The 60,948-nt window shown below is 44.0% G+C and overlaps 1 long non-coding RNA gene across 1 annotated transcript; it reads left to right on the top strand.

The window, feature by feature from the left end:
* Nucleotides 1–947: 947 nt before the first annotated feature.
* LOC310757574 lies at nucleotides 948–34,531 on the top strand. Its single transcript, XR_014545325.1, has 4 exons — nucleotides 948–1,052; nucleotides 4,038–4,112; nucleotides 31,763–31,907; nucleotides 33,886–34,531. It is a non-coding gene; the product is annotated as an uncharacterized lncRNA (long non-coding RNA).
* The last annotated feature ends 26,417 nt before the right edge of the window (nucleotides 34,532–60,948 follow it).

The following is a 60,948-nucleotide window of genomic DNA, read 5'->3' as shown; positions in this document are numbered from 1 at the left end:
TTTTTCTCTGGCTGCTGCGGCCTGTATTTTGGACTGCCTGCCTCGTTTGCTTTGCAGATAAAAGTCTTCCCCCACATGTTGCTGACATCCAGCTGCCTGTTCCTGCGGACCATGGTAGGGCAGAAAACATCTCCGTGGGAACGCAGTGCTTCAAGCTGCTTCCTCCCTCTCAACTCCTCTTGCCTGCAGGAACCTAACGAACAGCAGGCTCTTCATCACCGTCATTTGCTCGCACTCCTTGCTTCCTTAAAATGACTGTCAGTGTCTCTTCAGAGTCAGGCAGCTCATTAGCCCTCAGAAATTCTGGCCTTGGGCCACTACATAGCTGTAGACCAGCAGCGCTGACATGCTGTCTTGTGGCTTCTTTCCAGCCAAGCCTTTTCCCTCCAGGTTGCGAGATGTTGCTGTGGAGGACGGCACATTGGCGCGCTGGCAGGAAATTGACTCATTTTTATCTCTTCAGTGTCCTGGGTACAGCATGGCCTTCCTGGTGATGATTTTCTATGGTCCTGTTCAATGTTTTATTTATTTACCCTTTTCAGTAGAGGTTTGGGATGGGAAATAATAGATTAGAAATGCAGGTAACACACTTAAACTCCCCTCCCTGGCTGGTTTTTTATTGCAGGTGTATTCTGCACCATGTCCTTGACACTATAATAAAGTGTTAGTGGTGGATTTATCCTGCTTTATTAGTTCTTCTCTGGTGCTTCCCCCAGTGCTGTCTTGGAGTGGGTGGGCACAACAAAACCATAGCACAAGAAAAGCAGGACACATCCCTCCCCACACAAACAACAACAACAACCCACCAGAAGATTTTTTTATATGAAATGTTCATGCAGGACATTACAGGACATGCATCCACTGGAAATGAAGCAGTATGTCTGCCCCCAAACTATTTCAGGTGCAAATCATATTGAAAGCTGGATAGTTTCCCCTTCTCCAGCATTAGCTACTGGGCAGGCAGACCGACAGACCTGCCCATGTGGCTCCCATGACTGTGCTGCTTCCTCTGAGCTTTGTTCCATTTGGGCACCTGTTTCCTTTACCCTCAGGTAGGATCTCCTTGATGCATTTACCGGGCAAGGGAAGACAGAAGCAGGGATGGATGTATCAGCCAATTTCAGCCAGCTTTTCTCAGTCTCTCATTTTTCCAATCTTGATTTCGCTTTTCCACATTTCCACATCAGTTTGTGAACTTTAAAGTCATGCCAGCGTTTTAGTACAATTTTCTCCTTATACATTTGTTTGCAAAGCAATTTCCCCAAATATAATGCATATTTGTGAGTTATTTTTGCTTCTATATGCATTTTATGTATTTTACGTTAGCACATGCATTCCCTGCCCCCTACACATTACTTGGCTGGAGAAGCATTGCAAAATTCAGGAGAAAAGTGAATTTCCAGAGGTGACTGTGTTGAAGTCCACATACAGTCATACGTCATGTTATGTCTGCTTCATGTTACGTTCTTTCAGGTTACGTCCCGCGGTGACCCGGAAGTACTGGAATAGGTTACTTCCGGGTTTTGCCACTCATGCATGCGCAGAAGCGCAAAACAATGTCACGCACATGCGCAGAAGTGGCGAATCACAACCCACATATGCGCAGACACACTGCTGCGGGTTGCATTCTTTTCATGTTGCGAACGGGCCTCCGGAACGGATCCTGTTCGCAACCAGGGGTACCACTGTATAGTTTTGAAAGTAGGCATTAGGTAGGCTTGCCTTTAAATGCAAACTGAATCAAATTTCTTTCCCGTATAGAGGTGGAAGTGCCCTCTGACCCAACCCCATCTGTCCATTGAAAGCTTACTTTTGATATTCTCCTAATCAAAATATGGAAACTATTAACCAATTATCATTAAAGGCAATTGTCAAGAAAGGATTCAAATCACCTGAAACACCTGGGCGTGCCTTGTTAATTTAGGAAGCATCTTGGCACAATAGGCATATTCTCTTAGTGGTTCCAGATGACCTCACAGTGACATTTTGAATTCTGTGGTAGTGTACAATTTCAGCACGAGACATTTTAGTGTATGGTGCAGCTGATGCGATTTTTAAATTATAATACGGCATCTCCCACTGCACAAAAGTTGTTTGTGTCAGTGGAACAACACAGTAGACAACCCCCCCCCCAAAAAAAACCTTTGGTTTCTCCAGTTAAAAGTATCTGTGCCAGAGTGGGCAACCTGCAGCCCTTGGATTGATTTCAAAGCCTCCTACAAAACACACACACACACAAAAAAAACAAAAACAAAAAAACTTTCAGGCCTCTGGCAGGAGCAATCTGCCCATCCTGCTCCCCAACAGCCCACTAGGAAGAGAGGGAGGGAGAGAAAGAATGGAGTGTCAGAAAGAGAAAGAGACATGGATACTCCACCTACTTTTGCTCTGGCCCTGCCCACCACTGACATGCAGCACCTGACAGGTTACCCCACCTGCAAGGGAAAGTGTGACTTGGAGAGAAAGTTTCTCCAACCATGCTCTATGCCTAAGACCTGGAGGGCTGCAGGTCAATGCTGGGAATTCTGGTCCAGGTGGGTGAGATGGTCTGACCTGGAATAAGTCAACTTCTAGTGTTTCAGTGTGAAGCCAAGGCTGTGAGTCCAATATGTGTACAGAAGTGGACACCTCATTGGAGCTTGTCTTCTTCAAAAGTCCCTCTTATCCAAACTGACCGTGTGTTTTCAGTTCAGCTCCAAGGCAGGAGAACCCCATGAACGCGCTTGCATTTTGCCAGGGTGTTTTTTCTTAATAGGTCATTTGCATAAATGAAGTCATGGTCCTTTGTGTGCGTTCTGCTAAAACTGGTGGAGTTATTCAAACAGGCTTGTGGTGACTGCGCAAACCTGGGGAAGTGATCTAATGCAGGTGTGTCTGCATCCAGGCTCACGGCTCCCAATCACTTGAGCACAGGTGTATGCAATGACAGCCACAGGTGCATGCTAAGAAAGAGTGGAAAATGTGCACGGCTTGAAACGAGACGGCATCCCATCATTCCCTATACCCATTGTCTTGTCGAGCACAAAGGCCTTTTTAACGCAGCGAATTCTAAATTTCCTCTAATGTAATTATAATTTGACAGCACAGCCCGTCCGACGTGCTTGCACAAAAGGGAAGAGAGAGAGACAGAATTAAAGATGAGTAGGAAAATTCTAAATATAAAACAATTTGAATATATGAGACAGGAACTGTTTTGCGAGTGGCTGAGTCAACGTGGCTTCTTCGGGGGTCTTTCTGCTTTTGAGAAACACCGTTTCATTTCCCCCGTAAAGTTCTCCACTTTTCTAAAGTTAGCCGCAAGAGCTCCTTAAATATACCCGCAGCAGCCCCATCTGTTTTGGTCTCTTTGTTTCATAGCATTCCCAGAGCTACTCCTGTTTCACAGCGAGATGCATCCAAAATTTCCCTTCCCTAATTAACCCGGAATGGGGTTTGAAGAAGTTTTAGCCTCAGAGAATATCAAAATTTAGTTCTTAGCCTGGAGCCAGGCTCTGGGCTAAAGAACACATGTCACATTAGGAACTCATGCAACACATACCTTGACATCCTGGGTTTATTATGACACCTGCATAACTCACACTATCTCGGTCTCTCTCTTTCTGCCAAACACTAGTGCGCACTGTGGAGGAAGCAGCTGGGATGAAATGCGGGTTTTCCACTGTGCTGTTTCTTATCAGCCTTTGAACCTAGCATGAAGGTTAATTGCAAAAGCAGTGGCTAAATGCATGGAACTGTTTTCCAGTAGCACCGTCTTAATCATCAGTGTTGTCAAGCTTCAGGCAGATAGCAAGTTGCCTCATACCAAGTCAGAGCATTGCTCCATCAAGCCCATTGCAGTCGACATTGACTGGCAGCGGCTCTCCAGGGTTTCAGGCAACAGTCCTTTCCAGCCCCACCTGGAGATGCCAGGGATTGAACATGGGACCTTCTGCATCAGATCAGATGTGCTGCCTCTTGGCTACAGGCCTTCCATGTAACCCCCTCCTGTCTCTTCTTCCCTCTTTCTCTTGGGGCTGTCGCAAGTTGAGGTCTAACAGATCTACGAGGCACCAGGTTGGTGAGGACTTCATGTGCGCTTTAATCGACATTAATTCTGCAAACCTAAATTTCTGGTATGGGCTTGAATCTCTCTAGCAGGATAAAGACTATCTTATACAGTGGTACCTTGGTTTTTGAGCATACCGGAAGCTGAATGTTTCGGTTTTCAAACACTGAAAACCCAGAAGTAATTGCTTCCATTTTCAAATGCGCCTCAGAAGTCAAACGGCTTCTGCTGCATGTTTTCCAATTTTTCCAATTGAACTTGTGGCTAGCTCTTTGCACCTCAGTTTTTGAACGTTTTGGAAGTCAAACAGAATGGATTATGTTCGAGAACCGAGGTACCACTGTAATAATCATAATCATAATAATCATTTATTATTTATACCCCACGCATCTGGCTGGGTTTTCCCAGCCACTCTGGACGGTTCCCAACAGAATATTAAAAACACGATAAAACATCAAACATTAAAAGCTTCCCTAAACAGGGCTGCCTTCAGATGTCTTCTAAAAGTCAGATAGCTGTTTGTTTCCTTGACATCTGATGGGAGGACGTTCCACCGGGCGGGCGCCACCACTGAGAAGGCCCTCTGCCTGGTTCCCTGTAACCTCCTTTCTCTCAGTGATGGAACCACCAGAAGGCCCTCGGCGCTGGACCTCAGTGTCCAGGCTGAACGATGCTGTGAGGGTGGAAGAAGGCACCATTACAACTCTGTTTAGATCCACAGAATTGTCTAGGCTAGATGCCTGTGTATTAGAGGGTGTGAGGGATGTCCATGCCCCAAGCCTTGTGTATTCAGCAGCAGGTCTGAAGAGACCCCAATGGACATTCAATGGAGTGTAACATGCAGCCTATTCCAAACAACTGGGAGTGAAGTCCAAACAACTGATTGTGAATGTAGATTCCCCACCTCTTCTGTTCAGCAATTTTGAAAGGGCTTTGCTGAGGTTTCTTAAACAACGTTAAACAACAAATGTTATGCATTGGCTAAGAGCTGAGCTGGCCAAGTCAAAAGAAATCACTTTGTAAGAACACAGGTAAGTATTTTGTAACACAGGGCAACCTTTGCAAGTAAACCCTGTAGGTGTGTTGACTTGCTCAGCTCAATGGCATTGCAAGCAGAAAGGTGGCCAATTCACACATGACGCTCTGTGTCTGAAATAGGTGTGAAGTAGAGATCCTGAGTGCTGAAGGTTCCAAGCAATTGTGTTGCTGCACTGTTAGCTTTAATAAGGACCGCTCTGACCGGCAGGTTGCTACTAGGCAGGGTTTATGAGAACTGGCCTAAGGGAAAAGTTGGTTGTCTCTTGCATGTCTGCCAGGAGTGCTCTTAAAATTTTCTTGCCTGAAAGCAGAATATTGGATTAGTCAACCCCTGGGCCCCTTTCCTACTTTGTGATTCTATTTCAAACACTTACAAGGAACTATGTGAATAACAATCTACAGATCAAAGCCTTTCTTTTTGCAGACATTTTTTGGCGGATTACAGAGGATCCCAACAGCTTTGAGAAAATTGCAAACAGGTGGCAGATAACTTATGAACAGAAAAATATGGACAACTAAATAATTTGTTCAAAATAATTTGCTCGGCTCTAATAACTGTGCTGCTTTGTCTTTTTGGAGGAAATCAACATACAAAAGAATACATTGTTTTCTTTGGTACAAACAGCTTCTTTCCCCATTTCAAGGTTTCACCTTTTAAAAACTATTATTATTAATCCAAAAGCTATAGCCAGAATAAAAGTGAGAACTCTGATGCCTTAGCAAAAGATCAGCACCCTCATCTTTTCAGGAAGTCTTTCCTTGCGAAATTTTAACCACAAACTGCTTTTCCAATCCCTTAGGTATTTAGTTCCCATGTTGGGCAAAGGATTCCTTCATTGCAAGGAGTTGGACTAGATGCCCCTTGTGGTCACTTCCAGCTCTACAATTCTATGAAGGCTTTGTGAAAAAGCAATGGACTGCCACATCAAAATCTAGGGAGGCTTGTTTTTCAATGTGATGTATGGAAATGAAAAATTTCTAGACATTAAAGAGGAAAAACTCTCAAAACCACTTTACATGAGCGCTTACTTTCCAAGCCTGTAATTTGCTGGGATTTCTTTTCACCTTGTTTCGGTGACATCATGCATTTTTTTGTTCAAACATGTCTTTTGTTCCTGAGCATTTCCCAAAATTTAATATGGGGTGCTCTGTAACCACTTTATTCTGTGTATTTGATGTATGAATTGGAGGAGGGTCTAAATCACCAAACAAAGTAGGAGTAGCATCTTTTTCTTTTCTTTTTAAGGCTCTTAGGTTCACTGCAGGATGGCCGCTGTATATTCTTGTTGTCCTCTGGTCTTGGAGCGCTGGGCCAAGGTATGCTGAGCTGGGCTGAAAATCTGTGCTGATGCTGCCACTGTTTTGGACGTCCACTCAGGCAGAAGAAGCTGGTGGTGCAAAGTGGGTTGGTGCCGCTGACAAACAGCTGCTGCTTTGCTCATTGGCCTGAGAGGATTGCACCCTGCTGGCAACTGGCGTCATGAACGTGTGTGCTGTGGTTTCGTATTTAGGAGAGAGAAAACTGTGAAGTGACACGCGGAGATATAGGAGACTAGTGAGTGTTGGGTTGATAGGTTTGTGCTTGCATGAATTTCTGCAGAGTTTCAATGTTGGGAATGGTATGTGCGTGCTGGTTTATGTTTGCCCTTGGAGCTAGGGTGGAGCCTGCTTTTTAACTCCCTCCCCCAAACGGAAACAGTTGTTTCTGGTGCTAATGCTGTTCCTCTTCTTCTTCTTTGGTGACCACTAGTAGCCAAGTAAGATTGTCTTCCATGAACATGGTCTTAACAGTGTGTCCGTAACTGACTGTGGAGGCCAGTTCTGGATCCACACGTCCTTCCACAATGGGTTCATAGGTTTCCAGACGGGAGCTGATCATGATGAGGGTTTGCCAAATGTGCCTTCCTCTTAGCTTGTGTCCACCTTTCATCCTGAGTTCAAACGTCTTCAAAGTCCAAGAGTTCAAGTGTCTTCAAAGTATATGACACCTTTGGTAAAGGCTGTTCTCCAATTGGAGCACTCGCAGGCCAGTGTTCCCCGCTTGTCAGTGTTTATACTACATTTTTAAAGATTTGCCTTGAGAGAGTCTTTAAACCTCTTCTGTTGACCACCAGCATTACACTTTCCATTTTTAGGTTCGGAATAGAGTAGATGATCTCACTCGCTGGATCACCACCTTGTTGTGGTGAGTGAGCTTGCACATTCCTATGACCCTTGTGAGTGAAGCCGTTGGGAGTCTCGTACTCCCAGCAGGGTCACCCAAGGCAGTAAGGTCAAAGGGGAGGAGCTAGACAAAGAATGATAAAAAAGTCCTCAACAGCAGAACAGGCGGAAGATAACAAGCGGTATGTTACAATGGCTGTGAAGGCAGATGAAGGCTGCAACAGATAAGAATCTACCAGTCGTTGTGACACTCATGCCCTCGGAATACAGTGGTACCTCGGGTTAAGTACTTAATTCGTTCCGGAGGTCTGTTCTTAACCTGAAACCGTTCTTAACCTGAAGCACCACTTTAGCTAATGGGGCCTCCTGCTGCCTCCATGCCGCCGGAGCACGATTTCTGTTCTTATCCTGAAGCAAAGTTCTTAACCTGAAGCACTATTTCTGGGTTAGCAGAGTCTGTAACCTGAAGCGTCTGTAACCTGAAGCGTATGTAACCCGAGGTACCACCTCGCCTTACTGCGAAGACTTTGCATTGGTCAGCATGCACTGATCTACACACATGAAACAAATTCACGCACAGGTGTCTTCCAAAAACCCATCCCAAACCCAAGCTATTGCTGTAGTGGTTTGCTTTCCAGGTTGCCTCTGTTCACATATGCATTCAGTGCTGTGGCTGCCATCCCTGAATATAGACAGAAGGCTGGAATATTCTATACTTTTGGAAGAAATGTCCCCTTTGATTTGTGTGGTGTGTTGGGGAGGGGCAGAGAGGCAGTGTGGTATTTCTGATGGCAGTAACACTGTCCCAGAGTTACTTTGAGCTTGCTGTTCTCTTGCCCCATTGCAATGATCACAGCACTGCGGCTGGGAAGCCACCACCGCCTAGGATTTCATGTACCTCCCAGAATAAGAGTAGGAAGAACGTGTATGACTAGTGTATATGCCAAAGACCTAGATGTGCATGCGATGATGCAACCTTGCAGCAGCGTGGCTGTGATCTTGACACAGGGGCTGTGATGCAGAGGGCAGCTAGGCTGCGCTGCTGGTGGCAAAAAACGGCAGGCACAATCAGCATTGTTGGACAGGAGGCTGGCCTCATCAAATCCTTGCGTGCTGCATACCATTAAAACTGACACATCTTCCTAGTGCCATGCGTTGCCTAAGACGGATGCAGATTATGTGCAACGCCCCGCTGTGATCTGTTACTGATGTTGCTGAAAAAAGACTGTACGTGTACGAGAGAAAACAGGAAGAAAATTGCCCCCCTGCTCTGCTTGTGCTATTTAAATTGACTGCTCTTTGTGTAGCCCTTCTGAAACGGCAACACAAGAATTTAAGGAAAGCTCTGAAAAGTGTAAAGGGGGAAAAAGGGAAGCCTTTATGCTCACTTCATGCTCAGTTGCTTCATTTTGTGACAGTAATTTTTTAGGAGGGCTGTACAGCTACAGTCGCTGATGATTTGCGATCCTATGACAGATACTGCATTTTGTTGACGGCATCCCACACAGATATCCTGGTAACTTTGATTGGACTCTTTTCTATTAATGGCGTGCGAAAGTCTTTGGGATCATTAACTGAGCCATGTGGGTACGAGGAGGGGAGAGGACTACCTCGAGAGGACCTTGTTTGATGGGTTCCTTTGGCTGACTCAGGCTGCAGCTCAAGAGAAGAGCATCAGCTGGGTACAAATACTCTTTACTGGTAGTATGTTACAGCATGTTACAGAGTCTTTTGGGTGGTGGGGGGGAGAGGCTTAGATCTCAAATGGAAGAAGACGACGGCTGCTAGTCAGTCAAGGGTCTCTGTCCAGCAAAACATTTAGCAGGAAACCAAACACCCTTGATTTTTAACTCTCCTTTCTCTGCAGAAGAATCTTCCCCTTCCCTCGCAGGGTCAAGACCAGCCCTTACACAGGAGTCTGGATATCATCCAGAGAGAGTAAGGTAAATATCTGAGGAGCGGGAGAGCATCTGTTTTGAATGCATAAGGTCCCAGGTTCAATCCTCAGCATCTCCAGGTAGGAATGAGAATACCGCCTGCCTGAAAACCTCAAGAGCTGCTACCTTTCAGTGTTGAGAATACTGAGCTAGATGGTTTGAATTGGTATATGGCAGCTTCCTATGTTGCCAGTATAGTCTGGCTCCCCTTAGTGGCTGTGAAGGACACGTGCATAGTAGTGGATTTGCTCTCCTCTCTGTGGCTAACTTCCTCGAGCGGCACATTCCATTCCTTAAAGGAAGAGGAAGAGGTCAGTGTTGCCTTAAATGCCCTCTCTGGGCTCCCCTAAAGCCCCTCTCTATGGTGCTTTGTGAGAATGGGGTAATCCTGACCCAAAGACCCGTGCTGGTGGAAAAGGCTGGTATTTGAGCTTAGTGCCTACTGGGGACTGGCTGTCAGGCCCATAGCTGTCAACTTTTCCTTTTTCTTGTGAGGAATCCTATTCGGAATAAGGGAATTTCCCTTAAAAAAAGGGAAACGTTGACAGCTCTAATAAATATTATTTTTTTTTAAAAAAGACAGCTATGGACAGGCCACAGGGAACTTTGCCAGGTAGATGCATGAAGCTCCCTTGCTCTCCTCTTCTCTGCTTCTGAGCATGCATTAAGTCTCCTGGGCACATAATTGGCCAGAGGGGCAGGAGGATTGGGATGAGATCACTGAGGGGCCAAGTATTGCATCGGGAGACAGCCTAGCTCTGCCCCATTAGTGAGGATGTCCCAGAGGAGGAGGCAGCGGCACCATTTCCAGCCCCCACCCTGCCTCCTGTCAACAAGGTTTCTCAGGTGACTGAGGTGATTGCCTGGGCCTGAGTTGGTCAGTGAGCTGGCTGAGTCAATCCAGGCCCTGGCACCAGCATGAGCAGATGTAGCTGACTCACAGGGGTCTTCGCTTGCTTGGCCAGTCCCATTGCTTGTGGCGAGAACCATGCGAATGACTGTGCCTGCCCTGCTCTTCAGAAGACGAGCCCAAGGCGTGTCTCAAGTTTCGAGACAACACTGTAGCTTGGGCCCAGGCGTACGTCTCAGAGCTTTTGAACTTACAAACTGTGTAGACCTGATCTGTGTTTAAGCCGTGTAATGTCTTGTGGAATAAAGTCTTTAGGGATATCTAAACTGAGTGCTGTGTTTGAGGGTGGGAGCCAGGACAGGACCATTTAATAGGCACATGGGGGCCTCCCTCCGCCCGAAGACTCATGTTGCATCTAGGTGCTTTAAAAATTCCATTCTGTGCTTTGATCTGTAATTCAGGATCTGACCTGCTCTGTACACATAATTTGTGTGTTCCCCATGCACAGTAATGGAATCTAACAATGGCTCTAACATTTCCCCCCTTTTGGTTGAAGTGGATTAAATTTACAGGCACAGGAGCTCCACCTCCCAAGCGGATTAAGCTTGCCAAATTGCAAACCGATAGGCCCAGGAACTTTATGTGCAGGAAGTAAAAAGAATTCAGTTTCCTCCAAAATCCATTCTTTATTTTAAAAATATTTATAGACCACCCTGGATACAAAATATGCAAGTGTAGTTTTAAAAACACGCACCCACACCACGGGGAGAGAGGAGCAGAAGCAAGAGTACCTTGCTTTTTCATATCTTAAAGAAAACAATAAATTAAATTAAACATTTTTAGTAGGGTGGATTCTCTTGCACTGCATTAAAAAAAAAAACAACCTTCAGAGCTTTTGTGGGGCTTGTTTGTGTTCTCTGATAGGCCTTATAATACAGTGGTACCTCGGGTTACATACACTTCAGGTTACAGACTCCGCTAACCCAGAAATAGTACCTCGGGTTAAGAACTTTGCTTCAGGATGAGAACAGAAATCGTACTCCGGCAGCGCAGCGGCAGCAGGAGGCCCCATTAGCTAAAGTGGTGCTTCAGGTTAAGAACAGACCTCCGGAACGAATTAAGTACTTAACCCGAGGTACCACTGTATGAGGGTTTCTAGAATGCTGCCTATGGAGTTCTGAAGAGCTTTGGGTCAATGTTATTGTGTGTGGTTTTTTAAAAAAAACAATAAACAAAGCTTTTCACTTTTTAAAAAATCCTCTGTTGTTGTGCTTTAACAAGATAATAATTTTGAAAATCCAGAGCTATTCAGTGATCCATAGGCAACATCTAGAAAAGTCAATGGACCCTGAAAAATATAAAGATAAAGGAGATAAAGGAGAACAAAAGAGACAGAAAAGCAAAACAGCATGAGACTTTGCAGACTTCTGGGGTGCTGACAAACAGGCCACCACCAAAATTTATGAGAATGTCAGATGAAGCATTGGATGCGGTATGGCAAGCTATGACTAGAAAGCTAGAAAGAAGAGAAATGTGCTGGTATGGCCACCAAGGGGTGTGGATGTCTTGAAAGGTGGCCTTTGGATCTCAGTCATAAAGAGCAATGAAGCTGTTTGGATACTAATGCAAGTATTTTTTATTCCGCAACTATGGGACGCTTTAAAAAAATGCATTGATTGACTAACACCGAGGCTTGCAAAATGTTTTGCCAATAGTGACCCAACTTAGCAAGCAAATTATTAATAGGATACCTGCAGCTTCCCACCTCTCTTTTTGACAAGTCAGCATTCCTCACCACAGGGTGTTTGAGGCAGGGGTGAATTGCGCAAATCAGATGACCTGTTTCCAAGTCCCTGTGATTCACTGCATCTCTTTCCAAACACACACACACCTCCTCTCCCACTGGAGCCAGAGGGGAGGTAAATTTAGCATCTGGCATAGGGCAGATGCTGGAGAGTTGGCCTGTCTGAATGCAGACAGGTAAGATGGTGCTAGAAATCACATATGTGTGTGAATTCTCCCTTCAACTGACAGCCACAAAATGTTTGCTCTCAGGGCGGAGCAATTTGGCCAGCCATAGTCTAATCGCGCCTAGAACCTGCTGACCAGAGAGTTGGTTACCGCCAAGTCGCTTTTTAGGGAATCAAAAGAGTTAATTAGAAACATTTACTTCAGCTCTTAGTGCGTCCAGGATCTGACCTGTGGGAGCCACCGGCACCCTGGCTGGCATGTCTCCCTTCTTCCTGGCTCACTTCATGGTAAAAGGTCTCGTTTCAGTGAGGGCAATTATTAATCTGTGCTTTTTAGAGAATGACAAATATATTATATCCGCCCACATGCACACACATTCTCTCTGCCTGATGTGTGACCCCTGTCTAAACGCCGAGCATATGGGGCCAGTTCAGTAAATGAAAAGGATTGCTTTGCAAGCTCATTACTGCTTTGAAGTCTCTCATTAGGAACGGATTCCGCTGGTGCTATCTTGCCACAACACCCTTCATTATAATGACTCTGCCGGGCATTAACACGGGTTCTGCAGCGAGCGGCTCCCCCACTGGGCATTAACTAGGGGCTCCCGCAGGTGCTCACTATTAGGCTGCCTTTGTAAATGCACAATTCAGAAAGCTGATTGCAATTAATCTGGGAGCAACGGTGGGAAAGAGAGAAGATTGGGGGGAAATGGTCCTTCTTTCTGGGTGAAGAAAGGAAGCTACCTCTGGGGTGCTGTTGAAAGGATGCTGAATTTAATGGTCCTTTCCTCATGGTGGCAATCACCATGGGAAGTAAAAAATAAATAAAAATGGAAGGCAATAGCAATGATTACAACAAACAGAAAGGGCGAGGATCTCTACAGGTGCTAGGAAGTTATGATGAATGCTGTAGCCCAGTGTATTTTGGACAGAAAGTCTTCAGAAGCAACTCATTTTTCACCCAGATCTGTCCATTTGTGCATCTCCTAGACACACAGAGTACACTTTCTACCTGACATGCATTCGCCGAGAGCAGCTTTTCCCAACCTGATGCCCTCCAGAAAGGTTCGCCTTAAGCTCCATGGCCTTCGGTCATGCTGGATGGGGCTGCTGGGAGTTATAGTCTAGAACATCACTAAATTGGGGAAGGCTGGTCTAGAGCATTTCAACACAATCAACTATTTCCTAGCTCCTGCTGAGATATTTTTTGCTGTTTCTTCCGACAACGATCCTTACATAAATAGGATGTCATTTCACCACAATCTCTACTGCTTTGCTAACAAGACTTGACCAAATTTGCAGTGAATGTATTAATGCATCTTTCATGCGGTCTGATATTGGTTGTATTTCCTACTGCATCTTTGCATTCGGATTTCTGCACCCTCTAGAACACATGAACATGCTGATCGTTACTCTTTCCAGTGATACCATCTTAGAAGTGCATCCTTCATTTGCAAGTGCACAGTTAGACTAGATTGGGGAGGGGGGACTTCCACATGGATGCACAAGTATGAAAATATTTTTTCAATTGTAAAAAAAAAATGTGGTAATTTCATAATAGTTGGAGAACTGGATTTTTTTTTTTTTAATGTCAGTTTCCTTCATGCTCAGATAGGGTGAATCTGAGAAGATGGCAGAATATAAACAAGACTATTCCTATACATGAGGGTGGTGTTGGAGGGGGGAGATAAGAGATGATGGGAAGTTACAAGAACAAAGCATGATCTTATCAGGGAAGCATAAAGTGAAATAAATCAACTGTTTCACAGTGGAGCGAAGTAAACAGTGGGGTCCTCCAAGGATTTGCATTTAGACCAGTGGTTTTAATTTATCCAAAACTGTCTGGGTTGAATTGCAAGGTTTGCTGATGGCATGAAATTATTCAGAACGAGATGGTGAAAGAGTCACAAAAGGATATTTGCCAACAAACTGACTGGGCATCAGAAAGGAGGATGAAGCTGAGAGAAGTACAAAGTGAAGCACTTGGGTCAGAACAAAAGTTTCCACAGTGTTTTTGATAGTCCTCCTTTGGTCATTTGGGGCTGATTGACAGTATGTGGGGAGAGAAAGGCTGACTCTCTCCTGATTCTTCCCTTTTTTTACTACAGTGGTACCTTGCGTTACAGACGCTTCAGGTTACAGACTCCGCTAACTCAGAAATAGTACCTTGGGTTAAGAACTTTGCTTCAGGATGAGAACAGAAATCGTGCTCCGGTGGCGCGGCGGCAGCGGGAGGCCCCATTAGCTAAAGTGGTGCTTCAGGTTAAGAACAGTTTCAGGTTAAGAACGGACCTCCGGAACGAATTAAGTACTTAACCCGAGGTACCACTGTACTGACTTTAAGGGAGTGGTGGGAGTTTGGTGCTGGTTACTCCATTTCAGTGGATTGTTGGCACTGGTCATTGCTTCTGAGAACTAGCTGGTTATAGTGGAAACCAGTTATGGGCAAAAGCCATGGATCAGTGATCTTTTCCTGCTCTTCGTGTTTTGTCTTGTCACGGCAAGTTTTTGCCACATTCTCACAACCACTGGTTTGCCTTGGAATGTGTCCCACTCACTCTGCCCCAGTCTACACACAGGCCCCGGTCCAGCTCGTGTCACCTGCATTCCCATCCTCTTCACAAGAAATCACCCGCATTCAAATAGTTGAATGAGTCCCAATGAGCACTGCGGTACATATGTAGATGTGCACCCAGTGTGTAAACATACTTCCATGCATGAGTCTCCCCTGCTGGATCAGTTCAATAGAACATATCCAGTGTGTGGCTATCTTTGTTCCCATTGAGAAGCAGAATCCTCTGAAGCCCTGTAGATGGAAACAGCTATTTATCTGGCTCCTTTGCTGCCAGCCCGAGGCCGTTCAGAAGTGTCCTGCCGCCGAGACATGATTTCAAGTGATAGTGTTAATTTGGTTAATTAGAATTCCTGGGTAGCGTGTGCACTTCTTGCAAATCAGCTTTACACTCTAGACTCACGGCAAATAGTTATTTGCCGGCGCGCGGGGTTATGTGTGAGTTTATGATTATTATGATTCAGGATCGTTAATTTTACATTTGATCCGGAGCTGATGATATGGCTCAATTAAAAGTTGCCATGTTTGGATCGCTGCCTCGTTGTGTGGCATATGGCGGAATCAGACCGGAGCTCAAAAGGAAGGATTTGAAAGGCTAATAAATGGATGTGTAACAAACAAGATGGGACCATGAGAAAAGAACAAAAGAGGTGGTTTTAATCTTTCTTCATTCACTCCATTAAGTGAAGTAAAGAGAGGGTAAGGCCTTGTCCACACTTCTGCTTGCTCTTTCCCTAGAAAGCATAAGTCAGAGCAGGGGTTTTTTTTTTGCTAGACATGTGCTTTTTTAGTGCAAAACCCAAATCCTGAGAAAACCCAAATTGCTGTTTGCTCCGATTGAGTGCTAAAGACCAGTTTTTCCCCTGGGGAAAGCAGCGGGGCAAGAGAAGCCCTTAGCTGTGTCTCGCCTCTCTTTCTGGTACTTAGACAGTTAAAAGACATTGGCCACAATCCAGCAGAGTTAAGCATGCTCTGACTCCAGTGAAATCTTGGCCTGTGTGAGCTTAACTCTTTTCAAAGGAAGGTCCCTTTGGGATTTAGTGCTTTGCATGCAGAGGTTCCAGCCAAGTAGAGAGAACTTGAGAGTTTGCAAAGTATTTTGTGACGTTTCGGATGGCCTAACCAAGGTATCACCCTAATACAAACAGTGCCCCCCCTTAAAGGCCAATGTGGGCAGGGGTGGCCCATCCTGTTTCACCGCCTGAGGTGAAATGGGAAAGTGTCACAGCAGCAGAGTCCACGACATCTCACGATGTCTTGTGGAGCTCTTGTCAGATGTTGTGAGAGCTCTGTGAGGTCTCACAAGTTCCCTATGAGATTCTTCCTGCTCAGGGCGGCTGCTTGACTCCACCTCAAGGGCTCTAAACATGGGCAGGGCTCACTCCTGTTCAGTGCCTTTTTTCCTAAAAAAATATTTAAGGGTACTCTTATTTTAACTCAAGAAAGCCATCATTTTATAGTTCAAATCAGGAAAAATAAATACAGTAAATGGACAAAAGTACAAAGAACATGCATTACCTTATATTATCACACATCCACATTCCACACTGCTTCACACATTAAATGCTCGCTTCCATCTGAGACTCAGGAAACACTGGGAAAGGAAATGGAGGTGGTAACAACAAAACTGACCAGTCACTGTGCTAGATTCCAACTCCTACTTCACACATTAAATGCTTGCTTCTGTCTGGACTTTGGAAAGACTGTGACAGGAAATGAGGCCACCATCGGGGGTAGCAACGGAACTGATGATTTACCGTGCTAGAGAAAAAACTATGTTTTTATATATCTTTTAGTTTCTTCTCCCGTTAGATTCACAAAATGTTTAGGGCAGGCATAGGCAAACTCGGCCCTTCAGATGTTTTGAGACTACAGTTCCCATCACCCCTGACCACTGGTCCTGTTAGCTAGGGATGATGGGAGTTGTAGTCCCAAAATGTCTGGAGGGCCGAGTTTGCCTGTGCCTGGTTTAGGGGCATGCGTACCCCTGTGTTCCCCCAGAAAAAAGCACTGCTCCTGTTAGTGCGACTGGAATTTGTGTTTGAAGGTGCTTTGTTAGTTTTGTTTATTATTTCAATTTTCTTACCTTCAGCCAAAATGAGATAAACTTAATGGATTGCCCATCAGCTCTAGTCCAAAGTAAATTGCATTGGCAATCACAAGGTTTACTGAAATAGAAGAATGTGCTCTATGCCAGGAACGAGATGCCTTGCTAGAGCTGTAGGTGGGCATGTGGACCAGAATAGCAGAAGTGCAGCCTATTAAGGCATAGATGTATTGGCGGATCTGTAGGTGGGCATATGGGAGAAGAATAGCTGGAATGTGGCATAGCAAGACATAGACGCATCAGTGGAGCTGTGTAGGTACAACTTGTCCTATAAGGCCCACACTGCTCCTATTTCTAGATTTTCCGTTTCCCAGCGCCACTTTCATCAAATCCCGAAGAAGAAATTACGAAGAGCGGTTTGCCGATAGCCGTTTAATGCCATGCGTTTGTTAAGCTGGTGATAACAGGTTAAATATCAATAGCTTATTAAAAATATATTTATTGCCCAAGAGCTACATCCCTTTTACCCCTAGTTAAAAGTAAATCTCTGCAAAAAGGGATGCAGCAATGAATTTGTGGCAGAGTAACATACAATAAGTATCTTTTAGCGATCTCACTCTCCATTTCAGTAGACAGCTTTATGCTCAATAAATAGTGCAAGATTATTAAAAACATATTTATCGCAGATTAACAACTATGAAATAGATACAAATCTAGGCTACTAAAGCTCAATAAACATACTTATAATAATCAATTCTGGTATTAAAACACAATAACTGCCTAGTTTAATCTAAATGAAATGGGTTTCTGGGAACCTTACATTGTAGCCTTTCTTTACTTGGTTTTACGGCTTTAAAGGGAGCTTTGATGAGGTTTGGCCAACCTGTGGCTAAAATAAATCACATATTATAAAGAAGCAGTCTCTGCTGGAGAGAAGTTGGCTGCTGTGGAACTCGGTTCTTGCTTACCAGATTCTCTAGGAGACAAAGAAACTCTAGAGTCCAACAGGTGTGTCCAAATTGGCGCACTGTGAATGTGAGCATAGTGGGTCCATGCAGAGTTTGGCACACGGCAAAGCCATTGGGTGATCATATCGCCATGTGTCCAGAGACGGCACCCAAAGTCACTCAAAACCTGCCAAAAATGGGTAGCCTGGGAAATAATGGCTTGAATTCCAAGGGCATGCGGTCAACCACTCACATGGAAAACTTTGGAAAGCGCCTTCTTAGTAAACAGTCTTTAGATGGACAGACATTTTTAAAATGGCAGTCCTATCTTCAAAATGCAAGAACCTTTCTTATATCACATCAGACCTTTGGTCCATCTGGTTTAGTATTGTCTCTCCGATGGTGTTGGTTTTTCCCAGTCCTGCCTGGAAATGGTAGGGATTGAACATGGGAACCTTTGTATGCAGAGCATGTCCTCTCCATTATATGCAGTAAGGCTACCCTTGGCTTGATACAGTTGACAAAGGAAGCTCATATAGTGAACTTCCTTTATCAACTGTAGCAGCTGACACTGCTATTGATGTTCAGGAGAGGACGAGGTGATTGGAAACACATAGTGTGAGGATGCCAGAGCACATGGCAAGTTGTACTTGAGCTTATACATTCAAGCGGTATGTAAATTTCATGAAATAAATGAAATCAAGAAATAAGGAATCACACATGGGACTACAGTGGTACCTCAGGTTACATACGCTTCAGGTTACATATGCTTCAGGTTACATACGCTTCAGGTTGCATACGCTTCAGGTTACAGACTCCGCTAACCCAGAAATAGTGCTTCAGGATGAGAACAGAAATTGTGCTCCGGCGGCGTGGAGGCAGCAGAAGGCCCCATTAGCTAAAGTGGTGCTTCAGGTTACGAACAGTTTCAGGTTAAGTATGGAACGAATTAAGTACTTAACCCGAGGTACCACTGTAGTCATTTTTTGCCGCAGCCCCGCACTTATCACACTGTATAGCTGCATCTTTGATTCATTTATCTTCTCATAATTCTCCAAGTCAGTACAGCTCTCCTTCGGCTGAAGCAACCACATGGCCACTTTGCCATGAGGTGTAGGGCCAGTTCTCACATGCCTACTCATCACTTGTCAACTAGAGCATTAATTGCATCTGTGAATGTCTAACGACACAGCTAAAACTTTTGTAACACCTGATACCCACTCAAAGCACCATTGTTTTCAATAGAGGCAATTCATTAGGGGTTGGTTAATGAAGAGATGAGAGACCTAGCCCCAAGTCTGTATAAATCCTGTATTTTCAGCAGGCAACATTTCTTTCCTTGCTACCTGCTTACACCACCTTTCTGCCAACGCACACTAAGAAGTTTTTTGCAGCCATCCTTCGTGTGAACCTCATTTTAAATGTGGCAAAGAAAAATTAAGGAGACATTCCCAAGGTTTCACCAAGTGCCTTACTTATCTATCAACACCTTCTGTTCACACAATCGGAGTGGTTAAAGAATGGCACAAAGGCTTTTCATTCTTCCAAGGAGCACTTGGAAGCTCTTCTAATCCATGCTAGCGATTGTGAGAACTACTTCACTGTAATTAATTTGGATAAAGGTCACAAATTAACAAGCACTCAGAGAAGGTTTCCATAAAAAAAGCACAGAAGGAGTTGAAAGCATCTATTAGAGGAAGAGGTGCAAAGTGAGAGAAGCAACAGGAGAGCTTGATGAGAGGTGCTATATTTAATTTTTGGACCAGATGACTTCCAAGGTTCCACCCAACTCTCTGATTCTGTGATTGCATTTTAATTCTATCCTTGTTCCGGGGACTTCAGGGTAGAGGCCCCCCCCCATTATTTCCGATCCAACATTTGAAATGCAGTTTTGGCTGATACACACATTTTGGCAAAGCAGTTTTTGCAAACACAATGAATTTCTGTATGTTATTTTCACTTTACCCTGCAATATGCATTTTCTGTACACACGACTTGGCTGGCGAAGTGCGTTGCAAAATTCAGGCAAGTGCAGCTACTACTACTACTACTACTACTACTACTACTAATTTATTATTTGTACCTCGCCCATCTGGCTGGGTTTCCCCAGCCACTCTGGGTTGCTTCCAACAAAGATGAAAAAATACATTAAAATGTCACACATTAAAAACTTCCCTGACGATGTCAAAGGATGGCCACATCTCAGTTTGCGTATTGTTTTGGAAACAGTGAATTAGGTGAAGCTCATCTATAAATGCAAGCTGAATGGAACTTCTCTTCCATCCTTACTTCTGTGCAGATGAGACTTGGCAACTTCCCCCTCTCTTTTTCCTGAAACAAAACCCTGCTGCACGCTGCCTTCCCAGCTCCCTCCTCTCCTCCTGCGACGAATCTGAGTCCGTACGTTTCTCAGCATAATCCGCCCTGATGAGAAGCCAGTTGCCTGGCCTGGCATCTGGGGAGCTTTTTCCAGCTTAGCAGAGGGGTGCAATTACAGAGGTGGCCGGAGACAAAGCAAAGCCGGCACGCGCGGCTGCCCTTAATGGAATGCAATGATTCTTCTGGGCTCCGGAGTAATACAAGGGATCTGGTTTTAATAAATTAACAGCCTACGAGTAACAATCTCAAGCAATTAAACTCCCAGATGAAGGCGAGCACCATGAAATGTATTCGGCAGTCGGTGGATGGTGGCAAAGGCAAAATAAAAATGTGTCGTTTAGAAGGCAAAATATTATTCTTCCTTTTTTTTTTAAAAAAAAGAGAAGGACAGTCCTCCATTTTTCAAGCTTTAAATCATTTTAAATGAATACATAAGCACATTTATTTATTTGTTGAGGCAACAGTAACAAATAACAAAGCTTACATCATATTTTCAAGCTAGTTGGCCTGTCAAGAAATGTAATGATACCATCCAGGCTATAGGCCAGCGCACAATGATATAGCCCAAGAGTGAGCCATGTCATGGGGTGGGGCCTCCAGTCATGTTCCTTATGGGATAGCTGAGCAATAAAGTAACAGCACTGTTAGGGATGGACAAATCTATTTCAGTTTTCCCCAATTCCTCATTTTTCAGTCTTGTGTTTGGAGCTCCACATTTCCGCATCAGTTTTTGATTCTTTTTTGTTGTTGAAAAAACCTCATAATTTTTGTGTGAAATTTTCTTACCGTATGTAATTTTACCTAATGTACACATTTTGCAAAGCAGCTTCCCCTAATACAATACCTTTCGGCATGCTGTTTTTACTAATATATGCATTTCTTCCCATGTCGTAGTGTATGCAGCTTGGCTGCATAAGAAGAAGAGGAGTTTGGATTTGATATCCCACCTTTCACTCCCCTTCAGGAGTCTCAAAGCGGCTAACAATCTCCTTTTCCCTTCCTCCCCCACAACAAACACTCTGTGAGGTGAGTGGGGCTAAGAGACTTCAGAGAAGTGTGACTAGCCCAAGGTCACCCAGCAGCTGCATGTGGAGGAGCGGAGACACGAACCCGGTTCCCCAGATTATGAATCTACCGCTCTTAACCACTACACCACACTGGCTCTAATTTGGAGAAGTGTGATTTCTGAACCCAAGAAAAGCCTGCTGGATCAGCCCAGTGGCCCATCTAGTCCAGCTTCCTGCCCTCAAAGTGGAGAACCAGATGCCTGTGGGAAACTAGGGAGCAGAACATGAGCACAAGAGCTCTCTCCCCTCCCATGGTTTCCAGCATTATTGCCTCCAGCTGTGGAGCCAGAGTGTGGTCATCATGGCTAGCAGTCATTGATAGCCTTCTCCTTTGTGAGAAAGATGACTCTGTTTCAGTTCACAAAGGAAATGTGAATTAAGTTAAGATGGCCTTTAAATGCAAACTAAATCAAATATAACCCCCCCAACCGTTCCTGAAATGTGTCTGTGGTGGCTATTGTATTATTATTATTATTATTATTATTATTATTATTATTATTATTATCTTTCTGTGCTCTGACTTGTCGTATTAGTTTCTCCATCTGTGGTATTGATACATTTGTCTGTAGTTGTAGGTTTTAAATCCTCCACCTTACCCCAACCTGCTCTCCTTCTGAACAAGTGCTACTTGTTGCTGGTTTAATGGGGGTGGCTTGAAACAAATATCTTCTTCAATTATTTTAACCTGTTTTCCTCATTCTACCCACAAATTCCATCCACTCTTGCCTGAGTGGCAAGTGAAGAACAAACCAGATAACCAACTGGGCGGGGGAATCTGCTTGGCAAGCTATCTTGTCATTCTATACATTGTTTCTGGGTTCTGTCTTCTTTAAGGGGTGTGTGTGGTATACATGCTGGTGTGTGTGTGTGTGTGTGTGTGTGTGTGGTTGGGAGCAGAATAGTTGAGGCTGTCAAGAAATTGAAAAGAAAGAAGGAAAAAATATATATAGAATACAAACTCCCTCTGAGTGATTGCTAAGCTTTCCTGTCTTACATTAGTAGCCTGTATGGAATCCTCTTTGCCATAGAATTCAATTTATTTCCATTTAAAGGCTGTTCTTCTCAATCAATGCAGCTAATAAATAGCTGCTGATGGCCGTGACCCCTGGGCTGAGGAAAGAATTTATCTTCCGAGCCAATTAAAGGGATTGAACAATTCCTTTTAATAACGTTGTGGGATTTTAATACTAAAAAAAATGAAAAACTCCTCCTGTGCCTTGCTTGAAAGGGCCAGGCAGGCTCTGAAAGGGGGGCGGGTTGGGATTAGATTTTTTTCAACTTCCTTTGTACAGCTCCTCAGGGTGGGGAGAGAAAGGCCTCCTTGGATGGATGCTGAGATGTGCTTGTCCTCAGCTACCCTTTAAGGGAAAAAAGAAGTGACATGGCTGTGATTTATGCCTCATTGTTTCACAAACGAATCATCCAGAGGAGAGGCTTGGAAAGGTTCTGTAGAGATTAACGCACCTCCAAGACAGCAGGAGGGTGGGGTGGTGGTGGAGGAAGAGAGAGACAGGGCAATGCCAGGCTAGGACTGCATGTGCATCTATCTCTGCCTGCTTGCATGGAGGCAGAACCTGTTGAGATAAAGGGGGGAGGGAAGAAGGAGGACAGAGAAATAGTGCATGGGGAACTGGAACATTAGAAGGCAATGTTAAAGTGCGGGGTGGGGGGTGGGGTTCTGATCTACTATGCTTTCCAGAAACAGGATTGTTCTTGGGTGCTATTTAGTGTAGTGGTTAAGAGCAGTGGACTCGTAATCTGGTGAACCGGGTTCGCTTCCCCGCTCCTCCACATGCAGCTGCTGGGTGACCTTGGGCTAGTCACACTTCTCTGAAGTCTCACAGCCCCACTCACCTCACAGAGTGTTTGTTGTGGGGGAGGAAGGGAAAGGAGATTGTTAGCCGCTTTGAGACTCCTTTGGGTAGTGATAAAGCGGGATATCAAATCCAAACTCCTCCTCCTCCTCCTCCTCCTCCTCCTCTTCTTCTTCTTCTTCTTCTTCTTCTTCTTCTTCTTCTTCTTCTTCTTCTTCTTCTTCTTCCCAGACCTATGTGCAAATGTGTTTTGTGAATATGACATGAAGCTGAATTGCTCCCTGAAAAAAACAAGCCTTTGAATTGCATTATAAATTTTTGCAAGCCTGTTGAAGAACCAGTCAAGTGCAGGTGATTGCATTTTTCTGTGTTATTTCCTTCCTAACCTTGTCTCTGCCTCTCCCCTCCTCTGCTGTTTTCCCCATTGCCTGCCCTCAGCTGTAAGCTCCTAGGGGGCAGAGACCTACCGCTTGGGCCTCTGTTGTTTCTAACTCCATAAGGTGCAGGATGCAGGATGAGAATGGTAATAATTAATCCTTAATAAATAATAAAACATTCTTCTCATCAAAGTGACATGGGAAACATGCTATGTCTTAAAATATTCTAATGTGATAATCGGTCTTTGGATGGAGAACTGACTGAGAATGAGTTTTAAATAATATGTCTTAAAACACACACACACACTCAATGGCTAACAAAAAACCTAGAAACAAAATAGTCAAATAACTTCAAAAACAACCATATGATATAATATAGGGAGAAAAATAGCAACACACAAACAAACAAAAAACACAAAAGCAGTGAGAGATAACATAGCAACGAAGCTAGAGCTATACCAAAAGACTCCTGAAATAAAAAAGAGTCTTAATATAATGCTGAAAGGCCAGAAGAGAGACAGACCTTCCATTTTGTTTTCCCATTTCTTTTCACTTTACCTTTTTTATTTAAAAAATGCATTAATTTGATTTGCATTCATTTTGTTTTTCATCCACCGTTATTTCAGATATGGAGTAGGTATATTTAGGCATTGTATAAAGTCATTTTAACTATTGTATAATGGATACAGTTTCATCACATTTTATTTTGGGTGTCCTGGGTATCCTTCAGGGACAAAGGGCAATGTATACGTTTAATGAATAAATAGATATCTCCCAATTCCTTTAGCTTTTCCACTGACTTCATTGGGACACTGAGCCAATTTTCAATGGGATAGCCAGTCAATTGCCTGTGATTTCACTTTCCTCCCCCATCCAAAAATGGCATGGAAGTTTCTGGCTTTCTACTACACCCCTGAAAGATCAGAGGTGTCAAATTTCAGAATAACAGGATGGAGGTTCCCCATTTTAGAGTGAATTAAAAAGGAGCCCAGAAATAGTAAAGTATGTTTGATGCTCTCCAGACACCCTGCAGCCTTTACACAACCTGTACAGGCACTTCTAAATAGAGATTTCAGGTGTTAAAAGTTTCAGTTTCACTGTCAATCTCACTGCACTCTCTCCTTTATTCTATTTTTTTATTTGTTTTTAAAGTGAATGTTGCTTGAGTGTCTCTTTTCTGAAGACTTGGTAGGGGTAAGCGTGTGTGTGCGCAATGTTCTTACCTGTGTGCATTTTCTCATTGTGTGGACTTTTTTTTGCAGGGGTGGGGAACATGTGCCCCCCACCTCAATAGTGTTAGACTAGGAGTCCCAATGTTCCTGCATCAGTGGCCTTGCAGCATATATTGGGTCAGTGATGTACTGAGAAAGTCTCATGGCGGCCATGAAGGCCTGAGCTGGACCTGTCAGGGTGACCCAGCTGTGGATGTCAAAGTCTCCCAGAAGAAAAATCCTGCAATTTTTCTTACACCATCTCTGAGGTGGCCTCCACCAGCTCAAGTAGAGAGCCTGCTGAGCAGGGAAGTGGGTGGTGAGGGATCTCTTGGTGAAGGAGGTTGAATTCTTATGTATGATGGCAACTCCACCTTCAACCCTTGCCCTTTGTCCAGGAGGACAGAGCTGAGTCATATGCATCCCACCCAGCTCACCCACCCTGGTCTCAGTAATACATGCCAGGATGCCCCCTCAATCCACAATTAAGCCATATTTAGGACTGGCTTGACATCCGATAAGAGCATCAGCAGGTCAGAGGGCTGGCTGGCAGAGCAACCTAGGACTCATTCAATGGAGTGCAGAAGGAGGAACAACTGTCAATCAACTCTCCCTTCCCCTCATCACCCAGCCAGTCCCATCTCTGAAACCATCTGTAATCTTACTTAAGGCACCCCCCAGCTACAGAATGATTCCCAATGTAAAAAAGGTAAAAGATAAAGGACCCCTGGATGGTGAATTCCAGGCAAAGGAGACTATGGGTATGTGGTGCTCATCTTGCTTTCAGGCCAAGGGAGCCAACGTTTGTCCACTGACAGCTTTCCGGGTAATGTGGCCAGCATGACTAAACTGTTTCTGGTACAGCAGGACAACATGTTGGAAACCAGAGTGCATGGAAATGCTGTTTACCTTCCTGTCGCAGCGGTACCTATTTATCTACTTGCACTGGCGTGCTTTCGAACTACTAGGTTGGCAGGAGCTGGGACCAAGCAACGGGAGCTCACCCCGTCACAGGGAGTCGAACAACCAACCTTCTGATCAGTAAGCCCTAGGCTCAGTGGTTTAGACCACAGCACCACCCCATGATTCCCCAGAAGCATTGCCCCCTGCCACGCAACAGCTTACTCACTCACATGGTTACATATGGTTATGGTTTGAGAGGAGGGGATGTTGTTTTTTGAACAAAATGTAAGCAGCCCAAACCATAATGTGCAAAGTGCAATACCTGCGCAGCTGTACGTTATAAACTAAGCAACAGTGGAGACCAAAGGGGTACAATAAATAGATATGGAGCACAGTTATAAAAATATGTAACAGCAGAATGCAATAAACAAAACACAGATGATGAAGTGCATATAATTATACAATGCTTAAAAGAGCAAGCAAGAACATAATATTGGGTAGAGTCAATGTGACAGTGATGCAGTTATGGCTTCCCCCCATTCATGACTACCCAGAGAGTGGCAGATTATGGGGGCAGCAGCCACCAGGCCTGGCACCAGCATCTCGGCTGGTATAGCCAAGCCAGGACAGCAGGACAGCATCCTTCCTTTCCTCATATTAAAATAATAATAATACTTTGTACTCAGAGAGCAGCCGGCTGGGCATGTAGATGGCTACAGATGCTCATTTTATTATTTTTACTTTAAAAATATATTAGCCCTTTCTACTACAAAATGTTGCTTATTCCCAAGCAAATGTGTTCAGCATCAGGGAAGCAGAAGCAAAACCCATTTTATTCCTGCAGTTATGATGGTGCTCTGATTTAAGTGAATTTAAAATCGCACATGCTCAGAGTATTTATTCCTGGTTTTTTTTTACAGTAAAAAAATTGGGAGTTTGCAACCTTTTTTGTTCTGTTTTTGTTCTAACATCTCAGGAATGCAGAAGCTGTTGCAAAGCAGGGAATGATGAGGGTGAGGGAGAAATGTTAATGATGTGCTTTGCTATTGAAGTATTACACATGGCCGCCTAAAGCCCACCTACCCCTCCCTGGAAAGACCATTAAGACTAAAGTTCCCTACTTGCATCACTATTTCCAAGTAAATGTGTATTGCAATACAGCCTTACAGCTTAGTGTTCATTTAGAAGAAACAATGGATGGAATTCAACACAGTTTTATCCAGAGTAGACCTGCTGAAGTTAATGGACCTAACTTAGTCGTGTTCATTAATTTTAATGGGTCTACTATGAGTCACACTTAGACCAACCAATGGCGGCAGGACTTACTTCCATGTAGGGCTGCCAATCTCTTTGGTGCAGGAGGAAATCTATTTTGAGACTCTAACCTGACCAAGGTAAGTCTTTAACTCGCTTTAATGTATGAAGTATTCACAGAGTCTCTGGAGTGATGGTATAAAATGCCTAAATTAAAAGATATATTGATTTGCTTCTTAGCAGGAAGCAGCTAAATGAAGTGAACGAAACAGAAAACAAGGGCAGCATTGTGTATTTTTTGTTTGATTCAAATTCAGCCATGTTGGCTGTGGTGGGCTGTTTGCACTGATGAAAGCTCTTTTGCTATATAGGTGGTGACCATTTCACACGGGCCTCCTGCTCCCGGCCTCCATGCATGTCGGTGGAGCGCGTTTAATCGTGCCCTGCCCCTTTCCCCACACCGTTCCACCCCGTTCTGCCTTCTCCCGGGTCCAAAAAGACCTGCGTGTCGGCCATCGCACGCCAACTGGGAGTGCTTAAAATGGTTGCTGCCTGAATATAGTCACAAATAATTCTCATTTGACACAATCAGAAGCTAGTTGTATGTTGCTTATGGTCAGTCATTCAAGCCTGAGCAAATCGTGGCCACAATGCTAAGCAACTTCCTTCTTGGGGAGAAACGTAGAGCAGGGATGGGGAACCTGTGGCCCTCCGTATGTTGTGGAACTACAGGTCTCATAATCACTGATGAGTTAACCTGTTGGCTGGGCTTATGGGAGCTGGTGTCCAATGACACCTGGAGGCCACAGATATCCCATCCCTGTGCTAGAGCATGGCCTGAATGCAGCCAATTGATTTTTCATGCAGGCATTAAGCCTGTATCATCGGCTGTATATCTCAGCTGCCAAGAATCACAGATGAGGAGGGTGTTTTGTGCTCACGTTCTGTCCTTGAGCTTCTTGTAGGCATCTGGCTGGCTACTGTGAGAACAGGATGCTGGGCCATCTGGGCCATTGACCTGATCCAGCAGGCTCTTCTGGTGTTCCTTTCCCTTTCCCCCTATCTCTTACCTTAAGCCTTCTATACTGCATTGCAGCCATAGGCAATAAGGAATTCTATGCAGGCAAGTGAGTGGGACAGGGTCCTCTGACTCTCTTGTGCATCCAGCATGCAAGCCAAGTGAGAGGAGGAAAACCTGCCTCTCCGCACAGGAATGCAGCAGGCTGCTGCAGGAGGGACAGAGTTCTCTGTTCCTTCACTACCAGCTCCCAGCAAGCGAGTAAATTTATTTTGCAAGCTAATAACTACAGTGGACTTGTGTACGAGGCCAATTGTGTTTGCTTCATTGACTTGTATGTGACAAGGGAAAGGGTTCTACCACAATAAAACATGGGGGGGGGGGGAAATGGGGCTTTCCATCTTCGAAGTCACTCCTTTTACTTGAATGCAGGGGTGGATGAATCTGTCAATTTCACTTTCTCTCCATTTCTCATTTCCCCAGCCTTAAATTCAGTTAGTGCCTTGTGAAAACCCCATCTTACCTGCTCAATCAGATCTTATTAGATGCGCCGGAAATCCGGAGAGAGATTGTGCTTAAGCGAGCTTCAATTCGGTGGGTAAGATCAGATTTTCGAGAAGCACATAAACGAGAAAAAGCTCTCGGACCTAGGAGAATTAATCGGCGCACAATACGTTCAAAATACAGGTCAGGTGAAAGTCCTAGGAGTAAAGGGACCTATTTTTTTTTTTGTAAATGGTGCCTACTAAATCCATAGGGCTAGTTTCCATGTTGAGATAATTAAGATTAGCATGATTTTCTTTCAGTTTTCTTAGGGTGTGTGTGTGTGTGTGTGTGTGTGGAAACTGGGCAAATAGGATCTGAAACATAGAGCAGTAGGCAGAGGCTGCCTGCCAAAGCAACAGAAGCCTTCAGACAGAATGTACAATCTCCTAGGCCAGGGCTTAAACGGAACAATCTCGTCAAAGTGAGAAATCAGTTTAAGCCTTGTATAGAATGGAGCTTTTGAGTGGAGGAACACTAATAAATCCAGCAGTGCCCCTGGCAATTCATAACTAACAGCTAACAAGTGCGTGTGGATGTGTGCGTGGTGCTCTTGAGAAATGAGAACATTTCCACTCTGGTGCTTCTCAATTTTGAAGTGAGAAAGGGTTAGGCTTGAATTTCCATCCTTGCTGTTGATGGAAGAGATAACCAACAGCAGAGGGTTTGAAGAGAGCTGTGACTGCAGCTCCACCTCCTGCAATTTACAGCCTTTCAGCAGCAACTCGGCTTGTCCGCCACTTTTTAATGTTCATCTCTCATTAATTAATGGGTGAGAAACTCCCTCCCCCTCCCCCAAGCACAGGGGTGCTTCAGAAAAGAAGACTTGATTTAGAAGAGTAAAGAACTGCTAGAGTTGACTTGGAAGTTTGTCTGAGGATGAGGGTTCCTTGCATTACGTCACATACATCCTGCCCCTTTGTGCAGTATGACTTCACCTCTGAATTCTGACTCTCAAGAGCCCATTCCTGTCACCAATTTCTTACCTGTGTCTGAGGAAATTTTGCATCTTTCGGCCTGGGGTGCATGTAATGAGAAATCATAGTTTCCCCACTACATGCCTGAGCTGACATGAGCCACAGGCTGGGCAGCCTAAAACCCTGAAGAACTGCTTCCATTCATGGAAGCAACAAGGCATCTTGCTATGGCAGGGACTAGCTGGTGTGGTGGAGCCTTGCTGCAGAGTCACCCTGCGGTGCTTTTGCCTCTTACTAGGAAGATGTGGGGCAGGACAGGGTGACGACAGTTGGGGCTGTGTGGGTGTCCCGGTGGAAGGGCCGCATTGGCTCTGCCAGTGTGCTTGCAAAGCCCTGGTATCACTTCCTTACCCACCTTGGCAAGCAGCAGCAAGGCCTGTTTAGGGAAGGTGGCTCCATGATACCCCCATCTCAGCCCCACTGAGCTGTCCACTCCTGCCAAAGTCTAGTTTATTAGTGACAGTCAGGTGCCACCTGTATCATCAGTACCAGTAAATGGATATCAGTGCCAATACATGGATTCTGTTATGACTTATTGGTACTCATGGTAGAGCTGTTGGTTGACTTTCACTAATAAACAATTCTGAGGAAGTTGCCTTATACCCAGTCAGACCATTGGTTTCTCTCGAACAGTATTGTCTGCTCATGCTGACTGGCAGTGGGTATCCAGGGATTCAGACAGCTTTATCTGGAAATGCAAGATGACGATGATGATAATGATAATAATGATAATACCTGGAGATACCAGGGATTTGACCTGGGATGCTCTGCATGCAAAGTATACAGCATTCCACTGAGCTATAGCCCTTAATGTGAGTAGTTGGCTTGTGTGAACTGTGCAACGTCAGGGCAATTAAAGCTGCAATCCTACACCCACTTACCTGTGAGTAACTCACTGGGTGAGCTCACTGGGACTTACTTCTGATTAGGCATGCATTGGATTGCACTGTGACTCGTGCAAAATCACTCTTTCTCTTTGGCAAAGAGGTAGAGTCCCACTTTCCAGTTTATCGGATGTTCCCAGCTCCAGTGTTCTTCTACTCTCATAAGTCAATCTCTTGCAGGACTGCAGCTTATAGTTCTATCCAAGTCCAGGGGTGGGCAAGCAAGAAGGAGAGAAAGAGATGCTGTAAAATCCTGCACCCATGATTCTACACACAGTGGGACCTGCTTCCAAGTAAACATGTACAGAATTGCAGTCTTCATGGTTAAATGCTGGGGTGTCACCTGAGTTGGCCAATTGATGATGCCAAAGCTGGATATGAGTTTTAGGCTGCATGGATGCCAATATTCTCACAATGACACCCACCCACCCAAAAGCCTCTTCTACTGACTGAAAGTGAAGGCTGGGCAGGTTTTTAAGGCAAATGTTTATACAACTGAAATTGGAGAAAAATGAGGGCAGGATCAAGCTAAGCCACATTGACTTCAGTGGGAGAGAATGAAGCCCAGACCTGCCTCTGAGATCTGTGGGGCTTAATGGGCTTGATTTTCATGGGATTGCACTCTGATAATAAATGTTGTGGGGTTTTATGTGGTCCCATGTCAGATAACATTCCTAGAGAGCTGGGAAGGACTCTCCACTGGTGTCTCACAAAGCCATTTTTATCATGTACTGTTTCCCCCACATTTATTTGCTTTTTTTCTTTTATCGAAAGGAATGAAAATAGAACGTCTGGCCAAAAAAAAAAAAGCCATCTGGCTGTTGAATAGGGCCTGATTTTCAAATGAACTCAGCTACCATTATTTGGTCTAGATTTCAACGGAGCTGCTTGGTTCCTTTTCATTAAATGTCCCCAACTATTTTTAAAATCTGGCGAACAGGCCAAAAATGAGAAATGAAAACCACGGAAAGCTCTCCACTTCTCCTATGACTCCCTCCGAAAAGGTGTTGGAGGGAAAAACAGGAGGGGAACTCTTTAGAAAACCTAGATTTTGGCTCAGTCCTGCCATATACTGTGAGCCAAAAGGTTTTTTGGTTTTGTTTTGTTTTTTTGCTTCCAGTGCCCAGGACTGTTCCTGCTTAAGCTAGTTACAAGTGCATCTATAATTACACTGAAGGACTCCACTCAGGTGCTTGCATGGTGGTAGCACTTTATTACACGTCAAATCCCATGCTGTTTTACAACATAGTTTCTATGGTTACTCGTCGCCACCCTCTGTAACCCGCAGAGCCCACAAAGGGACGGGATTGCACTTCACAGAGGCAACCCGTGTACGGAAACTGTTTTAGAAACCGACACGAGGCAAAGCGCTAACCCCGCTGTGCGGCCCTGCTTGCAAAGCAGCTGGCACCATGGTGCCAGGAAAACACAGAAGGTCAGCCAGAGGGTGTGAGCGGCTGTTGGACCTTGGGATGCTCACCTGGAGCTTTTGACAAACCAGCCTCTCACCTTGTTTGTCAGGGAAAGCTCACACCTGCCAGCAAATGATGGGAGCTGAGGGAGCTGGGGAATTAGGTGGTTTCGTGCTTCCCTCACTTTCCGGAGCCAGCCTTTTTCAACCATAGCCCATTACCTCGTGAGGAGAGAGTGAGAGAAGTGCAGGTGTGTGGTACGCTTTGTAACAAACTGGGAATCTGGCAGGTGTTCAGAAGGGGATAGTGCCGTAGTTCAGAGATAATGCATGCAGAACAGGGCTTTTTTTTCAGCCAGACGTCACCAGAAATCAGTTCCAGCACCTCTCAAGTGGGCGCCATTGCCAGTATAAGAGAACATAGTGAGTTCTGGCACCTCTTTTTCTAGGAAAATAGCACTGATGCAGAAGATCCCAGCTTCCACCCCTGGCATCTCCAGGTAAGGCTGCAAATGTCCCCTGCCTGAACCCATTGAAAACTGCTGCCTGTCCGTGAGAGCAATACTGAGTTAAATGGACCAATGGTTTGATCTGGTGTAAGGTACACAAATGTACTGACACAAAGTCAATGCTAGTCTTGCACTGGCATCTCTTGTGCAACGAATGCAGCATCTCTCCTGCCCTCCAAGATTCTCACTGCTGGGGGCAAAAAAAGAAGAAGCTTAAACCACTCTCTCTTTCTGTGGCCAAATTCACAATTGCCTCTTTCTACTCCCTCCCTCTTGGCATGTGCTTTCCTGGACTGAAGAACAAAGGCCTCATGTAGCTGTGGCCTGCATCCCAAGCCAGCCTCTGTTTCTCCATAATGAGCATTGATTGTTAGCGCCTAAGCCACCAAACAGTACAGTGTGGCTTGTGGCAACATTAAATGAGGAAAAGAAAAGGTAGCATTATAATTTAATCACCAAAAACACAGTAAAAAGTGATTATTAATACAGTGAATCATATGTGATGAACCTTTACACAGAAATCTTGAAAACTTGATTGAAAAGAAAAAGCATTCACCACATGAAGATTATGCTAATTACTGTTGTCCCTTGGCTGAGTAAACAGGGATATAATTCCACAGGAAGGGCAAATTTTCCCATGCATTTTCAGGATAAAACCCTACTTCAGAGGAGCAAGGGTGCAGAGAATAACTGCAGCAGAAAGCTTTGCAATCTAGTGGTTAGAGTTTCAGATTCGGACTAGGGGCAGATGAATCCATCCGTTTCAGTTTTTAATTTTCCAAATCATAAATACAGTTGTTGGCCATGTTTCCACATTAGTTGGGATTGGAAAAACCCACAAATGTCATCATGAAAATTCAACAGCATTTTAGGCCATATATCTCCTAATATACTTATTTCCGCAAGCAATTCCTACTAATATGATGCATTTTGTGTGCTATTTTAACAAATACATGCCCTTTGTACACTTTTGCCTATTCCCCATCTTTGTACCTATTTTTCAGTTGGAGAACTACACCACAACATTCAGAGACTTGCAGGTTTTGAAGGAAATGGGAGTTGTGGGTTTGGGAAATGGGAACTGAACAAAACCTTTCCCCCATCCTTAACTAGAACTGGAGAGAGCCAAGTTCAAATTATGTCATGGCCATGAGGCTCAGTGGGTAGCTTTTAGCTAGTCACTATCTTTCAGCCTAATCTACCTTGCAGGACTGTTGTCAGGATAAAAGGGGAAAGCATGTACACCACCTTGAATTCCTGTGGAAGAAAAGGAGGAATATAAATGTAATAAATTAGCAAAGGTCTCATCAGAAGAACTGTGGCTAGGCCTGGCCTAATAAACCCAGAACAAAGGCTGTGTGCACAACCATACATGACTTTCTCAAAGAATTCTGGGAACTGTAGCTTTTTAAGGGAGCTGAGAACTGTAGCTCTTTGAAGGTGAAATTACGGTTCCATAGATTCTTTGGGGGAAACCATGTGCTTTAAATGAGAGCTAAATGTGAGCTAGACATATGGTGTGGTTGTGCCTGTAGTGTTTTTCAACTTAAATTATACCAATTATTTGTACGTTTGCACATGTACATATAAATTAGAGTATTATTTCAAGATCAAAAGCTGGAAAGATTTGAACTTTGCATTTCAGTGTTGGCATCTCCACCCCCTACCCAAACATTTAAGTTACTCTGCTCCTTTTATCAGTCAGATCTAGAAAACAGTGATTCCTGATTTGGCGTGTGTTTGTATGTGTGTGCCATGCATAAGTCAGCCGAGTATTTTAACATAAGCTGATCTCGGGGGATAAATTGAATGAGCTATTGCTGGTTCTCAGCACACTCACAGTTGCTGCTCCCAACTAAAGTTCACATGCGGGAACCATGAGTGCTCATTATCAATTACAGAGATTGTTCCCATTGTGAAAATTCTCAGGCTGCAGGAGATCTAACATTCTTTGCACTTTGTTCTGCAGATCTATTGTGATGTGCCCTTTTCAAGCCGCAGCCAACTGCATCGAAATCTTGACTGACACATCTTATCTGATAGGGCTTGCTTTTTCACTAGCTGCTTTTTAGAGTGATAAATGTCAGAAGTTTTGGAGTTTCTTGTATCGGAGTGTTCCATCTGAGGCTTTGAGGCAGGCAATTATCCCCGGATCCACAGGACTTTGTGATGCATTCTGGGCCAAGGCTTGTTTTACAGAGCCTTCAAAGATTCACGCAACGGCAAGGATTGGGGGAAAGCCTGCTCTGGCTAGGGAATGGAATAACAACCAAGATTAAAATAAGGATTCCCCCATTTAAATTATTAAGGCTAGATGTGATTTGAACAGAGTCATCATTGAAGTCTGAACCAGAGATAGAGATGCTTAACTATAGCTCTTCCTTTTGTGTCCTGGTCCAGCAAAAGAGACGCTTGAGTGACAGCGTGTTCTGTGTGCAGTTTTTCTTCCTGGAATAAAGCTTGCTTGCACAGATGGAATGTTGATGAACATGGTGATGCAAATCTGAAAGAAAACTGTCCAGTGTGATGTGGGATGCACACTCCCATCTGAATACCCTCCAACGTTTCTCCAATAGTAATAGGGACTTTTAATGATAATGAAGAATGATGATGATGATGATACTCCACCCCTCTGACTGGGTTGCCCTAGCCGCTCTAGGCTGCTTCCAACATACATAAAAACATAAAGCATTACACATTTAAAAACTTTCCTATACAGGGCTGCCTTCAGGTATCTTCCAAAGGCTGTGTAGTTACTTGGCTCCTTGGCTCTGGAGTCGCATAACTCCATGCCCTCCAACATTTATCTGATGAAAATAGGGGCATCCTAAGGAAAAGCAGGATATTCCAAGATCAAATCAGAAACTAGGATGGCTTCTGTAAATCCGGGATTGACCCTAGAAAATAGGGACATTTGGAGGGTCTGCGCCTGCTGTTTTTTGAGGGGTGGGACTGTGGACAGCACTAAAGCAGTATCATGTCCTGAGGGGGATTGGAGGCCATTTTGAAACACAAATCCCCACAGCCACTGGCCAGAGAAGCAGCAACCTTGGGGAGCTTACTTCCTTCTCCCTGCCAGAAACACTTGGTTCCAACAGCCAGGGAGGAGCCAATCTGTTTTTAGTTTCTTTCAATTTCTCATTTCCTCAGTCTTAAGTTCAGTTCTACACATTAAGTTCGGTTCTCCACGTTCTTTCCTCACAATGTGTTCTGGGTTTCCCCCAAAACCTCCAGAGCCAAATTGTGTTTGTATGTGTTCAGGGGACATGCAGGGTAAGCAGAGGAGAGGAAGTCCCATTGCACAGATAGATGTCCTGGCACTAATGGGACTACTTCACTGGGTTCAACCCTAAGCATCAGAACTGAGTAACTCTAACCTTGTTTAAAACCTGCATTCCAGACAAGTGCTTCATTGAAGGGAAAGAGAATCAACTTTTAGATTCATAGAAAAATCCTTTATTTTTGCAAAACTATGATGCTCTCTTAAGCTGAGATTTCAAACAAAAAATAAGAGAAATGACAAAAACACTAAGGTTACAATTCTACTTCTGAGCAGATGCATACAAAATTGTGCAGGAAATGGTCAAAAGATCATGGCAATGCTTGGGCACTATTGACTAACTTGTCTTCATTGCAGCTTACAGGTGGGGGACTCCTGTCCTTTGTCATCATGTTCCTATAGAGGAGCATTCTTGACAGCTGTGATTATCTCCACAGCTTTGTTAAAACTTCATGGCCATGTCAAGAAATTGACTGTCAACCTTATGCCTGCCTCCCAACTTCTCACTTGAATCACTGAGTGTCAAAATGGGGCAACACATTGTCAGTATAGTTCATAATATTCTGGAAAGGTATTTGACCTGATTAAAGGTTTCCACCTCCCCATCTGCTGTCAAAGAAACAGGGAGGAGGGGAATCCTTTTCTATTGACAAGAATCAAGACACTGTCTTGGGAAACTAGGGCTCCATAAGCACGATGCTCTAATACCATGCATACTTTATTGTTTGCATTAAGAGTGCATGCTTAGGTATACATAGCAGACTATAACTAGCCTCCCGGCATGCTTTATCTAAAGGATGCCTGTGCCTTGAAAGGGACTATCCCTAACATTTCACCCTCCCCACTTGTGATTCTCCGCAGCTGGTAATCAGAGGCATAATGCACCCAACAGTGGAGGTAGAAAATAGCCCGAAGTACTGGCTGCTGAGATGGGGTGGAGCTTTCTTCCCAACACTGATGTTTCTGCAGCTTACCTGGTCAGGACTGGAGCATAGCAGGTCAGGACTGCATGAATACACAGGTGCTTTAGCCGGTGTATCTGTGCAACTTGACAGTGCTCTGCCCCAGCCCTGTCTAGGTAAGCTGCAACAACGTCTGTGTTGGGAGGGCACCTCCATGGCTGCACACCACCACTCCAGACAGTACTGGCCCCAATGACAATGAACTTGCAGCAGGGAAGCCTACATACCTAAGCATGTAAGTTTCCATGCACTCTGGAGCACAGATTGCAAGGGATCCCTGAACATGTAGAGGTCTACATGCATAGACCTCTGCAGTTCTGATGTCCACTCCTAATGCATGGAAATTGGGGCAGGGCAGGAGAACCTCTGCAATGTGAAAGAGCTACTGCCTCTGTCAAATTCACTGTGTTCATTCTCCTCACCTGCATAAAAAGTGGTGTATTCCATTTAAGTAGTTAGATAGTCAAGAGCAACATCACTGCAGGAACTAACCTCTGATTTTCCCTAATGCCATGTTTGGTTGTGTGGTGCACCCTTACTGTAATTGTAAAGATGCTTGATTGAATTAAACTCTCATTCTGGAAGATGTTGCTGTGAGCTTTTTATGGGAAGGCATGCAATAATTTAAAGGGATTGTTGGATGATATATCTCCTCCAAAATCAGCGAACAGTTTCTGCACTTGTAGGGCTGCCAACTGGCCAAAAAAACAAAACCTGGATGCTTTCTTTCTGTTTACCCATTTGCCAAAAAAGCAAGCTGCAAGGCTGTCTCCTTCTCTCCTCTCCTCTGCTTCCCACCAGCCATTCTGAACCAACAAACTTTGCATCAGGCAATGCTTACAGTCCTTGCAAAAACTGCTGCGTCTCGCCCTAGAGCCACTTACTAGGCTCTGCCCTTAAACATTCAAAAACTCACGAGCTCTCCCTCAAACTGTTAAATACTGTTGAGCTTGGTTCTAAAGCACTCCCCTCCCCAAAAAGCATTTTTAAATTATCATCTCAAGAGTTGGGAACCCTATCTGCAGTTATCCCTTGCTCACATTCCCACACAGTAAAACAAATTCAATTTGTTTGTAGACTGTGGACCTGCAGAGAGCCCAGCTGCCTGACTTTGAGGAACGAGTACACAGCTGATTGGGCCATGTTTCCTATTTTGAAGTGGGTGGAAAAGAGGCTTCCTGAAGAAGCTGTTATTTACATCTGAAACCAACCAACAAACCTGTTAGAGCCAGTTGTAACTGATGATTTATTGCTGGTCCAAGTGTTGTAGCACCTGCTTCGTTTTGTATATATTTGCAGTTTTTAAATGTCTGTGATTCGAAAGGAAAAAATGACATGTTTTGAAATAGTTTAATAAAAATTAAAGAAACTGCTAGAAAGGGAGGAGGGAAGCACAACAACTGAAATAGCAAACTAGCATCATGCTCTCACAGTGGGCAACTAGATGCCCCAATGAGAAGACACAAGCAGGACTTAAGTGCAGCCGTACTCTCAGCACTTGTGATTCTCAACAACTAGCATTCAGAGCCATACTGTCACTGACTGTGGGGTGAACATCATCACTTGAAAGACAAATTCAGAGGCGTCCAAGTTGGTGGCCATCATTACCTCTTGTGGACGTGAATTCCATAGTTCAAACAGTAGCAGATGGGAGGGTGAGGTGCTGTTCCTCGCCTGGCCCCTGGCTGGTTGTGTTGCAGCTGCTTCCTGGGAGGCAGAGGGTGAACAGCAAGGCAGCAGGCAGGAGCACTAGATTGCCTCCTGGTGTGCTTGCACTGCACCACCCTTGTTGCTGCTTCATCTACGGGACCGCCTCTCCTGGTATGCCCCACAGAGAAACTTACGGTCTTCAAATAAAAATATCTTGAAGGTCCCAGGCCACAGAGAAGTTAGGCTGGCCTCAACTAGAGCCAGGGCTTTTTCGGCTGTGGCTCCGACCTGGTGGAACACTCTGTCACAAGAGACTAGGGCCCTGCAGGACTTGACATCTTTCCGCAGGGCCTGCAAGACAGAGCTGTTCCGCCAGGCCTTTGGCCAGGGCACAGCCTGACTCCCTCCCTCGGCAATCTTCGCGGAGCTCTGGCCCAATAGTGGCCAGTGGCTTGAACTTAATTAATTTTATAATGAATGATTTTAGAGCGTTGTTTGTGTTGTACTTTTGTATTGTTTTATTGTTGTTAGCCGCCCTGAGCCCAGCTTCGGCTGGGGAGGGCGGGATATAAATAAAATTTATTATTATTATTATTATCTGTATACCCCTCTATCCCACCAACCGGAGGCCAGGTGAGCAGCAGCTCCACGACAGGGGTTAATTATGTGTTGTGTGGAGAGGTCCTTTCTTTTGGCTGTCCTGAATCTGCATCTTCTGTGGTAGGCTTGATGGAATCGGTGGGGTCAAAGGCAAGGTTATGACAGAAGTGGCAAAGAGGATGAGAATTGACAATAAGGCCCTTTGCACTATTTTAAACTGCAGTCAGGGGACAGTATGAAATGGTATGATTCTGATTTCTGAGCCAGAGGCAAAATCCAGTTCTTGCAGCCATTCTGCTTTACAGAAATCACCCCCCTCTCATTTATCTGCCTTTGCATCACGACTTGGCCTGTGAAGGTGAAAAGTAGCAGCTGAAAAGACAAATCCACCTGCTGTCAGGCTTGTGGTGTTGGTGTTAAGGGCTCCATTAAACATTTTGCTAAATGTGTAGTATGAAGCCCCGGTCAAATTGGGGCAGGGGTGTCTTGCTCAAGATGAAACATGTGTCTGCCTGGCTCCTTTTTAGACCCCTCTCTTGGTAGCTTGGTCGTTGCCCCAGCTATAGGAAAATTCTGTCGAACACACTGCAGATTCTGCAGCAGGTGGACAAAAAGGGTGGTGGAAATATGCTTGACTTCTGTCTGCTGCAGAATCTGTAGAGGCTCACCTATATAGGCTTCCTTCCTTTCTCTCCCTCTCTGATTATGCTTATGAATCTAAGGTTCAGGATCCCGGAAGTTTGTTTTTGCATTGGACCTTAAGGTTGTTTTGTCCTCTTCCTATTTGCTGCTGCCATTCTCATGAATCTATTTCTATTGTGAAATTAGAACAGTGATTCCATCCCCATTGATGCCCTCTAGTGATGTGCTTGCAGAGATACTGTTATTGTCTCTCTTTACCATTTATTTTTTTTGAACACTTATGCTTGAATGGATCCACCATTTAAAACTACAGTTTAGAACATCAGGTAGGCACCAGCTTTCCCTCTAAGATACCTGATCTTTAATTCTGTTGGTCAGGGAAGAAAAACCTATCAATGGTTACCAAACATGATGATTATGTATCACCCTCAATATCAGAGATAGTGTGCCACCAAATGCCAGTTGCTAGGGAACACAAACAGGAGAGGCTATTTTGCTCATGTCCTGCTTGCAGCCTTCCCATAGGCTTCTATGAGAATAGAGACTTTTGTTTGATCCAGCCGAGATTTTGTTACGTTCTCAACATAATGACGTCTCTTGTCAGGCTCAGATATTTCAGTCTGCAGGCTTGCAAGGTTATTCTACCTGAAGAACCTTGTGGATTCCAGAGGCTTGCTAAGTCTTATGCTCATGAAGAAAACCTAGCACCTTACACATCAGGAGCAAATTTTCAAATGTCTGCCACATCCAAAAGCACCAGCTTTGCTGCCAGTTACAGTTTGTGAATACTGCAATGTACGTATATAAAAAAACAGTTCTCGGCATTCTGTCCCAGTCTCCCAACATTCCACCACATTGCAACATGACCAAAGCCCTCAGCGATTGTAAGAAAGGGGAAGTGAATGTTCTCAACAGCTTCACTTCCTTGTTCCTGCACAGTTTAGAGCATGGGTAGGCAAACTAAGGCCGGGGCCCGGATCTGGTCCAATCGCCTTCTAAATCCGGCCCGCAGACGGTCCAGGAATCAGTGTGTTTTTACATGAGTAGAATGTGTGCTTTTATTTAAAGTGCATCTCTGGGTTATTTAGGGACATGGGTGGCGCTGTGGGTTAAACCACAGAGCCTAGGACTTGCTGATCAGAAGGTTGGCGGTTCGAATCCCCGTGATGGGGTGAGCTCCCATTGCTCGGTCCCTGCTCCTGCCAACCTAGCAGTTTGAAAGCACGTCAAAGTGCAAGTAGATAAATAGGTACCGCTCCGGCGGGAAGGTAAATGGCATTTCCGTGCGCTGCTCTGGTTCGGCAGAAGCGGCTTAGTCATGCTGGCCACATGACCCGGAAGCTGTACGCCGGCTCCCTCAGCCAATAAAGCGAGATGAGCGCCGCAACCCCAGAGTCGGTCACACCTGGACCTAATGGTCAGGGGTCCCTTTACCTTTACCTTGTTATATGTGGGGCATAGGAATTCGTTCACCCCCCCATATAGTCCAGCCCCCCACAAGGTCTGAGGGACAGTGGACCGGCCCCCCTGCTAAAAAAGTTTGCTGACCCCTGGTTTAGAGGAAGCTTTGCAGAGGAAGTCTTCACAAGTACAGCAGTGTGTGTTTGAACTTCCCCATAAAACCTTCCACCAATCCTGCAGGCTTCAGCGTAGCAAGGCCTGTGGGAGTGGTCACATGGAAAATGGGTTCGCTCCTCCCTCATGCATGTGGTGGATGTGTGGATAAAACTTCTGAAGAAGGCTCAAGAAGCAGTTTGAGGATGGTGCAAGGAGCTGTATCGGCACCCGCCCCAATGGGGAAAAAAATCACTTTGCCGCAATAGCCACATAAGAAATTACTACACTTTTACATGATCCAAGTACTCAAAGTTTCTGGATTAAGGGTGAGATGAGGGGAAGGGGGTGGATTGCACACCTTTGTGCCACAGTGAAAGGACAGGAACCTTCTCTTGAATTTGATTGTGACAGCGGTGATGCATTGCCACAAACATAAACACCATAGGCTCCACAGTCTGATAGCTGACTTTTGTGCCCCCCCCCCCAGGCCTGAACCGCTGGTGGGAGCTAGTTTTGCAGACCCCTAGGTACGCCTCCATGGATAGTCCCATGGACTGCAAGAAGATCAAACCTATCCATTCTTAAGGAAATCAGCCCTGAGTGCTCACTGGAAGGACAGATCGTGAAGCTGAGGGTCCAATACTTTGGCCACCTCATGAGAAGAGAAGACTCCCTGGAAAAGACCCTGATGTTGGGAAAGATGGAGGGCACAAGGAGAAGGGGACGACAGAGGATGAGATGGTTGGACAGTGTTGTCGAAGCTACCAGCATGAGTTTGACCAAACTGTGGGAGGCAGTGGAAGACAGGAGTGCCTGGCGTGCTCTGGTCCATGGGGTCACAAAGACTCGGACACGACTAAACAACAACAGGTACGCCTCCATGAATCACTTGGCAGAGATCAGGCTTAACCTCCACCCTTATAGGTTGAACTGCTGCTACTCATTACTATGAGGAAAAGGAAAGATGTACATTGCAAAACTGTGGTGAGGGCGAATCCTGTCTTCAGTCCAAGGGGGTGAGGTGGAGGTGGGCACAGGAATCTCATCCTGCTTCCTGGTCCCTTCAATGCAATGAGTCCTTCCTCCACACAATCTTCTCATTTTTATGGGGACTTTGCTAGAGTTTAAACAGGAGCTGATCTTTCTTGCAAATCTGTCTCGGAACGCCTTAAAATACCATGGCATGCTGCAGCAGGCTGTCTGGGTCCCCCTTTGAAGTGAAGCAGCAGTGTTTCCAACAAAAGGCAACCCATCTGCCTCGCATTACTTTCCATGCCTCTCAAGCAGTGCCAATGCCTTTTTTTGGTCCGTCAGTATCCCCTTGCTAAATTGGGCTCACGCAAAAAATAAAAAATAAAAATAAAAATGAGAAACATTTTGAAGTTTAGGACAAAGAGCCCTGCCTGAGTGTTCACATTCCTTAGTCAGGTCGTTGTGGGGCTTTAGGGTACCGATTGTTTCATCTGCACTCTTTCTCTACCTCCCTAACATACCCTTTGAGCTGTTCTTTAATTGAAGTAAATGTAACAGCTGCTACTTTGTGTGTTGTTTTTCCCATTTCCCCCTGTGAGTCACACATTTCCTTCCTTAATGTCTCTATCTTCTATCGTCCTGTGCTAATGAAGCCCCAGACTTTCAGCTGCTGATGTTTCTGAAGTTGTATGCCTGGAATCTTTAAAGCCATCAAAATTAATTTCCTACTTTCTCCCTAGTTCTTCTTAATTATTTTTTTTGGGGTGGGGGTGGGGGCTGTAAAAACTGCTTGGGAAAAGGCAGTGTCAGACCTGACGGATGTCGTGTCTCTCTAAGTGGCAAAATTATTGGAAATGCAGAAGAGGCAAATGGAGCAATCCTGGCTGGTGGTTATCTTAATCAAAAGCCAAGCCAAGAAACAAGTCAATGGTCTGATGCAGGTAGGTGAATGTCTTACAGCAGGGGACATAGGCAGCTGCCTTATAATGAGTTAAACCACTGATCCATCCAGCTCAGTATTGTCTATAGTGACAGACAGCAGTTCCCCAGGTTTCCACACAAGGGGCCTCTCCCAGCCCTACTTGAAGATGTCAGTGGCTGAGCCTGGGACCTTCTACCTGTGATGCTCTACCAGTAGGTTGAAAACCTTCTTTTTCCCTCAAGGGCCATGCTCCCTCAAGAGTAATCTGTGGTGTGGAGGATGCTGCAGAGTGCAGAATTGGAGACAAAGGTGTTCTGGATTAACTAATTTAAAATAAAGATTGCCCTGCACCATGGCTACCTCAGATTAGAATTCCCAATTCTATGCAGGTCTTATCAGAAATAAGCCCTGCTGTCTCTCTTGGGGTGAATAAGTATACAGGGCATTTTTTTTCCAGCACAACAGACCAATATGGTAACTGTGCTGGAAAACAAATGAAAGCATTTCCTTCCTGACTTCTCTCTCTCTCCCTCCCTCTCTCCAGAAGCCTACCAGTTTGTTGTCAGGCTGCTGGAGAAAACTTTCTACCAAACCATACATTCATGGTGGGGAGAGGCTTAAAAATTATCTTTGGCTGAAGGGTGGTATACAAATTTAATAAATAGCGTTGTCGTCTTCTTCTTCTTCTTCTTCTTCTTCTTCTTCTTCTTCTTCTTCTGAAGAGATGTTCTCTTCATGTGCCAGTATAGTAAAACACTGGTTCTTTTCTGTGGCATTCTGGGAAACTTTTCTTAGCTTCTTTTCTTAAGCTTTTGTACCTTAAAATCTTTCTCTGCTTCCCTCTTACACACACGCTGTATAAAGCTGTGCCAGGCACACACATAAATTCCATTCTTTCTTCTTCCTGTTTCTTCCCATTGTTCTGATTGCACTTCTCCAAATTTTGCAATGTAGCTTTCTAGCCAAGTAATATGGTAAAGTTTGCAAAAATATATATGCATATATTAGTGAAGATAACATACGAAAATACTATATTTCAAGGTAAATTATTTTGCAGAAAGGTATATAGTAGGAAGAAATTGTGTACAAAAATGTGTATATTATGAGACGTTTGCACTAAAACGCTGGTGAATTTTCATGGGAACTTTGAAAAATAAATCCTCATAAACTGATGTGGAAATGTGGAGAGCTGAGCTTAAACTGGAAAAAAGAGAAACTGAGAGGACCCATCCCTAGCTACATCCTCCTATTTTGGTTACATTCTTGCTGTGATCTTTGATGGCCCCAGAGCCCACACAATATGACCCAGGGACCGAGAAAGAGAAACATCCCAACATGCTGACAAGCTTAACTCTTCTTTTCCACACGAAACTCATTTTGTCTCCCTTCTGAGAGAAGCATGCTTAGCACAGAGCTTGTAAGGAAAAGCATTTACATGTGGGTGACATTTCTGCATTTAGCTTCTGTTGATCTGTGTCAATCTCTCTGTGTTACTTTTTCCTGCCCGATATGCAGAGCTTGCTTGCTAAAAGCATGCATACCCACCCACCCCGTGTCTCAATTCATCAGGTGCAAATCAGGTGTGTACAAATCAAGATTTTTGTGTGTGAACACATAACCAGTTTAATGCTTCTTGGCCATTACTATAAATGCTAATTTCTAAGAAGAAATTGCAGAAATATGCAGGGAGAGGCACAAACTGCACACCAAATTTTCCAGGTCATCAAGTCCCGTTTATGACTTTTTAAAAAGCAGTTGCGATTCTTCCATCCAAACACTTATTGAAAAATAATTTTTTTTAAAGCTTTCTATCTTTTCCACTGGAGTGCAAATTAACAGTTGATACAAAGCAATTCTTTCCTCCCCTTTTTTTCTTGAGAACGCTTCAGAATACCTTTTAACAAAATGTTCTGTTGCATAACTTTGAGGAAATGTTGTTGAAGATGGCTTTGAAATGCTTTGTAATTGTATAAAAATTAAAATGGGACAAAATGCCTGTAAGAAGCAATATGGTGAATTTGGCCATGTTACCTAGTAAAAAGGTTTTCTGGTCTGGATTTTATCCTGCTCCATTCCTGTCCTGACGAGAACAGCACTGCCTCTGCCCTCATGAGCCATCGCTAGCTGAACCCATGGAATGCTAAGCACCAATGAGTTCAGCGGACATAATATAGGACACATAAGACTGCATTGGATTTTGGTCATGTTAATCGTAATGAATTGGGTGTTATGCTAAGTACTGTTGTGTGTGTGTGTGTGTGTGTTTGTGTGTGTGTACCAGAACTTTGAAAGATCATCTTTAAAAGGAGCTAGTCCAAGTTCGACATCCGAACAAGAAGACATTCCAGTTCTACAAAATTAACTAGTTCAGGTCATGTTCAGGTCACAGTTCAATTCAAGTTCATCCAAATGATCTTCAGCAATTCCCCCCCCCAAGCATTCACAATGCTCCAGGCTGCTGTTCTGACCATATACTTAAGAGGACTTTGAAAACACCAAAGCACACACACAGTGAATTGTTTCTTTTCACCAGCAATTAAAACCCCACCACCAAAGTCTACAGAAACACATGGAAGAGAATGAAGTTGAAGATCAACTAGAAATTGTTCAAATTTCTACCACAAAATGAACTCAATTCACTGTTCAGTTCACCCGGCAGTTAAGGGAACTACTCTCAAGTGTAGTTCAGGGACCTATCTCAGAGAACTTCATGAAACCAAACCAGTTCATTCCAAGCACTGGAATATATTGCATTTCAAAATGTACCACTTCACAACTGGTTTCCAAGAAAGAAGATCCCTGTTGGGGGAGGTGATTTGGAGCCAGTGAAATATGGTGGAGCATACAAATTGGGAGTCCTGGGGAGTCTTCACTGGCATGTTTTCATTTTTGTGCAGTTGGACTACAGTGATGGCACAATAAAAGTGGGTCCTGAAATTGGGACTGGGTCTAGGCAAGTCTTTGACTTGACTGACTGCTAGCACTGGCCATATTGTGTACTGGTGCAAGTCTACATCTGTACCTTTCTAAGGCTGCCTATGATTCTGTTTTGAAATAATGAAAATGTCAGCACTAATGAAAAGGCTTCTTGGAAGGGATATCTAATTGATTTCCCTGCTGCCCTGAAATATAAAGGCTACCAGAAGAATCAGTGTCTCAGTGCATGATCCTTGTAAATGACTGTGTTATCAACAGAGGGCGGGCTGTCCATTCCCAGAGGGATTTTCTTCTTGCTTTTAATTGCTGTGGGCTCCTTTCTTCAAAAACACACATAAAAGCTCAAAGCAAACAATAAACAAAACATTTCCTCCTTCGTTGTGAGGCCTCCCATAGATGTCCCTTCATCACCATAGAGATATGGCTGTTTGCAAAGAAGAAAAGAGCTATTGGAATTCAAACTGGACCAAAATGTTGAAAAAGAGCCTAACAACAAACAAACCTATTATAAATCTTCAATTACTTTCAAACTGTTGGGGCTGATTAAAAAATGTAAATGCCCCGTTCACACTGGCAACACTTCTATAAAAATGCATGAAGCTAAAAGGCAGAAGCTGGAAAAAACCTGCCTCGGAGCCAGCCATAATTTTTCTGCTCTTTTAGGGTTTCACCACCACCCACACAGAAATTCGCTAAGTTCAAAGGCAATTCAAGCACATAATTTCAAGCATGACATATACCGCCTCTCCCTACTAAATGTTTAACAGGTAACTGGGGTAGATTAAGTTGTGGATTTGGATGTGTATACTATATAATGCATTGTAAATATTTCAGATGTGAAATAAAGCATAGTCCAATGCACGAGCTTTTCTGTAACAGGACCTTCTCTCTCTCTCTCTCTCTCTCTCTCTCTCTCTCTCTCACACACACACACACCTCTATGCTGCTGCTGGAGAGTGTGTGTGAATGAACCAATCATGTAGGCTGAGCCAATTGTCTGGGTCTTTCCCAACTCATCAGTATCTTCCCTCCTGACAGAGTGATGGGAGAGACTCACCCAATTGGCCACAGCCACACAGGTCTCATATCCACATCATACATTTAAAGCACATCACTTTCCCCCCAAGAACTCTGGGAGCTGTAGTTTACCCCCTCACAGAGCTACAGTTTTCAGTAGCCTTAAACTACAGTTCCCAGGATTCTTTGGGCAAAGTCATGTGATTTGAACGTATGGTGATGACATGGCCACAACTGCTTAATTTGTACTTCTTATAGTGTGGGATTGTAAGCCACTTCCATGTCGCTGTGTGAAGCAAGGGTGAGACGTATTCTCTTTGCCTTATCATACTCAAAGCTGAAGGCCTTGCTTTTTCCAAGCTCAGAATGCCAAGACAGGGGCCTGCAGCTTCTTTATTCCCATTGGAGCCAACAGAAAGACTTCATCGAAGCAGACACTCCTTCCAGCCTACCCTTCTCCCTCACTGCTGGCTCACTGCCCTTCACTGCCATGCACTAATGGGCCACTTATTTAATATACAGTTTTAGGCTGAGCCTCAATTGTTTCTGAGAGACAGGTAGGCTCGCAGGGTGGAACGCTGGAATAAATTTATCCTAGCTGGTGTTGCAAGTCAGATTCCAATTCTAGGCAGCTGAATGCGTCTTGCGCTTTTCAATATTTACTGTTCATCTCAATGGAACCATTTTTCTATTAATGTTTTTCTTCACCTTTCTCCCTTCCCCTCATCTTTTCTCTCTCTCCGATTTTTCTCTCACCTTCTTTCCTGCTCAACTATCTTATTGCATTGTGTGTGTGTGTGTACAGGTAAGGGTTGGCTTGCCGTGACTCTTCTCTTGAAGCTTGGTCCCTGCTGGTCTCCCCTGTTGAAAGGAAAATAGAATAAAAAGCGTGAAGCAGCAGATGAACAGCACCAAGAATATCATAAGCTGAGGCACATTAAACAATTGCTGTATAATGCCCCCATGCTCAAAAACTACCACCACTCTCATCTTATTATTCTCATTTATTTCACAGAGCTAATAATCAAGCCCCACCTTAAAAGCTAGCGAAACCTGTTTGTCCAGGACAAAATTAGTGAGCATGTATGGTGGAAATACCACTATCATATAACATTCATTCATTCATTTATCAATCAATCAATCAATCAATCAATCAATCAATGATTAAAAAAAAACCTACTTCACCAGTTGAAGACCACAGGCTTTCTCACGTTGACCCAGTTTCCACAAAACTGGGAAATTGAGAGCTAAGGCTGATGCCTTAGCAGACATACCCTGTGATCAGCAATGATGTTGTGCAATATCACAAACTGTGCTTACTCACAACTTAGTCTCCATAACCCACCACTTTTCCTTAGTCCTTCAGACTCAGAATGAAGTTACTGGGACCAGAAGAAATGCCACACTTTGTCCTGGTTCTATGTTGCCCTTTGTATCACTGATCCATATTGTATTACTAGAGGAATCAATCCTCTCTCTCTCTCTCTCTCTCTCTCTCTCTCTCTGTACTTTCAGTATGGGTTTCAGTATGAGGCATTTATGTAGGGGGTCAGGGTGAGCTGTTGGGCTATTGTTTGATAATGTACCTGGCACTTTCTCTCTAATCCCCTTTGTGTGAGATCTCTCTCTGGAAGTTACCCAAATCTTTTGCACTTGATTTCAGAATTCAGCTCCATCTGTAATAATGCTTTCCTGGCGGATGTCTTCTGAGCCCAGCCATGCTAGCGGAACACGCGGTGGAGAGATGTGGCAGCAGTGGCAGCAAGACTCCGCTTCTCTCCTTTTTCAAGAACTTCAGTGATGCATTTCCAGAGTGAAAGGACAACCAGAGTTGACTTGGTGTTAATGCCAAACTTTAAATGTTTTGACTACAGAACTAAAACACCATTACCAATTCCCTGCAGAGTGCCATTCTCACTCTCCTCTCCCCTCCTCCCCCTCCCCCTTTCCACATTGTAGCCTTTTGTATGTCTCAGGTATTAATCCCTCACTGCCGGGGTGTGTAAATTAAAGAATAATAGAGCTGCAGAGGCATAAGCTTGCAATGATGGGGAATGTGTTTGTCCGCTAAGAAGCAATTTCAGCGAAAATTAACTCAATTTCATCTGAAATAGTGAAGACTGGTATAAGCTGGCAGATCCCTGAGGACAGTAAAATTACTTCGTCAAAGCTCTGCTTGCTAAAATTAACCAAGCAAGCACTCCAGGTTATTGGCGAGATGGTGGTAGTAACTAGGTTTTAATGAACAAAAATAGCTTTTTGGATAAATAAGGAAAGTGCAAAATGTCTTCTGTATTCTGCTGATGCTTGCAGTCATGTGCTCTTGATGGCAAGACCTTCCTTGTCCCATTGTCTACTGTGTCCTCCAAACATCTTGGTCTTGCTCGTAGGGCCTGCAAAGACATTTTTGATCTAGAAAATGACGGCATGTGAATAAGCACGATACAACACCACATTTTATTTTTATTATTTTCCTACTCCTAGGCTCCATCTGAGTGATACTACTGAATAAACAAATGTTTGTTTGTTTGTTTGTTTGTTTGAGAGGTACCAATACCCTACAAAGTGTTGCCTTACACAGCCTGGAGCTCACTGCATAATAGTGTAGGCTCCCTCTGAAATGTTAGGTAGCTGCCCAGGGCAGCACTTCATCAGGTGGAAAACAGCACTTGGGACCTGTATGCTTGCTCAGTCTGCTCACTGTTGATGGGCAGCTTCAAGGCCCTTGCAGTGATCTCCCTTTTCATGGTTCATGGACTGGACACCCCTTCAAATACAAAATGCATTCAACTAGAGTACTGTCCTCTGACAGCTTTCATCTGACAAGAAGGACCCATGGCCACCCAGTGAGAGAGGGATGAAATTGCTGTGCTTTTGGCCTTGTGACAGGTTCTGTCAAAACCATGCAAAGTGAAAGCTAGTGGTCCTACTCGCGCCATTACAAGTTGTGAAGGGCACAGGTCTGGCTTGCAAGTGATTGTTGTTAAACGTCTTTTGCATTTAGTGGGCAGCACTAATAGAGCAAATCCAAAAACACATGACATATAGGTGTCAGGGCCTGGGCAGAGGAGGAATGGTGGAGACCGCCTCCCCATCCTGACTCTTCCAGGGAGGGGGAGGAGGGAGACAGTATAGATTTACAACAGGGGTTTGTGGGAGATCACAGCTCAGAGGCAGATGAGGGGAAAAGTTGGGAAATCATGGGAGAGCCAGAACAGCTGGCTGACGTGTTGTCATTAGAAAGCATTCCAGACCCACCATCTCCCAGAACCTGGCGCGCCTTAAAAGTAGGAGAGCAAAAAGACAGAGGGCACTTAGCACCACCCATAGAGGAGATGATGATGATGACAAATGAGGAAGTGGGAGAGATGGGTGTGTATGTGTGGAGATTCACTCGGGACAACACCATTATCCAAGAGGCTGGGTTCTATAGCCTCTCTCTGTAAAGTTTGAAATAAATAAGAACTGTAAGAAACTTTTCCTTGTCTTTCCTTGTCTTTCCACTTTCCTGGGCAACCAGCCGGGAGCCTCTGACAGCATCCTGACAATAGGCCACATCTAAGTTATGGGCATCTAAACCCATGGAAACCTCGATCAACTTGCACTCTGAATTAGAACTTCAGGTGCCCGGGCTATACTGAATATGAACCATTTTATATGTTAGAAAGGAGGCAAACGTATCAAAAGGTGAAAGATGACTCTTCAGTCTATTTATTTCTCACAAGAACAAGTGGTTCTGTTAGCAGTGATTAGGAAGGCTACTGCCTGTACCACTATATGGATAAAAAGAGTTTTCCTTGTGCCAGCACCCTGATGATGATAATGATAATACAGTGGTACTTCAGGTTAAGTACTTAATTCGTTCCGGAGGTCTGTTCTTAACCTGAAATTGTTCTTAACCTGAAGCACCACTTTAGCTAATGGGGCCTCCTGCTGCTGCCGTGCCGCCGGAGCACGATTTCTGTTCTCATCCTGAAGCAAAGTTCTTAACCAGAGGTACTATTTCTGGGTTATCAGAGTCTGTAACCTGAAGCGTATGTAACCTGAAGCGTATGTAACCCAAGGTACCACTGTAATGATAATAATAATACTATTTTATTATTATTTATACCCAGCCCATCTGGTTGGGTTTCCCCAGCCACTTTGGGCAACTTCCAACAAAATATTAAAAATACAATAAAACATCAGACATAAAAAACTTCCCTATACATTGCATTGTGGACCACAATTATTTATGGGCACACTTGGAACCCAAGCTATAAAACGTCCAACTGGCCAAGCATCAAAAACGGAATGAGATGAATAAGCAAAATATTTATTTTTGCGTAATTTATATTCTTTTATTGTTGTGGTGTGCCCTTGTGTCTTCTTCTTGAAGAAGAGGGAAAAGCCACTGTGCAAGACTTTTTACTAACTATAGTGTTTCACTGGCAAAGAAACATTCCCTTGTGCTGATCCATCTATATTATTCAGCTTTCACTTGTTAGGATAGACAAGGGGTTATATTTTCTTCGTTGCTGTCAGACCCAAATGTCAGGAGGAGAAACCCAGGGAATAACCTGCTGACCACTGCGGCAAAATTAAGGTGGCCTCCCTAAGGAACGAGTCGCCAGCCTCTCTGCTCATAAACAAAAGCACAGGGCAATAAATTCAGACCCAGCTCTCATTCCCCTTTGATAGAATTAATTGCAGAGATGACTCCAGTTGTCATTAAAACCGGCAAATGCATTCAGCGCAGGAAATAAATTGCCGGCCAGCCGGCAGATCATCAGGGCTAGCATGCTCCACTGAGACCTTTTATCACAGTGTTCCTCTATCTGGTGGTTGTTTTTCATGTGAACTCTCCTTCCCCATTAGCGTGGTGGTTATGGCCAGAAGGGGTAGCTCTGTTTTTAAAAAAACAGCAGCAGCAGCACAGAACAGTCCCTTGATAGTTCTCTTATATCTGGCTTGATTCAAGCAAACTCAGTGCAATGGAGTGAGCCAAAGGAACTCTGACCATGTGTTCTCTCTTGAGATGCTTTGTCAGAGGAGTTGTCTGGAACCAGGGGTGGACTTTGGTAATATGGCACCCTGAACAATGACAAAAATTGGTGTCCCCCCATATTTCTTATTTTCACAATAACTCCTTTTGGTACAGTTGCTTTTTTATGGATCTTCTAAGTGGTACCTGTATAAATATAGGGTTTTTACTGCTATATTTATTATTACTATGCTGCCTTATATCATGTCAGACCATTGGTCTACCTAGCTGAGTATTGTCTGCACCAATTGGCAACGGCTGTCCAGGATTTCGGACAGGAGATATTCCCAGCCCTATCTGGAGATGCTTGGAGTAGAACTTGGGACCTTTTGCATGCAGAGCAGAAGCTCTACCACTGAGTTTTGGCCCTTCACCTAACCTGCTCCAGCATCAGGAGGCCTCTGTGGCTGGTAAGGCTTGCTCCCACAGTTCTCTCCTTTGATCCAAGTTGGGTAATGGTGGCACACAGCTTATGTTCTTGCATTATATCTTTTGGCGCACTAATCTATGGGCTTGAGCCCTGACAGTTTGCATGAGTGTTTGTGTTCTTGTATCCTTATGAATCTAATATTTCACTGTATTAATTGACATTTAAATTGTTCATCATTAGCAACACCTATCCTAAATGTCAGGGTTATTACAATCGTATTACAAGGAAGCAAAAAAGAAAAAAATATTAAATAACTCCCACCCGCAATTGCTTCTGAAAAACTGGAAAGAGTTTATGCAGGAAAGAACTACAAGGATGATCAAGAATTTTGAAGATAAGTCATATAACATAAGGAAGAAGCATTTGAGCCAGAAGAAAAGGAGATTTAAAGACATGAATATATACTATTTTCAAACACTGTTCTCAGAGTGGCCATCTTGGTCAAGGATCCAATCTGAAGGATAGCTCACAGCTTTACTTCAGAGCAATTACTGATATGCTATCATGTATATGGTGCAGCCAATTGTCCTGATAAGGATGGTTATAATTAGCCCAATTGGATGAGCTTTTAAAAAATAGAATTTAAACACATTGCTATTTTTTCAACTAATTTGTATTATTCTAAATTACTATTTTTATTTTCAGGTGTTGTTACTTCTGATCTCTGCATCTTTTCTAATAAACTGGGTTTCATTGTTGGAAATATTGCAGCATTCATTCTTTGTGAATAAGCAAAAGTGCATATGTATGCGCACATTTATACATTAATACTACTGAAGGAGACCTTTTGATCAAAACTCTTTTTGGTTTTTTTAAAATAAAAATATTATATTTATGTGAGGTTTTTGGGTTTGTTTTTTTTGTGTGTGAGGGAGATAGATCTTATTCATGTGGGTGTTACAGCATTTGATTTCTTTCTTTTCTGATCCCAGTTTTCTTGCTGTCATTGTGTATATTGTGTTGGGACACACTTCCTTTGCTTAGCCTGAAGGAATTAGCGGAACAGAGGAAAGTGGAAAAGTACAAAAATAACACCAGAGGAAGATGGACTAAAGATTAAGACTGCAATTCTATGTAGTGACAGTACTAAGGTTTATCATGGGGGGTGGTGGAGGAGAAATGCAAGCTTGCTTCTACACCCTGCCCCCAAACCAGCAACAAATTTGGCCCAGATCCTCTCGCTATTGTGCCCTTCCCTTTCTCCCCTACTTACTGGTAGGAAAGTGCTCATGGGCAGTTGTTAGGCAAGAGAAGGTGCTTTGAACCTGGGTAGCATTGTCTTGAATGCTCTCTTGCAGCCAGCAGAGTCCTAGTAATTTGTATAAGCAAGCAGCAATTTGAGCAAGAATGGTTTTCCTCTGGTAGCTGCTGCAAGGTTAAATTGGAACCAGTGACCTTGAAGTACCAGGCTCCATAGCCCATTTCACCAGCATCCAGTCTGCTTTTTAGGTCATCCTTCCTTTCCTTTCTTCCTTTCTTCCTCTCGTAATGATGCCATTCAAAGGATGGCATGCCAGGGGTGATTGGGGAGAATGTTCCTGTGATCTCTCCTCTCTTGGAGGAAGATTTGGAACATTTTAATAAAGTGGATTATAAGGACTTGGGCACAAAAGCAACCTGTTTCCTTCTGACAGGAGCTTTAATCTTCTCCCTGGGTTGCTGACAAAGGCTTTTCTTAAAGAAAACCCATGAGCACAAAGGGTGGGGGGACAGAAGAGAAAAAGAATGGATGCAGAGAGAGGTGCAAGATGTTGAAAGACACCCACGAATTGAAGCTGCTCAGGCGTTAATTGTGTCCTCTTTCCCAGGGTCCTCTCTCCCCTCCTTTCCCTCCCCCTGTTCCAATTCTGGATCAATGGTGGAGGCAGGTGAGCCAGATGGAGGAAGGAAGAGGCTTTGATTAGACAATCTTAGTGGTAAGAATGGGTATTGAACAAGAAAGCGGAGTCGATGCAACAATTAAAAGGTGAAGCATCTGCCTTCTCTTTGAAAGCAAAAGACCTCAGTGTTGCAGAGGGAGAATCACCTTCCCACCCCAGCACCCAATTTTCTTTTGAGTCTATTCATAGCTAGAAGAAAGCGTGTGACCTACAAAAGTGTCCCACTTTCATGCAGCTACCTAACTTACACGGAGTGATTACCTAGACTGTGGATTTAAAGGGACAAGAGCAGCCCAAGACCAGCTAAATCAAGCTGGTTTAGGAAGGGATCCTCAGGGAAAACTTTGTTGGAGAGCGTGTTCATAACACCACCTCATGCAGGTTGGTCTTTTTTAAATAAATAAAAGACTTCTAGCCTGCCTTTCTGGGGGAACTGCTTTCACAAGGTGGTTCACTAAGGCTTAAAGTACACAACAACAACTTCTCCACTAATTTATAAAGCAATGGCAATAAAAATGTTAAAGCGTGGCACAGTCAAATTAACCTAGTGCACACTGGATGACAGAAGTGCCTGACAGAAGCGCCTGGCGTGACAGACAGAAATGCCTGGCGTGCTCTGGTCCAGGGGGTCACGAAGAGTCGGACACGACTAAACGACTAAACAGCAACACACTGGATAAAAGAAAGTCTTCAAGGTCCTTCTGAAGACTGGCAATGATGGTGCCATGAATATTTCCCTAGGGGAGGAGTTCCAGCGGTTCAGGGCCACCACTGAAAAGGTGTTGTATCTGATACCAAGCTAACAACTCTCACTGGTGAGTCATAAAGCAGGGCTTCTGATGCAGATCTTACTCTTTGATGCAACTGAACCACCAAACTGATGGGCTTATCGATGTCACACCTGCAGTGAGTAGCCAAATCCTGGTATCAGAACAATGGAACAACAAATGCAGTGGACTTTTTGCTTTAAAAACCTGTAAAAAATAACAGAGGAATACTTATATAAAGGTTTATATTGCACTCCTCTCCAACTGAATGCCTGTGTTGCCATTCAGAAAACTGAGAATTGCTCATATTAAATTGGGCTGGTGGAGGGAGGCCAAGTCCAGCCTCTGTTTTCTCCTTTGCTAAGCATTGTTGTTGTTGTTCACATTATTAATCACATTATTTATGTTATTTGCTGCAGGGAGCTCAAAGAAGCCGTCATAGTTCTTTCCTCATTGTACCCCCACAACAACCCTGTGAGGTGTGGGAGGAAATTAAATATATGAATCCCTGTGGCCCATGTGTGTGGGGTAAATAACAAAAAAATTGGCTGGGCACCTGGATTCAAAATGAGGAATCATAGAATCATAGAATCATAGAGTTGGAAGAGACCACAAGGGCCATCGAGTCCAACCCCCTGCCAAGCAGGAAACACCATCAGAGCACTCCTGACATATGGTTGTCAAGCCTCTGCTTAAAGACCTCCAAAGAAGGAGACTCCACCACACTCCTTGGCAGCAAATTCCACTGTCAAACAGCTCTTACTGTCAGGAAGTTCTTCCTAATGTTTAGGTGGAATCTTCTTTCTTGTAGTTTGGATCCATTGCTCCGTGTCCGCTTCTCTGGAGCAGCAGAAAACAACCTTTCTCCCTCCTCTATGTGACATCGTTTTATATATTTGAACATGGCTATCATATCACCCCTTAACTTCCTCTTCTCCAGGCTAAACATGCCCAGCTCCCTTAGCCGTTCCTCATAAGGCATCGTTTCCAGGCCTTTGACTATTTTGGTTGCCCTCCTCTGGACACGTTCCAGTTTGTCAGTGTCCTTCTTGAACTGTGGTGCCCAGAACTGGATACAGTACTCCAGGTGAGGTCTGACCAGAGCAGAATACAGTGGCACTATTACTTCCCTTGATCTAGATGCTATACTCCTATTGATGCAGCCCAGAATTGCATTGGCTTTTTTAGCTGCCGCGTCACACTGTTGGCTCATGTCAAGTTTGTGGTCAACCAAGACTCCTAGATCCTTTTCACATGTACTGCTCTCAAGCCAGGTGTCACCCATCTTGTATTTGTGCCTCTCATTTTTTTTGCCCAAGTGCAATACTTTACATTTCTCCCTGTTAAAATTCATCTTGTTTGTTTTGGCCCAGTTCTCTAATCTGTCAAGGTCGTTTTGAAGTGTGATCCTTGCACACAGAGCCTCAGTAGCAGAGTATTAGACTCACAAAAATAAGTAGCGCAGTGAAGTGTCGGGAGTATAGGTTGTTAAATCTTTTTATCCTGTTCAGCTGCACACAGCAGCTGTCCTCTTTGCACCCTTCTTGCCATGAGCAGACCACATACTGTTAAGTACGTTTAAAATGATTTACTTGCAGATTCAAGGTCTCAGTTATGCATTGTTCCATGCAGCATCAGGGATCATACAGGCAAAATAGTCTTGGATAGAAAAGACAGCAAAGAAGCCTCAAACATGTAGTCTGTGCTTGGGAGCATGGCTTCCATGATGCAGAGAGATGAAGGAACTAGATAGGCTTCACTTCCTCTCCTGAGGGGAAGGTGTGTGACCTGAGTTTATCTAAAAATACATCTCTGTGGTCCTTCACCCCCTCATACGCTAACTTGCAATGTGCATCGTTGTGTTTAACGGCAATCTCCAACATGAGGTAGGTTAGGCTAAGAGAGAGAGAAGGCCAAACAGTGACCTTCATGGCTGAGTTGGGACTGATTGGCAGTACTGCAGCTTCTCTGAAAGGCAAGATGCACATGCATCTCTGGCAATGAGAGCAGCACATGTGTGTTTTCTCATCAACCTGGGGATAACCATGTGGCAACTGGTGACCTTGAGTATATTTGTGGCTTGTGCTGAGTATCTTTTAGCACAAATACCACATTTCGATGCCTAGCCATTTGCATGGTCACCTAGCCTCTCAACTTCATGACCCCCCAATTTTTGACTTTAACCCCTGTCTTCTTCATCACCACCCCTCAGAAAAGCCACTGCAGCATACCGAACCTGCCATTCTCGACAGAAGCATTTCCTTTTGTTGGTTATGAGCCTGACACCTCTCATTGTCATTGAATGCCCCCTTATTCTTTTGTTATGGTTGAGTGGCAAAAAGTAAATTAATTTTTAATGTACTTTTAATTTTAATATCCTCGGGTGTTACTGTGTAAATGTTAAGCACTCAGATACGACGGCGAGGAGAGAACATAAACGCATCTGAACAGATAGAAGCTTTCGACGGGAATAAGTTTTTTTAAAAAAACATCTCCACAATGACTTTGAAATGCAGATCCCACTCACCCAGTTTGTGACAGAATTGATTGTATCCCCTGGCACTGGAAATGAATGCTGAGTGAGTTGTGTGATGTTTAAATTAAAGCAAGCAAATATTTTGGTATATGTTTTGGTAAGCGGTTTTTTTCTTAATTGAAGGCTGTACTTTTCCCTGGTGTAACCATAGAGACTCCAGTCAGACAGAGCAAGGCCACAATTCTTTTCAGTTCACTTTCCAGTAATGAGGATGATGATAATAATAATCCTATTAAAGTGATATTTTCTCCTGAAGGAAGAAAACACCCATCCTTTATTATTATTTATTATTTATTATACACTTCCGGAGGCGGCGCGACCGGTAATGGCTGCCTTCTCCGAGTAAGGAGAAGGGAGCTCCGCTGTAAACGGGTCGTCCGCTACGGCGAAGCGGAGACCCACTCAGGAAAACCACAGGTGGCAGAAGCCTGTGGTCTCGGGACCCGGCGGGCGCCAGAAGCAGCCCCCAAAACGTTGAAGGGACCCCGTAAGGGGCTCCGGATCGCGGAGGGGGTAGCGGCGCTGTGGGTCGTTGCGCAAACAGCGAAGTGAAGCCGCATTGCTGTTGCCGGTCAGCGCTGTCCTTTCTTCCTGCAACTTTTCTGAACTTTGGAAACTACAACCCGTGAGTAAATTTGGACATTGAAAACTTTCTGAAACTTTTGTCAACTTTCTGAAACTTTTTGAGAACTTTATGAAACTTTTAAAACTTTTCTAAAAAGTTGAAATCTGGCTGAAAACGGAGTGAGGATAAGCAGGAAGCCCATCTCCCGCTATACTGAACTTTAAGCAAAGAGCAGGAGGAGTGGAGACAAAAAGTTATGCGTTAGCTAAATGCTGGCACCCTGTTAAAGCAGTTTTCTGAGTGAAAGACTTTGAGCTATTGACTTTTGCTGGTCATATTCGGGGTGCACTGATATCCTTCTTCTGTGGCACCAGTGGATTATAAAATAAATAAGAATCTCTGGTGCTGGAGCTGCCTGGATGAGCACCAGTTTGCAACTTTGGATACATTGAATTCAGGTTTTGAAACATTCTGAGTTGGAACTGGATACTTTGAAACTGTTGCAGTCAAGGCACTGTAAGAAACACTGTTTTGCTTTAAGTTTTACTCTGCTAAAAATAATACATTGTGGAGGCGATAGACATGGATTTAAATTTATAAGTTTAACTTGGATTTGATCTTTTCCCTGAAGACGTATTAAGCTCCCTCTAGAGGATTTTGGACTTACAGCAGTGACTTTGTTTTACTTTCCCTTTCCCGGCTTCTGTTTGACTATTGCATCTGGGACTCTGCTTTCTCATGGGAACAACTTGGATTGACCTTGGATTACAGATAACTTTGGAATGAGTGGCGCAAGGAGAAGAGGAAGGACTAAACAAACAACTCTAACTTTATCTGCAGCCTCACAGCGTAGATCTTCTGTGCCGGCCTTGCCTTCCACTTTGCCTCCAGACATAGAGGCGGCCTCCCTAATACAGGCAGGGGAGGGTGAGACAGAGGAGCTGCACCTGGGAGATATGGCTTCAGGGACAAGTAGCTCTGTCTTGGAGAAAATTTTGGAGAAACTGGAGGCTCTGGACAAGAAGGCTGATTTGCATACAGCTAAAATTGAACAGAACACAGAAAGCTTGAATAAGCTGACTGGACAAGTTGCACAGAATGCCCAGTCTATTGGAGAATTAAAGGAGGCTGTAGGTGAAAATCGTAAACTGGCTGAAGATACTAGTCAAAGATTGGAAGAACTTGAGAAAGAAGTAAGACCACTCAGCAAACAAGTTGGAGAACATCAGATTTACTTTTTGATGACAGAACTGCGAAACAGGGAGACCAACTTGAGGATACGGTCAATACCAGAGGTGGAAGAAGATAATTTTATTGAATTTCTAACTAAGGAATTTGCCAAGTTTTGGAAGTTAGAGGAAAAAGACTTTAAAATTGTATCTGCTTTCAGGCTTGGCAGAGTCAGAAGGACAGAGAAGCCCAGAGATTGTTTGATAACACTGAGATCAAAGGAGGAAAGGGACAAGATTTTGGGCCTGCACTACGAAAAGTCACTAGACATTTTGGGCAAGAGAATTGAAATCTACAAGGACATTCCTAAGCAGTTGCTCGACCTTAGATCTAACTACACGGAATTGGCAAGACTGTTGAGAAGCAACGCAATTATCTTCAGGTGGGAGTTTCCACAAGGATTATCCTTTACCTACAGAGGGAGAAAGATCAAAATCAAAACAGTGGAAGATAGAGACAAGTTTTTGGGAGCACACGGAGAAGACCTCCACAAAGGACTTGGATTGCCAGCGCCAGAACTTCCAGGGGAGCCCGCCCCCTCGGATCCTCAAGGACCGGAGAACAAGGTACCACCCCAGAAAGAATAACCAGACCTATCCAGGATGTCTCTGCAGCTTTTGAGTTGGAACATAAATGGCTGTAACAGTCCCGAAAAAAGGTCTAAAATTTTTCATATTTTAAAAAAGGAACAATTGGACATTATATGCTTACAAGAAACACATGTGATTAGGCTCCATAGAAAGGTGTTAATAAATAAAAGGCTTGGTCAAGAATTTATATCATCGGATACAGTTAAAAAGAGAGGTGTAGTGATCTATGCAAAAGAGAGCCTTTCACCAAAATTTCTCTTTAAAGATGAAAGTGGAAGAATCCTCGCAATAGAAGTACAGTATCAAGGAGAAAAAATTTTGATATTAGGAATTTATGCTCCAAATGAAGGAAAATCGGATTTTTATAAGAAGTTGCACGAGATCATGCTGGATTATCTGGATTACAACAACGTCATCATGATGGGGGACATGAACGGGGTCGTATCAACAAATATGGATAAGTCACAGAACCAGAACATTACTAAAGAGGGAAGACTACCTAAGACCTTTTTTGAAATGACTGACAATATGGACTGGGTTGACATCTGGAGAGTTAGAAACCCCCTGGGAAGAGAAGGAACATTCTTTTCTGAAGCTCAACTGACTTGGACACGAATCGACCAAATATGGATAACTAGAAGTCTGGCACCTAAGGTGAGGAAGGTGGAAATCTGCCCCAAAACATGCTCCGACCATAACGCCTTGAGAATGGATATGACATTGATCCCAATCGGCTCCTTTAGATGGAAGATGAATGATGGCCTGTTTAGAGATCAAAGAATTGTAAAGAAGGCCCAAAAAACCTTAAAGGACTATTTTGAGATTAATTTGAACACTACGGTGGAAAAAAGAACTATCTGGGATGCAAGTAAAGCTGTGATGAGAGGGTTCTTGATTCAACAGAATTCCTTAAAGAAAAGATTGCAAAATGAAAAGAAAGATAAAATTCTGGAAAGTATCAAAGAGTTGGAGAAGAAGTTAAGATCTAACCCGAAGTCCCAACCGATTCTGAGAGAAATCAAACTTTATCAGGCGCAATATTCCAAGCTGATAAATCAGGAAATAGAATGGAAGATTAAAACAATGAAACAAAAAACTTTTGAATCGGCAAATAAATGTGGGAAACTGCTAGCTTGGCAGTTGAAAAGGAGACAAAGATTAAATACAGTAACAAACTTAGAGGTTGAAGGAAGGAACATTCAGAACCCGGGAGAGATTAGAAAGTGCTTCCAGAGGTATTTTAAAAAGTTATATACTCAAGGGCCACAAGATGAAATAGAGATTACACAATTTTTGGAGAGAAATGGATTAGCAAAGCTGTCAGAAGAAAATAGAACAATTTTAAATGGCAAAATAACACGACAAGAGATTGAACAGGCCATCCTGAGTCTGAAACAGGGCAAATCACCAGGGCCAGATGGACTGACCTCTAACTACTATAAGACATTGAAGGATTATTTGATACAACCTTT

The sequence above is a fragment of the Podarcis filfolensis genome (genome assembly GCF_964270895.1).
Source record: "Podarcis filfolensis genome assembly, chromosome: 2".
Lineage (NCBI taxonomy): Eukaryota > Metazoa > Chordata > Lepidosauria > Squamata > Lacertidae > Podarcis > Podarcis filfolensis.
This window is presented reverse-complemented; position numbering and strand designations above follow the sequence as displayed.